This window comes from Centruroides sculpturatus, unplaced genomic scaffold (assembly GCF_000671375.1).
Source record: "Centruroides sculpturatus isolate CEXI.00-Female unplaced genomic scaffold, Cexi_2.0 scaffold1029, whole genome shotgun sequence".
Taxonomy (NCBI): domain Eukaryota; kingdom Metazoa; phylum Arthropoda; class Arachnida; order Scorpiones; family Buthidae; genus Centruroides; species Centruroides sculpturatus.
This window is the reverse complement of record NW_019385204.1, coordinates 95,516-167,604: the sequence shown is the minus strand read 5'-3', so window position 1 is coordinate 167,604 and position 72,089 is coordinate 95,516. Positions and strand designations below refer to the sequence as shown.

General features: G+C 30.3%; 1 protein-coding gene across 1 annotated transcript; it reads left to right on the top strand.

The window, feature by feature from the left end:
- The first annotated feature begins 30,690 nt into the window (after window positions 1–30,690).
- LOC111636095 (calcitonin gene-related peptide type 1 receptor-like) lies at window positions 30,691–59,297 on the top strand. The gene is made up of 17 exons (XM_023381275.1): window positions 30,691–30,786; window positions 32,007–32,148; window positions 32,344–32,457; window positions 32,531–32,634; window positions 33,174–33,312; window positions 33,455–33,568; window positions 33,638–33,744; window positions 37,836–37,927; window positions 38,006–38,132; window positions 38,565–38,718; window positions 41,349–41,415; window positions 41,941–42,004; window positions 42,358–42,443; window positions 46,253–46,388; window positions 46,463–46,504; window positions 49,519–49,617; window positions 59,085–59,297. Exons 1-17 carry the CDS (start codon window positions 30,757–30,759, stop codon window positions 59,133–59,135), a joined length of 1,668 nt encoding a protein of 555 aa, XP_023237043.1. The 5' UTR covers window positions 30,691–30,756; the 3' UTR covers window positions 59,136–59,297.
- The last annotated feature ends 12,792 nt before the right edge of the window (window positions 59,298–72,089 follow it).

The window sequence follows — 72,089 nt, the reverse complement described above, 5'->3', positions numbered from 1 at the left end:
TTTTGTCAGTAAAAATAACATTAATTTATATGGGTCGAGAGGGGTAGACTTGGGAATTTTTCTCCAGCTGTTTCCTCTCGACGGCCCTGCCAAAAACCAAAATATATTTTTTTTTCGAATAAGATGGAAGATACAACTTTTGACAAGTAATATGACATTTTAGACGATGTTATTTAGATATTCGCGGATATTTTTCGATATATATATTACAAAAGGAATTGCCAAAAATATCTTCGAGCTTCCCGGATTTTACGATTTAGCAGGATAAAGTCATTCAATTTTCTATATCGCCTTTATTCGGCCACAAAAAGTAGATGCTATCAGATACACGTCTTGCAGAACATTTTCAATATATGAAAATGGCAAATGCCTGAATATAAATGCCTGAAAGTAGATAAGATTATTACTTTTTGCACGAAATTTTACTCCGTAACAATGACATAAACTTCTTACTGAACTTATTACTCAAATTTTATTCGGTTCTGCTTAGGGGCAATCGTTTCAATTTCAAAAATCGAATTTTTCATAACTGAATTTCAGAAATTTGATTGGAAGCAGTGCGAATAAATTAATCCAATAATAATACAGTTTAGATATTTGAACTGGAAGAAATTCTTCAGGCGAAGGGCAAATTATTACTCATAGTCTTCTATTACTTTCCCTGTTGATGAAATAAGAGATTATATTGTAATCGGTCAAATTTTGATCCTCCAGATTTGCCCTNTGGGCAAAAACGTTGGTTTGGGCCTCCGTTGGTGGGTACAAAACATCCTTTTATAAGAAAATATTTTCCTTAAAAATTCTCCCGAAGAAAAATGTCTGAAGTCACTATTGTACTGTACATAGGGGTTCCTAATTCAAATTTGCCTGGACCCCATGGATCTATAACGCGCCACTGTCACTGTACTTTCTATGGAAAATTGGCCCTTATTTACGTGTTAGGCACGTGAAGGAAACCTTTAAAACTTTACGCGGCAAGCCTGTTGATGAGGTGCGAACCCATAATCAACAGGTGGGTTCGAACCTCACCAACGTTCAGTGGTTTTGCTTTCTCGGTCGCTGGTGGGCCATCCTCCTTCGCAGATCGTATCGTGTTACGTTTTTCTTCCATCAAGCCAAAGAAAATAATAATGTGTATATTTAATATTATCATAATATATTTAAGTAATAAATATAATAATAAATGTTAATAACATATGAACATTTATCAAATTGTTACGTTTATAAAAAGATTATAATACAGAACAAAAAGTAGTAGCTAAGTAGCTTACAAATGAATATATTTACATACAGAATTCGAAGTGGATATTGCTTTCACGAGCGTCTATATTTATAATTACCATTAAGAAGTCACAACTGTTAACACAATAGCATTCGTTACATAAATCTTAATCGCGTGTGGCAGTTTATATATTCTCTTGATTGCTGCTACTCTGTTGAATCGAGATCCAGATTAACAATCACCATGCCGCTTAATTCTATAAGTGAATATAACAATTTATTATAATCATCAACAGTTTTATTCGTTTAACAGCATTTATTTTTTCGGTGGGTGTAGTAGCAATTCTTTATGATGCGTATAAAGTGTTTGTTTATTATTCTAGACTATTGATAAATTTGATGTTATTAGCAATTAAAAAAAACTGCAATTTTATAAAATTTTGGGTAAAAATAATTTTTTCTAGCCAAAAGGTCAAGATTTACTTTCAATTTTGATACACTTGTATTTTCTTTTTGTCTTATCTATCGATCTTGATACTAACAAACGAACCTATTTGTAAGAACAAAATATCGAGTTTGTTTTCTAAAAATACGAATCATTTTTTCTAGCAGTTTAATGCACTCTTTAATTTCAATATAAAGTAAAACCTGTCTAAAACGGAAACCTGCCTGAACGGAAGAAACGGAGCTATACCGGTTTACATGGGTTTACTGTAATAAAAGGTATAAAAATATCGAATTCTAGAGGAAGTACCTCAACGGTATGTTGTAAAAAAAGTATTTAAATTTCCGTTAATTTACAGGCGAATTTATGAAAAATGGGATCACGAGATGTTGGATTCTATTGATCCATAAATTATTCTCAGGTCGGAATAAGTCAAAATCAGGGATGTTAATTCTTCTAAGTGAAATTAATTGTTTTAATGTCATAAATACGATTCGGATGACAACGTTCAGAACGAAATTTATCGAATGAATTATAATCACATTAAGCTTATAGAATTACATTCTTAATAGCTTATTAACAAGGAAATCTGATAAAAGGATTTATTTCAATCGATCAATTTAAAAATACCATTAAAATTAAGGACCATTTAATTTTTTTTTTTGGTACGAAACGTTAATTTGCTCGCAGAAAAATAAATGTTTGGTGATCTGCTAAGGGGAATGCTTCTAGAGGAACTGGCCCTTACGGGAAATTGGCCCTTATTTGGGTGTTAATTACAAAAAAAATTCGGAAAATTTCACGTGGATAGCCCGTTTCTGAAGCACGAACTAGTCGTGGGTTCGCGCCTTGTTATTCAGCCATTGGTGGGCAGAAAAATAAATGGATTAATGTGACGACGCACTAAAAATTCTATCCGAATGACTAGGAATATTAATGATATTTACAGGCCACAGTCACTGTACTGGTAACATCATTAATAAATTTAATTATACTTAATCTACATTTAAAAAAATTAATGTATTTAATATTAAAGGGTGTGTGATAATGTTTTTATAAATTTAAATGTATTTAATTATATTATCACGATGACAATAAAATGCTTCGTTCAAATTAAGAAATTTATTTTGCAAAATGCAAAAATTACAGAATTTATTTATTTTTTATTTTATAGACATAAGCTGTTTCTAAATTAAAAATCGTTAGTGTTTATGACAAAGAAATTAGTGCACTTTTTCTGCACTAAAAATAAATTTATTTTAAAATAATTACCAGAAATAAATGTAATGTAATAGAAAATTTAGTTTAAACGAGTTTTAGATATAATAATAATAATAAAACATTTCTTGGGTTAATGCTTCAATCTTAACTGATAGAAGTGTGGTGTCTTTCATATTGTCATACCGCCTCCAGCGTTTGATATCCATTTGATAAGAGCTCTTCTCGTTTCAACCTCTTCATACTATGCTTTAGTCTTTACACGTTACCTTTCTCAGTTACCTTTAAACATTTAAACGTACAAATTTCATTTGTTATTAGAATAATGCAACGTATTTTCTTCTCTACAAGATTGCGAAAAGGTAACGGGAAGTAGTAAATTCTCTATCACTTAAAATCATACTCTCTATTTCATACAAGGATTATAGCTTCTTAGGGATTTACATAGGATTTTCCATGAAATATAGAAGAATTTGTTGACAGAAACTAAAAATATCTAAAAGTATGGAAATTGTAGGTATTCAGGGAATTCTTAACAGTTATCTTTTAACAAAGAAAATGTAATAAAAAATCATATTTTTTCCAGATTCTTCGCTTCGTAAATATCCATTTAGAAGGCTTTACAATAAATATAAAAAAAATTTATTTTAATAAAATCGTTAAGTCTCGTGAAAGCTTATGAAAAAACAATTTCGATAATATATTTTGAAATATTTTCGGAAATTCGAGCAAGAAATACTTTTCTTTTCAGAGTCTAGAGTCATTAAACCTGGCAGGAAAATAGTAATCGATAAACGGAAGCGGAAATCGCTAGAATACCTCGAAACAGAGATTTCAATTGGTTAAGTCTAGCAAGTGGTTAAGAAAATTGTTTGGTAAATTTTTATATCTATCAGCACGCATCCAGGTGGTAAAGACGAGCTCGTTGATGCGTAAACTCAATTTAATGTGAAATTCATCACCTTAACGAACGGGTCTTAACTGTTTTTTTTATTATTATTTATTAATAATTTTTGTTTGATTTAATTAATTAAAAAAATAAATTCAGAAGGATTTAAGAGATTTTTTTTCTACAGCAAACTTTAATCCAACATTCAAAATTTAAAATTTCTGTATATATGAAAGGAGAAGAATATTGATTTTAACTAAGATCTACGCCGGAAGAATCGCTAGAGAATACGATATCAGAATGTTTTTTCTTCTTTTTGAAGAAAATGATAAATTGATATTATATAAATAAGTTATATAGTAAATTTATGTTATTTCCTCAGATAGCAAAGAGAATAACATACTGGTTGTTTTTATTTATTTTTATACTTTGAAACAAGTTAATAATAATTGTTAATTTTATTTTTAAGGCAGTAATAAATTTTTTTTTTCAAAAAAACATTATCTGTCACATTCTACAAAAGACAGTACTGTAGTTGACTTTCACTCTAGGGGACCTGGGATCGAATCCGAGAGAGAAACTGTAGAATTTTTCGGGAGTTGTTTCTGTCTGTGATCAGTTGGGATTAATAGGATAAGGCAAAGCAATACGTGGGCGATCTGCCTCCAGGGAGGAATTTTATGAGAACTTGGCCACTATTTAGATGTTAGACACGAAGAAAACCCGGAAAACTCCAAGTGGCCAGCTCGTTGACGAGGATCGAACCCGTGACTATTTAATTTAGACCAGTATTTAGTGATTTCATCCATTCGGATACTAGATGAGTGCTGGATACATCGGACCCTTTACAACCCTATACTCCCCCATTGTATACCTGGCCAAATACGATGGACGTGGAAAAAAAGGCATTCTTAGGAGAAAGAATATGTATATATTAGGCCAGAATAATTTACTAAAGATTATTACAAATACTGTGTAATAATTCAGAAGTAAGATCCGTCCTGTAGTGATCGCGGGTTCGCACCTCACCAATAGGCTGTCTACGTGGAGTTTGTCCAAGAAAGTTCTTCCTGAAGGCATCCCCACGATAGATCGCCCACGTAATGCGTTGTTTTATTCCATCAGTCCAGAAGTAAGATCTTTAAAAAAGTGGTTTTCTAATTGAAAGTTTGATAATTAAACTCAAATTTGCATATTTAAAAATTTAAGTTTCTATAAGAAGCTAATCAGACTTTCAGGTATAAATTACTAATGTTATCACTTTAGTTCTTATTGTCAACCACATTGTAATTAACTACTAATCTTAACCTTAATTTCACTTCAATTAGTCTTTCATATAATTAAATGACTAAAAGGAAACATAATTTTGTTTAAATTCGTCATGTAATTAATTCACAATCGTAAATCTAGCACATATAATTCGAGTAAGATTATAATCTACTAACAATATCGCTACAATTATGTATAATTAATAAATACGTTACAGTTATGTTTAATTAACAGATTAATTACGGATGCGAGTAAATTATAGATTAATTATTAGTAAGATATCAGTTCTGGTTATGCATAAATTAGCGAATTTTGCTGTATTTTAATATTCAATTTTAAAAATTTTATTTTTATTTATAACTAAGGCCTGGACTCTAGATTACCTAAAAATACAACTGAAACGAAAAACTGAAACCGAAAATGACGCAACTTACGGCTTTTTCGCTTTCAGTTTGACAGAATATAACACGAAAGCAAACTTAAAAATATCAGTTCTTTTTGTTTGATCATTTTTCTGTTCTTAGATAATGAGTCACTTTGCTAAACAGAAACAAACCTGAAACTGAATCTTTTTATTTTTCAGTTTTCGTCATCGCTTTCTGTTTATAGAAGTCCAAGCTTCAGGATCAAGACTTAAGCTTGGTTTCCATATTACCGGAAAATATTCCAGTAACGGAAACTGTAACGTTCCGGTCTAGAAATTCTGGATCGAACGGAATTCCGGACAAAAAAAAGCATCTGAAAATATTTTTACTTTTCTATTTCGTTTTTATTTTACACTAATTTTAATGACGTATTTTTCTAATTGCTGGCAACACTTCTCGACAGTTTAAAGCTTTCAAATGAAATGATGGAAGAGGTTAAAAGAATTCATTTACGACGGATTTTTAACTTTGCCTCGATTGGCGGCAAATTTCGCATTGGCAAGACATGCAGCATTACCAAAGTATGTCATCCATTTTTGCTTGACAATGGTTTGTTTGTTTATTAATTTACGGCAACGCAAAACTTGGGCGATTTGCCTAAGGGGTGGATGCCTTCGATGCCTTCCGGGAGGTCTTTTTAAGGGTAACTGGCCTCTATTCAGGCGTTACAGACGTGGAGAAAACCTAGAAAACTCCACGCAGCCCACAGAACACTGGAAGTTCCGTTCCCTGAACTCCCAGTGTTCAGGGAAAGGAACTGCTTGGCCACTAGTCGAGTAAATAAAACCATTGAACACAGGCAGTTAGTTGCGGGTTCGTCTTACCAACAGGATGGTTACGTGGAGTTTTCCGGATTTTCTTCGTATGTCTAACACATAAATAGGGCCAATCCAAAATAAAAATCTTCCCGGAAGGCATTTTTCCCTGGAAGATAGCCCATATGTTGCGTTGTCTTATTCCATCAAACCAAACCATTTTTGTTTGTCGTTATTTCTGTTATTGGATACGAGAGCTTATTGAGAAATTCTGTGCTCAATTAAAGGAGAATAACAATTTTGTTAAGAAAATATAATTTCAAATTAAAATAAAATATTTTGATTTGAAATTTAGAAGTGCTTTTACAGTTTATAAATTGATTAACTTTGAATCTATTAAAAATATTTAAATATTTGATATTTCCATTAAATATTAAATGAATAAGAAAATTATAAAAATGAGCTTTTTCAATTACAAAGAATGGAAATTTTAATGAAAGCAATTTATAAATTCGATTTATCAACAAATATTTATTTTATAAGAACAAATATTTAATTTTAATATAATAAAATCTATTACAATTATAATTTAAAGTTATTTTAAAGCATACAAAGAGGAAATGTTAGATAGATGTGCGAATAGTATTTCATCTTCTTTCCTTTTTTCGTTTTTTGAATAATAGAATTTACAGAAGAAAGCTTTAGGTTCTTTCAATAGACTCGAAGGGAAAAGTTCTTCTCTAAAAAGCATTTTTATTTCGATTTGAACAAATAAACAGAAACTATTTAAGTAAATTGTCAAATATTTATTAATATAATCTCTACGTAAATTTAATATTGAACGACTGTATCGATTTAAACAATGTTAATATATCTTTAAATTCGTATCCGAGTGGATAACACTACTGAACACATATCGTCGGTATGCGCCTCACCAAACGGGCTAGACGCATAGTTTTTCGTGTTTTCTTCACGTTTGTACGCACAGATAGGGGCCACTTTCCCATATAATGTTCCTCTTGATAGAATAAGGCAACACAACATATAGGCGATATGCCAAGGGAATGCCCCTTCCGGGAGACTTTTTAGGGGAAATTGGCTCTATTAAAGTATTATAAACGCGATGAAAACCTGGCAAACTTCACGTGGCTAGCTCGTTGGTGAACATTAGTCACGGGTTCGTACCCGCGACTAATGTTCAGTGGTTTAATTCCCTGGTGAGCCATGCATACCCCTTTTACATTCGCCTACGTGTTGAGTTGCCTTCCTTATCCAATAAATTCAATTCTACCCCAACCAACATTTTTAAAATAATTCGGATTTTAATGAGTATCTTGAAATATCTTTATGTAATTTTTTTATCGCTTTTGTGTAATTAACGTTAAGGTGTTTTTAATTAAACATTTCGTAATTTAAACAATTAAATTTCTAAGTAATAATTGTAATTAAAAATTTTTAAAACAGCGATGGTTAAAATCTACACTTATAATTGTTATTTTAGTAATTCAAATTTTATAAAATAAAATATTTAATCCAAAATTATAAAGACAATTTAAGTTATTTAAAAATTTTTTGCTGATTTATGTTTTATATAATATAACTCATATACATAAAATAAATATAATAACAAAGATATTAACAAACGAGTAATTTCTCATTCTTACATGTCACCAACTCATGAATATTGGCATTATTCCATTATTTTATTCTGTTCACTAAGCCATGATTTTCATTCAAGTAAAAATATCGAGGAATATTTTCGATTTCTTTATACGTCAACGACTGGAGAAAATTCTATTTTATGGATAAATAATGAAAAAGTGCGTCTATAATTTGCTCTTTTCTTAAACTTCTATATTCGAAATTTTATTTATTATTACTTTTTTACGGAGATAACTAATGAATTTAATTTATTAATTATAGAGCTTATTTATATATAAAACTAATTTAATACTGCTTACTCAACTGCCTGTCACTTGGAAGCATCCATTATAATAACTGTTATAATATAAATTACAATCGAAAACTTGGAGTTTAGTTTGGCTTGGTTTGATGAGATACGGAAACGCAACACGTGGATAATCTGACGAGGGGAAGGACTTTTTATGAGTAACTGGTCCTATTGAGGTGTTCAACACGTGGGCGATCTGCCAAGAGAAACTGGTCTCTATTTAGGTTTTAAACACGTCAAGAAAATCTGGAAAATCTACGCATCCAGCCCGTTGGTAAGACGCNGATGATAAAGATTTTAACGCATTACGTATACATAAAAAAAACAGTAAAAATTTATTTACTGAGTATAACCCATTATCGTAATGAAACAAAGATTCAAAAACAAAATACAAATCCCTAAACCAGGAACTTGTACGCAATCTTGGGGTGAAGAAGTCTTCTTTTGCGTGTTTTTGAATAAATAAAATATGCAAAATGCTCATTAATAAATAAAAAAAGCAAGCTAAAAGATTTTATTTTTTGTCAGTAAAAATAACATTAATTTATATGGGTCGAGAGGGGTAGACTTGGGAATTTTTCTCCAGCTGTTTCCTCTCGACGGCCCTGCCAAAAACCAAAATATATTTTTTTTTCGAATAAGATGGAAGATACAACTTTTGACAAGTGATATGACATTTTAGACGATGTTATTTAGATATTCGCGGATATTTTTCGATATATATTACAAAAGGAATTGCCAAAAATATCTTCGAGCTTCCCGGATTTTACGATTTAGCAGGATAAAGTCATTCAATTTTCTATATCGCCTTTATTCGGCCACAAAAAGTAGATGCTATCAGATACACGTCTTGCAGAACATTTTCAATATATGAAAATGGCAAATGCCTGAATATAAATGCCTGAAAGTAGATAAGATTATTACTTTTTGCACGAAATTTTACTCCGTAACAATGACATAAACTTCTTACTGAACTTATTACTCAAATTTTATTCGGTTCTGCTTAGGGGCAATCGTTTCAATTTCAAAAATCGAATTTTTCATAACTGAATTTCAGAAATTTGATTGGAAGCAGTGCGAATAAATTAATCCAATAATAATACAGTTTAGATATTTGAACTGGAAGAAATTCTTCAGGCGAAGGGCAAATTATTACTCATAGTCTTCTATTACTTTCCCTGTTGATGAAATAAGAGATTATATTGTAATCGGTCAAATTTTGATCCTCCAGATTTGCCCTTGCATTTCTCGATGTTTTGAGGTCTCCTGAATCCAAAATCCTACACAAAATTTTGTATCGTTTATTTTTAGGTGTTTATTTTTAGCTGTATTTTGCTTCATATCTAAGAACGTAGTCGACCAAAATTTTCGAAATTTAGCGGGAATATTTCCATATATGGAACATTGATGCTATTATAAGTCGAGAGGATCGTGTGTCGAGGGGACCAGGCTTAATAAAAATTTTACTCGTTTAAAAACTTATTCTTACCACAAAATAACGTTTTTTCCCTAAGTTTTATAAATTATAATTGAAAATTATCAGATTTCCTTTCCGGTTATCTTTGCTTGGTATTCGAGTGCCAGAAAGGCCCTTGCCAACTTGTTTTAAAGTATTCTATGCAGTGCAGTACAATATATATATATATTGTATATTTTTAACGCTTTAGATTATATAAAGTGTTAAAAATATAAAATTACATAATATAATATAAATAAAAGCGTAACATAAATGTCAGATTAGTTTTTATATTATATAAATTTAAGATTGTAAACAAGATTTATTCTCTGTTGTTCGGTACGAAATAGAATTAGAACAGGCCTAGAATAAAAGTAATAAGTTTTGCCAATGCTAATTTTGTTTTAAACTGTAGTCTATACAAATCAGGAATAATTAAGCTTACAAGACATCTTGTATCTAAAATAGTAGTAAACAAGTTATTCGAGAAGTATTCTATTGAGTTAGTATATCCTTGGGGTTTCGTGTCATATCGAGATATACCTTTGAGCTAGATTGGCGGCGGATATTCTGCGAGATGTCTCGTGCAATCAATAACTTGGCGGTTTGTCAGATAATGCGCTTCCCATCACATACAGAGGGAAAAAACTGTTCATTACAATTAATTTCTCTGTTATAAGTTTGATCAATTGTCATGGCAACTCGACAATTTAACTTTTTCTCAATTGAACAATTTAGAAATCCTGAAAAGTCGTTTCCTTAATGCGAAGCATAAATCATGTCCTTTATATAAAAGTTCTATATTTATCAAAATAATTTAATTAAACTCTAAAGTTTTCTCGCATTTAAACTTAAACGAAAATTAGATAATCGAATCGATATAAATTAAATTTAATTTTTTCCTATAAAATTAAATTTCTCCTGCAAAAGAATTAAATTCATTATTAAATTATTAATTCATAAATTGAAAAATTCCTAATTTAAATGGATATTAAAAGCAAGAAAGTGAAATTTAAGTTAGAATTTCTGAATAAATAATCATTTGTGGGACCCACCAGTGACTGCATAAAACCACCGAATACAAGTAGTTGGTGGCGGATTATAATAATTATGTTGGAAAAATTGTTTAATTTTAGATACGCTTCCTTCCTACCAATGTATACTTTTTCCCTTTAATATTGATATAATTACCTCTCAATAAATAATTTCTATTTATTAGAGTTGTAATTTTTGGGATTTCCGCGTGAGGTTTTATGTCCTCCCTGCACGCATCTCCCTGGCTAGATTGATGGAATAAGGCAACGCAACACGTGAGTGATCTACCGAAGGGGTATTTTACGAGATAGTGGCGCGTTATCCTATGGGCAAAAACGTTGGTTTGGGCCTCCGTTGGTGGGTACAAAACATCCTTTTATAAGAAAATATTTTCCTTAAAAATTCTCCCGAAGAAAAATGTCTGAAGTCACTATTGTACTGTACATAGGGGTTCCTAATTCAAATTTGCCTGGACCCCATGGATCTATAACGCGCCACTGTCACTGTACTTTCTATGGAAAATTGGCCCTTATTTACGTGTTAGGCACGTGAAGGAAACCTTTAAAACTTTACGCGGCAAGCCTGTTGATGAGGTGCGAACCCATAATCAACAGGTGGGTTCGAACCTCACCAACGTTCAGTGGTTTTGCTTTCTCGGTCGCTGGTGGGCCATCCTCCTTCGCAGATCGTATCGTGTTACGTTTTTCTTCCATCAAGCCAAAGAAAATAATAATGTGTATATTTAATATTATCATAATATATTTAAGTAATAAATATAATAATAAATGTTAATAACATATGAACATTTATCAAATTGTTACGTTTATAAAAAGATTATAATACAGAACAAAAAGTAGTAGCTAAGTAGCTTACAAATGAATATATTTACATACAGAATTCGAAGTGGATATTGCTTTCACGAGCGTCTATATTTATAATTACCATTAAGAAGTCACAACTGTTAACACAATAGCATTCGTTACATAAATCTTAATCGCGTGTGGCAGTTTATATATTCTCTTGATTGCTGCTACTCTGTTGAATCGAGATCCAGATTAACAATCACCATGCCGCTTAATTCTATAAGTGAATATAACAATTTATTATAATCATCAACAGTTTTATTCGTTTAACAGCATTTATTTTTTCGGTGGGTGTAGTAGCAATTCTTTATGATGCGTATAAAGTGTTTGTTTATTATTCTAGACTATTGATAAATTTGATGTTATTAGCAATTAAAAAAAAACTGCAATTTTATATAATTCTGGGTAAAAATAATTTTTTCTAGCCAAAAGGTCAAGATTTACTTTCAATTTTGATACACTTGTATTTTCTTTTTGTCTTATCTATCGATCTTGATACTAACAAACGAACCTATTTGTAAGAACAAAATATCGAGTTTGTTTTCTAAAAATACGAATCATTTTTTCTAGCAGTTTAATGCATTCTTTAATTTCAATATAGAGTAAAAGCTGTCTAAAATGGAAACCTGCCTGAACGGAAAAAACGGAGCTATACCGGTTTACATGGGTTTACTGTAATAAAAGGTATAAAAATATCGAATTCTAGAGGAAGTACCTCAAGGGTATGTTGTAAAAAAAGTATTTAAATTTCCGTTAATTTACAGGCGAATTTATGAAAAATGGGATCACGAGATGTTGGATTCTATTGATCCATAAATTATTCTCAGGTCGGAATAAGTCAAAATCAGGGATGTTAATTCTTCTAAGTGAAATTAATTGTTTTAATGTCATAAATACGATTCGGATGACAACGTTCAGAACGAAATTTATCGAATGAATTATAATCACATTAAGCTTATAGAATTACATTCTTAATAGCTTATTAACAAGGAAATCTGATAAAAGGATTTATTTCAATCGATCAATTTAAAAATACCATTAAAATTAAGGACCATTTAATTTTTTTTTTTGGTACGAAACGTTAATTTGCTCGCAGAAAAATAAATGTTTGGTGATCTGCTAAGGGGAATGCTTCTAGAGGAACTGGCCCTTACGGGAAATTGGCCCTTATTTGGGTGTTAATTACAAAAAAAATTCGGAAAATTTCACGTGGATAGCCCGTTTCTGAAGCACGAACTAGTCGTGGGTTCGCGCCTTGTTATTCAGCCATTGGTGGGCAGAAAAATAAATGGATTAATGTGACGACGCACTAAAAATTCTATCCGAATGACTAGGAATATTAATGATATTTACAGGCCACAGTCACTGTACTGGTAACATCATTAATAAATTTAATTATACTTAATCTACATTTAAAAAAATTAATGTATTTAATATTAAAGGGTGTGTGATAATGTTTTTATAAATTTAAATGTATTTAATTATATTATCACGATGACAATAAAATGCTTCGTTCAAATTAAGAAATTTATTTTGCAAAATGCAAAAATTACAGAATTTATTTATTTTTTATTTTATAGACATAAGCTGTTTCTAAATTAAAAATCGTTAGTGTTTATGACAAAGAAATTAGTGCACTTTTTCTGCACTAAAAATAAATTTATTTTAAAATAATTACCAGAAATAAATGTAATGTAATAGAAAATTTAGTTTAAACGAGTTTTAGATATAATAATAATAATAAAACATTTCTTGGGTTAATGCTTCAATCTTAACTGATAGAAGTGTGGTGTCTTTCATATTGTCATACCGCCTCCAGCGTTTGATATCCATTTGATAAGAGCTCTTCTCGTTTCAACCTCTTCATACTATGCTTTAGTCTTTACACGTTACCTTTCTCAGTTACCTTTAAACATTTAAACGTACAAATTTCATTTGTTATTAGAATAATGCAACGTATTTTCTTCTCTACAAGATTGCGAAAAGGTAACGGGGAGTAGTAAATTCTCTATCACTTAAAATCATACTCTCTATTTCATACAAGGATTATAGCTTCTTAGGGATTTACATAGGATTTTCCATGAAATATAGAAGAATTTGTTGACAGAAACTAAAAATATCTAAAAGTATGGAAATTGTAGGTATTCAGGGAATTCTTAACAGTTATCTTTTAACAAAGAAAATGTAATAAAAAATCATATTTTTTCCAGATTCTTCGCTTCGTAAATATCCATTTAGAAGGCTTTACAATAAATATAAAAAAAATTTATTTTAATAAAATCGTTAAGTCTCGTGAAAGCTTATGAAAAAACAATTTCGATAATATATTTTGAAATATTTTCGGAAATTCGAGCAAGAAATACTTTTCTTTTCAGAGTCTAGAGTCATTAAACCTGGCAGGGAAATAGTAATCGATAAACGGAAGCGGAAATCGCTAGAATACCTCGAAACAGAGATTTCAATTGGTTAAGTCTAGCAAGTGGTTAAGAAAATTGTTTGGTAAATTTTTATATCTATCAGCACGCATCCAGGTGGTAAAGACGAGCTCGTTGATGCGTAAACTCAATTTAATGTGAAATTCATCACCTTAACGAACGGGTCTTAACTGTTTTTTTTTTATTATTATTTATTAATCATTTTTGTTTGATTTAATTAATTTTAAAAAAAATAAATTTAGAAAGATTTAAGAGATTTTTTTTCTACAGCAAACTTTAATCCAACATTCAAAATTTAAAATTTCTGTATATATGAAAGGAGAAGAATATTGATTTTAACTAAGATCTACGCCGGAAGAATCGCTAGAGAATACGATATCAGAATGTTTTTTCTTCTTTTTGAAGAAAATGATAAATTGATATTATATAAATAAGTTATATAGTAAATTTATGTTATTTCCTCAGATAGCAAAGAGAATAACATACTGGTTGTTTTTATTTATTTTTATACTTTGAAACAAGTTAATAATAATTGTTAATTTTATTTTTAAGGCAGTAATAAATTTTTTTTTCAAAAAAACATTATCTGTCACATTCTACAAAAGACAGTACTGTAGTTGACTTTCACTCTAGGGGACCTGGGATCGAATCCGAGAGAGAAACTGTAGAATTTTTCGGGAGTTGTTTCTGTCTGTGATCAGTTGGGATTAATAGGATAAGGCAAAGCAATACGTGGGCGATCTGCCTCCAGGGAGGAATTTTATGAGAACTTGGCCACTATTTAGATGTTAGACACGAAGAAAACCCGGAAAACTCCAAGTGGCCAGCTCGTTGACGAGGATCGAACCCGTGACTATTTAATTTAGACCAGTATTTAGTGATTTCATCCATTCGGATACTAGATGAGTGCTGGATACATCGGACCCTTTACAACCCTATACTCCCCCATTGTATACCTGGCCAAATACGATGGACGTGGAAAAAAAGGCATTCTTAGGAGAAAGAATATGTATATATTAGGCCAGAATAATTTACTAAAGATTATTACAAATACTGTGTAATAATTCAGAAGTAAGATCCGTCCTGTAGTGATCGCGGGTTCGCACCTCACCAATAGGCTGTCTACGTGGAGTTTGTCCAAGAAAGTTCTTCCTGAAGGCATCCCCACGATAGATCGCCCACGTAATGCGTTGTTTTATTCCATCAGTCCAGAAGTAAGATCTTTAAAAAAGTGGTTTTCTAATTGAAAGTTTGATAATTAAACTCAAATTTGCATATTTAAAAATTTAAGTTTCTATAAGAAGCTAATCAGACTTTCAGGTATAAATTACTAATGTTATCACTTTAGTTCTTATTGTCAACCACATTGTAATTAACTACTAATCTTAACCTTAATTTCACTTCAATTAGTCTTTCATATAATTAAATGACTAAAAGGAAACATAATTTTGTTTAAATTCGTCATGTAATTAATTCACAATCGTAAATCTAGCACATATAATTCGAGTAAGATTATAATCTACTAACAATATCGCTACAATTATGTATAATTAATAAATACGTTACAGTTATGTTTAATTAACAGATTAATTACGGATGCGAGTAAATTATAGATTAATTATTAGTAAGATATCAGTTCTGGTTATGCATAAATTAGCGAATTTTGCTGTATTTTAATATTCAATTTTAAAAATTTTATTTTTATTTATAACTAAGGCCTGGACTCTAGATTACCTGAAAATACAACTGAAACGAAAAACTGAAACCGAAAATGACGCAACTTACGGCTTTTTCGCTTTCAGTTTGACAGAATATAACACGAAAGCAAACTTAAAAATATCAGTTCTTTTTGTTTGATCATTTTTCTGTTCTTAGATAATGAGTCACTTTGCTAAACAGAAACAAACCTGAAACTGAATCTTTTTATTTTTCAGTTTTCGTCATCGCTTTCTGTTTATAGAAGTCCAAGCTTCAGGATCAAGACTTAAGCTTGGTTTCCATATTACCGGAAAATATTCCAGTAACGGAAACTGTAACGTTCCGGTCTAGAAATTCTGGATCGAACGGAATTCCGGACAAAAAAAAGCATCTGAAAATATTTTTACTTTTCTATTTCGTTTTTATTTTACACTAATTTTAATGACGTATTTTTCTAATTGCTGGCAACACTTCTCGACAGTTTAAAGCTTTCAAATGAAATGATGGAAGAGGTTAAAAGAATTCATTTACGACGGATTTTTAACTTTGCCTCGATTGGCGGCAAATTTCGCATTGGCAAGACATGCAGCATTACCAAAGTATGTCATCCATTTTTGCTTGACAATGGTTTGTTTGTTTATTAATTTACGGCAACGCAAAACTTGGGCGATTTGCCTAAGGGGTGGATGCCTTCGATGCCTTCCGGGAGGTCTTTTTAAGGGTAACTGGCCTCTATTCAGGCGTTACAGACGTGGAGAAAACCTAGAAAACTCCACGCAGCCCACAGAACACTGGAAGTTCCGTTCCCTGAACTCCCAGTGTTCAGGGAAAGGAACTGCTTGGCCACTAGTCGAGTAAATAAAACCATTGAACACAGGCAGTTAGTTGCGGGTTCGTCTTACCAACAGGATGGTTACGTGGAGTTTTCCGGATTTTCTTCGTATGTCTAACACATAAATAGGGCCAATCCAAAATAAAAGTCTTCCCGGAAGGCATTTTTCCCTGGAAGATAGCCCATATGTTGCGTTGTCTTATTCCATCAAACCAAACCATTTTTGTTTGTCGTTATTTCTGTTATTGGCTACGAGAGCTTATTGAGAAATTCTGTGCTCAATTAAAGGAGAATAACAATTTTGTTAAGAAAATATAATTTCAAATTAAAATAAAATATTTTGATTTGAAATTTAGAAGTGCTTTTACAGTTTATAAATTGATTAACTTTGAATCTATTAAAAATATTTAAATATTTGATATTTCCATTAAATATTAAATGAATAAGAAAATTATAAAAATGAGCTTTTTCAATTACAAAGAATGGAAATTTTAATGAAAGCAATTTATAAATTCGATTTATCAACAAATATTTATTTTATAAGAACAAATATTTAATTTTAATATAATAAAATCTATTACAATTATAATTTAAAGTTATTTTAAAGCATACAAAGAGGAAATGTTAGATAGATGTGCGAATAGTATTTCATCTTCTTTCCTTTTTTCGTTTTTTGAATAATAGAATTTACAGAAGAAAGCTTTAGGTTCTTTCAATAGACTCGAAGGGAAAAGTTCTTCTCTAAAAAGCATTTTTATTTCGATTTGAACAAATAAACAGAAACTATTTAAGTAAATTGTCAAATATTTATTAATATAATCTCTACGTAAATTTAATATTGAACGACTGTATCGATTTAAACAATGTTAATATATCTTTAAATTCGTATCCGAGTGGATAACACTACTAAACACATATCGTCGGTATGCGCCTCACCAAACGGGCTAGACGCATAGTTTTTCGTGTTTTCTTCACGTTTGTACGCACAGATAGGGGCCACTTTCCCATATAATGTTCCTCTTGATAGAATAAGGCAACACAACATATAGGCGATATGCCAAGGGAATGCCCCTTCCGGGAGACTTTTTAGGGGAAATTGGCTCTATTAAAGTATTATAAACGCGATGAAAACCTGGCAAACTTCACGTGGCTAGCTCGTTGGTGAACATTAGTCACGGGTTCGTACCCGCGACTAATGTTCAGTGGTTTAATTCCCTGGTGAGCCATGCATACCCCTTTTACATTCGCCTACGTGTTGAGTTGCCTTCCTTATCCAATAAATTCAATTCTACCCCAACCAACATTTTTAAAATAATTCGGATTTTAATGAGTATCTTGAAATATCTTTATGTAATTTTTTTATCGCTTTTGTGTAATTAACGTTAAGGTGTTTTTAATTAAACATTTCGTAATTTAAACAATTAAATTTCTAAGTAATAATTGTAATTAAAAATTTTTAAAACAGCGATGGTTAAAATCTACACTTATAATTGTTATTTTAGTAATTCAAATTTTATAAAATAAAATATTTAATCCAAAATTATAAAGACAATTTAAGTTATTTAAAAACTTTTTGCTGATTTATGTTTTATATAATATAACTCATATACATAAAATAAATATAATAACAAAGATATTAACAAACGAGTAATTTCTCATTCTTACATGTCACCAACTCATGAATATTGGCATTATTCCATTATTTTATTCTGTTCACTAAGCCATGATTTTCATTCAAGTAAAAATATCGAGGAATATTTTCGATTTCTTTATACGTCAACGACTGGAGAAAATTCTATTTTATGGATAAATAATGAAAAAGTGCGTCTATAATTTGCTCTTTTCTTAAACTTCTATATTCGAAATTTTATTTATTATTACTTTTTTACGGAGATAACTAATGAATTTAATTTATTAATTATAGAGCTTATTTATATATAAAACTAATTTAATACTGCTTACTCAACTGCCTGTCACTTGGAAGCATCCATTATAATAACTGTTATAATATAAATTACAATCGAAAACTTGGAGTTTAGTTTGGCTTGGTTTGATGAGATACGGAAACGCAACACGTGGATAATCTGACGAGGGGAAGGACTTTTTATGAGTAACTGGTCCTATTGAGGTGTTCAACACGTGGGCGATCTGCCAAGAGAAACTGGTCTCTATTTAGGTTTTAAACACGTCAAGAAAATCTGGAAAATCTACGCATCCAGCCCGTTGGTAAGACGCGAACCCCCAAGTGTTCGGTGATTTTATAGACCAGATTTTTACACTTTTGGACTCAGGACACATTGAAACGTCGAGAAATGCGAAAACATTTGGGGGTTTTTTCTGTATATTTGGATGTTAGTGTGTGTGTTTGTATATGTGGGGCATGATTTTGTTCACTCTGTTTGAAGCTTAATAACTCCTGAGCTATTTGTCAAAAATTTCTGAAATTTTGCAAGGAAGTTTGTTTATTAGAGCAGTGGTTCCCAACCTTTTTTCATTAGCGTACCCCGTGACATGTCATATCTCTAGATTGTACCCCTCATTTAAGAAATTTAGTGAGTACCCGTATTGTTAATTTTACATATTGTAACTTTAAATTAAAGAAAAAAAAACCTAAAAGAAAAAATGTATAATAAAGTTGTGATTGTTGCAAGGAACATTTTTTACCTAATAATTTTTTAATACTATTAGTTTGTGATACATAATATATTATTTTTTCTGCCATAATAACTAACTTTTTTCTGTACCCCTAAACAACCTATCGCGTACCCCTAGGGGTACGCGTACCACAGGTTGGGAATCGCTGTATTAGAGGATTGATGCTATTACATTTTGGTAGTTAAAGGTCGAGAAGGTGGAGAAATAGAGTCATGTGAATCTCCCTTAGGGTCAGACAGACTTAATGACGATTTTGCACGTTATTAGCATTTATAATTTTTTATAAAACCCATTCTTACCCTCAAAATTAAGCTTATTGTCATTTTATAATAGTTAAAAATATAAAAAGCTTTTTATGATAACAGATGGCGCTACCAAATATTGCTGGGAAAGTTAAGCAACTGCTTGCTAGATTTTTTTTTCAAATTTCTGAGAAAAGCAATCTAAATTTCCGAATTTTCTTTGTATTTTAGGATATTTAAAGGTTTCCTTCAGTGTGTTTAGTTAGTAAGAAATTGCAGTCTACGATGAGTTGTATTTTAGGACAGATCACAGATATTAATAATAATATAAATTGATAGACCAGCCTATGAAAAGTTATGGGCCATGAGTAGGAATTCAACAAAGAGACCGAGTTAACACGTTCTTGCCCCAAGGTGTACAATTTCACGCATATATTTCGGAAATGCAGTTTAAAAAGTAAACAGCAAAAATCTTAAATTAGTATTCAAAATAAAATTAAATATTCTGAATAAAATTTAAAATTCTGTTTAGAGTTATGAACAAAAATTATTTTTCCATTAAAGATTGTAACAAACAAATGAAGTAATAATTTATGCAATAATAAATTTAAAACTTAAAGTCAACACTATTATTATTTAAGGCGGAAAAAATAACTTACAAGAAATATTGGTTTAGTTGGAAAAAGAAGGAAAAAAGTCATTTTAGTTCAGTTGCTAAGTAATTTAAAGAAAGTACTTTCAATTAACACTTCAAACGAAGGTGACAAACAATTGCAGCTGACTTTGTCTTTCAACTAACGCCAAAATCGATGAGTAAACTTATTTACTTGCAAACCTATCGTCTCAACAGCTTCCATGTAATTATGAAATGAAAATTGATATTATGGATACATAAAATCGATAATTTTACAGCTTTTTTCCTGGTAATTTCAGCTAAACATTAGCTGAGTGGATGAAATCAGTAAACTGAGTTGGGCGTGGGTTCGCACCTAATCAGAGAAAAGTCCACGTGGGCTCTTCCAGATTTTCTTCAAGTATCTAATACCTAAATAGGGGCCAGTTTCCTATGAAAATCTAGGAGCCAATTCTCCTTGCCTGTTGTCTCGCCTTATACCATCAATCCTTATTCCATTAATCCTACAGTCCTTAAAATTTGTATATGACAACGCGACACGTGGGTGATCTGCCGAGAAGGATTCCTCTAGGGAGAACTTTTTATGGCAAACTGGTCTCTCTATACAGGGATTTCAAACATGAAGAAAATTTCAAGTGGCTAGTTTGTTGGTGAGACGCGAACCCACGACTTGTGTTTAGTGTATTTATCCATTCGGCTACAGGTAGGCCTTAAAATATAAATGTCAATAAATATCACGAAGCCTTATTACAGTATACATCCACGTATACAGCACCCTGACTCCTTAAATAATATATTCAGATAACATTAATTGTAATAAGATTAATATTATTTATGTCAAAGTAGAGAGTTTTTTGACGTATTTGAATAACTAAATTCAAAAATATAATTTAATATTAGAGTTCTCTGCTTAGAAATATTTCAAACACGGCATTGAAAACATCGGTTATAGAAAATTTTGTGGCAAATTCAGTACCCATAAATTTTTGGTTAAAGCAAAAATTTCATTATCCTAGACTCTGATATAACGATATTGCTCTGTATTAAAATTTGTAAAATTTAAAAAGAAATTATAATGGCTTGACTTAAACTGTCTGATGCAAAATTTGATATAAACTCGAACGTACTTTATCAGCTTAGAAAACTGCATCTTTTTTTCCTTTTTAAGAAAGATAATATAGAACTTTCCTTTAGTACTGCAGAAGACAAATTGATTTTCATATTTTTTTCATGTGAAAGATCAGAATGAATTTGATTTTATACTAAGAAATGGCAGGAGGCTTTCTAGTTTAAATATAAAAAAAAAACGCAATATTGAAAAATGTCCAAATTGCTGCAAACTTGATTGAAGTGTACTTTCTATTTTCTTGGTGGTGCTTCCGAGTTACTCTTATCAAAAAGGAAATTTTATTACGAACATCATCATCATCATCATATCCTGGAAAACAGACGGAGGAATAAAGTAAATAAATATTTTTTTTATATTTTTTAATAATCGATATGTTTGGAAACGCAGAAATTGGATTAGATTGATGGAAAAAGCAACACTTGGGCCTCCATCATGGAATGGGAACTTTCTATAAGGAAAGTGGACCTTATTTAGGTGTTAAATACGTGAAGAAAACCTGGAAAACTCCATGACGCCACTCCGTTACTGGGGTACGAACAAGCGACCAACTTGCCAGTTTTAACCATTCTTCCATTAATATTAAAAGTTGTGATATGAGTGAGAGCATGAAAATATATAGAAAGGAAAAAATATGCATCTAATTTACGTATTGGTAAAAATATATAATATACTTTTAGCAGGTGAAAAAACAAGAAACGACTTTAAATGCGTGTTTTGTGCTTTTGAATAAAGGCTATTGCAGTTATAATTTATCATATTAAAATATAATTTTATTATTTATTTATGTTGTTGTTGATGGTTAAGTTATGGCAACGCAACACTTGGGCGAGCTGCCTTTGGGGATGCCTTCCGGGAGATCTTTTAATAGAAACTGGCACCTATTTAGGCGTTACAGACGTGGAGAAACCCCAGAAAACTCCAGGTGGCTAGCCCGTGCGAGCGAGGTTCGAACCCACGACCGAACTCCCAGTGTTCAAAGACAGCTTGGCCACTGGTGGGCCTTTATTTATTTATACTTTGTTTCTTAAACACTCTATGATTAACGTTTCTCAAAAAATATCCTATATATTATCCATACTTTTTTATTTATCCTATCCTCTCATTATCTTACTTCTCTTTCCTGTTTCTCATCTTCTCGTTCGTTTGCTTTCTTCATTCTAGACTTTTGAGTAGCTTGTACTATACCTAATAATAATAATATATTCATATTATTATTAGGTATACACGTAATTAATAATAATAATTAATAATATTTACTATTACAAATGATGTAAAGGGCATTCATTGTCTTTATTAATTACGTGTATAATTGAAGAGGAAGGAGATTGAGGCATTGTCTACGTAGACTTTTTTCAGTGGTGTTAGTAGAATAAAAATTTGTTTTTAAAAACATACCTACAGTTACATGAATAAAATATAAGAAAATATATGCAGAACTTTTGTATGTCATTTCTTAAATTTAATGAGGAGTCCAAATCAGATTCTTGGCTGATTTATATTTGTAGTTTTACGAATGAGGATGTTTTATAAAATGTATGATGTATGTATACTGTAACGCAGTCTTTACATCGATGAAAAATAAGGAGCAAACATCAATAATTGTGCTTAAAAAATTGTTTTATAAACTTGAAATCGGAATTTAGTATCAATTTCTTTAGGATAAAAAATTGTATTGCTTTTTGAAGCGTATCTAGTATAAAAAATACATTTGACAATTGGAAATGTAGCTTTATCTCTACATCTCTAATATCTGCTTCTATTAATAATAAAAGCGGTTGAGGCAACTGAAACAAATTTCGTTAAGAAAGTTTGAAAAAAATAATGAAAGATTTACTAACTCTCGAAACTCTATTAACTGAATCAGTGGTGGAGTGGATAAAAATAGTGAACACTAGTAGTTGGTCGTGAGTTCGTGTCTCACCCACGGGCTGACCGTGTGGAGTTTTCTGGGGTTTTTTCATGTGTTTAATACTTAAGTGGGGGTCAGTTTCTCTCCTGAAACATCCCATTTAGCAAATCTCCTGTGTTACCTTGCCGTATTCTATGAAACCATCTTATTAAATCAATCATTAGGATCAAGTACCACTCTACATTGAACTTATACAGGGTGTCCACATCTATCCCCAAGTCCAAAAGAGATCTTTCTGGCATTGATTAGATTAGGTTAACTACAGACTACAGCAGACACAGATACTCCACCATTCCGCTGTAACCAGCACAACATTCAGAGGATACCGTGCTGTAATATGACGTTAAATTTACAACGTGACATACCACAACTCCTTAGGCACAATTTTTTATGGACCATGTTTTTCCGGAATGGAGTGCATAACCGTCGCAATGTAAACCACGGAGCAGAGCCTGCTCCACGATGCACGTGACCTACTCGACACCAAGTACAGAGCTTATTTTTCTGAAATGCTGTCTTTATCCTTTACGGTCAGAGAATATTTGTATGTTATGCTAAATCGTCTTAAATTGATTCCCTTCGGTTGGAACAAGCATGACAATATACATATATTCCTGAAATTCTGGAAAGATCTGTTGTGCTCTTAGATTGATGTTTAAGGGGACGTCCTTTATATTTTAGCAATATATAAACAAGTTACTACATTCAGTTACTAGAAAGTTGAAAGATTTTTGTTCCCATTGCTTTGTATCATGTAATCCACAATTTTATTTCGTTTCTGTTTGGACTACGCTTATGTATTTTATTGAGAGTTAAAGATGGTGTTGATAAATATAATGATTTTGCGAATCAAATAATAGTCCTATAATATTTTTTCATTAGGATTTTTCCAGAAAGTTACTTGCTTTCCATGTAAATTTAATAATATTTTCTTTTAATCGATGATAATATATTTGCATCTTTGGAAAACCCTTATCTCAAGCTCTTTCTTTAAAGATTTCGATTTTAAAAATAACTTAATAATAATATATTTTACAAGTATCAGATTTGGGTTAATAAATCAAAAATTAAACCTAGTATTATTGTACAGTAATATAAATTTTGTTCGTATTAAGCGAGTTATAAATTGCAAAAACTTAGCAAAAATATACATATTAACATATATGTTATATATATATATATACAGATAGACTATACAAATTATTTCCCTGAGATAAACCAATTATTTTTCAATAAATATAGACTATGTTAATAAATAAAAAACATATATAACATATATATTTTTTATGTTAAATATATGAACTTATATATATTTGAAGAAGTTCATACATTTACGAAATCGCCAAGTGGAGAAAACCACTGAACACTGGAAATTGGTCACGGGTTCGCGCCTCACCAGAAGACCGACGCGTGGAATTTTTCAGGTTTTTCCGCGTGTCTAACAAATAAATAGGGGCCAGTTTCCCTTAGAAAGTCCTCCCGGGAGGGATTCTCCTTGGCAGATCGCCCATGTATTGCGTTATCGTATTTCATCAAACTAACCAACCGACCACTTTAGAAATCTTTCATTTAAAAAAATGACGTATGGCGGATATTGAGAGGTGACATCACATTCGTGTAATGTCATCCGTTGCTGATGAGAAATTGCAGTTTTTTTTTCTTTTGACAATTTTAGGAATTTCATAATAGTAAAACGAATATAACCAAGAAAAAAAATAACGCTACGTATATTTTCTATAGTAATTATTTAGGATCTTTTAATGTAAAATTTCAATCCTTTAATAGGAAAGAGAAAACCATAACAATTGCAACTCTCACTCCACTAAAAGAATCTTTGGCAGATGGCACCGACACACGAGATGACGTCACAAAGACGGTTTAGCGATTGTTGCAGTTTCCGCTAGGAGGTGACTAGTCGAAGCAAAGAGGTTGCAGCTGTTCAATTCACAACACCAAATTATCGTCAAGAATGAGAGAATACTATCTAAAAACTACCATAGAAAATCCTTTGTATTAATTATATTATCATATTGTTAACTAAGTTTTCCAACTTGTAAAAACGTGACCGAAAAACACTTCTTGGGATTAGACTTAACTTGATATGGAGTGCTTCTATCGTTAAAACACAATTTTGACATTGCTAACGTGATAATATTTTAAATTTATACCAAATATAAAATCATTTTTTGTTATATTTTGGTTTTTTACTGACCTCACTAAGCTACGCTGAACAATAAATCGGAATTAGCGCAGTGGACATAAGTAAAATGGGGGAAAACAGCTTCTTACTTTTACCAAATTATTATTTCGTTTAAGATATGGAACCAATTTAAGTATCAAAATAAATCTGAAACGATCATTTTGCCTGTCTGTATGTTTGCCGGATTTATATATTAAGAAATATTACCCATAAAAAATTATTATTAATGAAATCTAAGCTTCACGTTCGTTTGAATGTCTGTGCATTGTTCTTACATGAAATCAATAATTTTAAGTACTTTAATGGAAGAAAAACTATGTTTTCTTATTAATTAGCAAGAAAATTGTATAGGGTGACCATAAAGTCACTATGAAACTATATTACAATATAGGCACAGGAATTTTTTGTCCTGTATATGACATACTCCTTAAATGACAATTAAACATTGTTCTACTTAAAGATACGTCGTTAGAGTAAATTTATGAAGGTAACTTATTATATTATTTATCTTTTATTAATTAAAGACTAGTGGTTGCAAATGACTGCAGGAAGTCACATGACAGACTACTACTCATTGCAAAAATATTATTCAGTACGATGTTATATTAGTTTCTTTATTTTCCATTTTAAAATGAAGAAACGGCTGTTTAAATTTAAATAACATGCGCTTTTGAACAAATGTATAATAATAATAGAGTGAAATAATACAGTCAAACCTGTGAATAACGGCCACCCACACTAAGATAAAAAATGGCCATTTTTCGCAGGTGGCCATTGTTTACAAATTATTTTGTATGCATTTTTGTTTAAAAAGTTGGCTATTGTTTAGGAGGTGTCCGTTATTGAAGATTCAACTGTATAAATAATTCTTTTACGAAACACATTAGGATATATAGTATAATGAATGCTTTTCTAAGGTAAATTTGAATTGTTTTACAGTTAAAATTACATTTCCAGAATTATTTAAATAAATATTTAGTTCTGTAGATAGCTTTCACTTGTGTTTAAACGTCTGTGTGGTTTTTCAAAGAACAAATCAAAAAGTTTTTTTCTTGTTTCTGAGATCGATAAGTAGACAACTGACAAACATAAGACAAGCGGAATAAATTCATAAGATCAATGTCATTCTGTTGTGAAATAACTAAAAAAACCTACCATAGATATCAGTGGGTTGGAATGAAAAATATTCTTCTCTTTACAGTTAGAAAGAAAAAGAAAAATGTAGTCATGTAATAAATTGAAAGGGGTGTCATGTAATAATCGTGCAATAATAAAAAACAGTCGGGTAGTTTTTCTACAGAATTTAATTTAAATTTTTTCTATTAGAATTTGTCTTTCGTCTATTTTCTGTGTTACCCATAAAAAAGAGAAAGGCAAAAACATGCTAATCGCTATCCTTTATCTGTAATTAAGGACTGACCATTCCTTTCACCGAATTAAACGGTTCAATCTCATGAAAAGTTGTTGAAAATTAAGAAAATTGAAAGTAACTTACTCATAATTACATTCTTAGTTTATATTAAGAAAAAAAATGAAATAAAGTAAAGCTGCAAGGGATTTTGCGCGACTTTCCCGGCAATCATATTTACAAAGTTAAAGTTGTCTTTGCGCCATTTGTTATGAGCTTTTATTAAAAAAATAACTTTTATATTATTAATTATTATAAAAAAGGCGTATTTTGGAGTAAGAGTAAAATTTTAAAGAAATTGTAAACGGGTAAAACTTATATTAATGTCTTATGGAGTATCAAAACGTCGAGAAATACAAAAAGCCGAGAGAGATCAAAATTTAATAATCATACTATCCCTATGTTATATTCCATAATCGCCAGAAAAATAAAACAACTTTATATAGATTATTTTTAAAAAAATCTGGCATAAATATGTAAACTTTGCTTCTGTGTTTGGCAGCATAACTACTTTATCATAATTAAAATCGACCCGAGAGCTTTGTATTTGAAGAGAGAGTCAACAAATTTAAAATGTAAATTAAGCTCAAACACGAATTTCGTATAATTCAGTTTGTTCTAATACAACATTTGATTTCTATAATATATTTATACAGAATTTGAAATATAAATACAACTTCTTATTTTCTATTCAGTTAATAAATTTGTAAGGATCGATGCGTGCTGTTTTACATAAGAATTTTACAAATTTTATAGGGTTTAATTTCATGTAAATCGAGTAATTGATAGCTGCAAAAGGTAAATTTGGTCACAGTAAAGAAATAAGAGACAGTAGAGGTCATGACGTCAAACTTTCTCCCTTAATTACAGAAACCGACGCTTGGTTACAGAACAATCAATTCACGAGTTGATCGGTCTCGTAATTAAGACAGTTGATGTCAATGACGTTTCTTCAAGCCCAAACTAGATCATTTGTCCGAAAATTGTACTAATTACGATTACTAGATGGCGTTAGAATAAAAAATATATATGTAGTTCTATATCTTTTCTTTCCTACGTACAGAATCATGCAGCTTTATTTTCTCGAATAAGAGGTCAAATTTTGACCCTTCGGTTGTTTGAATTTACTTCATGTTTTAAGGTCCTTCAATTTATTTCTTAGCAGAAATAGGTCTATGATCTCGTTTGTACAAAAAAAAAAACGAAATTCTGCTTATGTCATGGCCTGTATTGCTTTATATTTCAAAACCCCCATGGACGAAAAGTTATATATATGTGGGCATTAATGCCACATTTTGGAGATTATAAGTCGGGGGAGAAGTGTTAGGGGGTCATATCTCGATTGAGGTTAGACTTAATAAAATTTTACACGTTTAAAAACGTACCTTTACCTGGAAAATGAGACTTTGACATTTTTATTAGGATTTCTAGACATTATCATTGAAAATTATCAGATTTTATTCTGTTCGAGTGCCAAAAAAAACAGCTACAATACCCTTGCAGATTGATTTTTTAAATGTTTTATTTGTGAATTTTAACAGGTAACTTGAGCATATTTAAATAATTAATTTATGTTAATTCTTGCTTATTTTAATTCTATTTTAAGAAAAAATATTTAATTTAAGTTTTTTCGTGTTATTTCACTAATTAATTATAACTCGAGAACAAACTTTATGCAAGTTTACTTAAGAAATTTTTTAAAATTATAATATAGTAGCTATCTATCATTTTTATCTTAATTTGGAAGGATTAGTAAGGACAATAGGATGATTAGTTTTAAATTCTTTTGTTACAGCTTCGATATTATGAAAGCCAACCAAATTCACCCCTCACTCCAATGGATTACACACCATAGGTTAGACTGAAGAGGAATTGCCATTGAAAGTGGATCCGGATTAAGGAGTTGCTTTCTATAATCCATATAAATCCTGTGTGAATGGAAGGAGACATTCTTCATCAAGAATAATGATATAATTACTTTATCAGAAAAAAAANGACAATGATGCAACAGTTATCAAATAGTTATCAAATAGCAAATAAAATATTATCAAATAATATATATATTATTAAAAAAAAATTAAATTACCAAGATTATTATTACTTTATTTTATAAATTTCATCTCATATATTTTTACTATATTTTTTTAAAAATCGAAATAGTAAATATTTAATAGTTTTCTTTGTTATTAAGTTTGCACTTTTCTTACTTTTCTATATTAAATTTATAGTTTTTTTTTTATATTTTATGATATTTCTGCCTTAAATAAGATTATTTTTTCAGAAATCACAGCAAATTACTTTTGTCTTTTTATAGAATTAAATTAGAAAAATGTTTTATAATTCAATTTAAAGTTTAATATTTATTGAAAGTTTATGTAGTGAAACGTTCAAATAACGGTCACCTCCGAACAATGATAATTTTTTTTTTCATGTTTGTCAGTGGCCGTTGTTTAGAGGTTTGACTGTATTATTGTTAAAATACCTTAATATTAATTTAATCGATTCTTTAAATATGTATCTTTCATACTAAAATATCTAAAGGTAAGAACGTCAGCGAGAGAAAGGGAGGGAGAATTCAAGAGCGTACAGTAACACGAAGAAAGCAAAAGTGTGGCGGATAGAGTAAATTGTTAGAAATTTGGTTTGAATGTCCCGTTGCATGATGGATGAGTTGAAAAGAAATAACATTGCCTTCTGTATTGGAATAGATAATAGTGAAATAACAGATATTGAGATAAAGGTTTCTGGATTGATTTCCCCATTTCTTTTGTGTTCGTGGCTTTTGAAGTGAAATAAATGTGTTATATTTGATTTTTCACTTATATAATTCTTCTCGTAACTTTCTACCTTTTCTCTTCTTGTAATATTTCTGCACGAATCTTGTCAAAATTAATAAATTTCTTTTTCGTGATAGTAAACAGATTTTTATAGAATTCGAAACACTACATCGTAAATATAAAATGATGTATACTTAAATTGATGATTTTAATTTAACAAGGAATTAAAGAAAAATTATACGAAATTGTCTTTCTGATTCAGTCGAACCTCCAAAAAACGGACACCTCTAAACTGCGGCAATTTATGAGGAGAGTTTCTGTTTTTTGAAATGTACAAATAACCACCAATTACGGCTACCTCCGAACAACGGCCATATTTTATGTATTCGTTAGTGGCCGTTGTTCGGAGATTCGATTGTATATTATTTCATAGGCTATGAAGATAAGACAGGAACTTGACTTTTTATAAAATTATTTTAATGGAAATATTTGTAATTTATTTCTAGTTTAATGAGAGAGCCTAACTTTATTTTGAATTTAACAAGAACGAGAATTTCCAATGTTAATGAATTCTTTCGATTTTATTCAACATTTTATCAGTTTCTTTACTGTAGTCCTTAAATCTAATTGATCTCTTCTTAATACAGTCAAACCTCTGGCAAACGGCCACCGACGAGAACATAAAAATATGGTTGTTCTTTGGAGGTTATTTAGTAGTTATTTTTTAAAAAAGAAACGTTCCTGAAGAGATAGACGCCATTTAAAGACTGTGAAGTGGCCATTATTGGAGGTTTAACTGATTTTGCTACAGTTTATGTTCGTGTTTATTTTTATAATTGAATCGGGTCCCTATCCTTCACAGCTCATTCTGTTCTATTGTGGGCCCGGCAGAATCCACGAAGGGCCTGATAAAAAGGCCTTATTCCCCAAAATAGAAATTATATTGCATATTTTTGTCAGTATATTTTTATAAATATGGTAAAGTTTATTATTTACGATAGTTTCTTAATTAACCATATTGGTTATAATTTAAATGTAACGTGTTTTAAAGATTTTATAACTTAATAATTGCCTTTAGTTTACTATTTCATATAAATATTTCATGTTTATAATCATAAAATTGAAGTTGTAATATGAAGTCGAACTATATAAATTTTTCAACAATTCATTCCATAAATTAAATATAGTTTAGTAATATTTATCATAAAAAATTATAATTTTTATATATGACATAATTTATTTATTTATTATTTTAATAGGTATAAAGTAAAAATATATATTTACACCATGAAAATTTCAAGAAAACCATAATGTTAGTCTTATTTATAATCGAAATTCAGGTAATTATTTATATATTTAAAATTCAATTAAAGGTTAAATTGAATAATTTGTTTACTTCAATATCTTACTTGAATTGGATAATTTAATTTTGAATAATAACCATTAATAATTTTTAAGTGAAGAAATGTCAAAGTGTATTTCTGATTGCGCTTTCAAAAATGAGCATTAAGAACTTTTGTCGCCTTGATAAATGTGTTTATCTGTTTTTAAAGCGATCTGTCCGTCATAAAACAAACATCTTTTGTTGGCCATATCCTATGTGAACCACATTTGTCAGAATAAATCAGATTCTTACAATTCGATCAAGTGTAAGAAAGATCTTCTCTTCCATCCCCTTTTTTCTATAGAAGACTAAAATAGGACTTTTATCCATCCATTTCTCAGGCTTCTAGAAATAAAATCGTCCATTGATTTGATTTTTATTATCTATTTTATCGCCCTCTTGCTTTTTAAAATATTTTATTATTGCATCATACGTAATTTATTTACATAAACTGTGAGGCATAACATATATTATAAAAAGTACAGTGAAACCCTGCTAAATCGGCTAAGCTTTTCCTCGATTAGTCGGAATTAGTGGGGTTCTACTGCATTTAATTTAAGCTGTATTTAATGCCGGATTTACGTAGAAGCTATAGGATAGGGCCTTACATTACGAGGGGCCTTGTTCTATTCTCAAGGACTATTCATACATATTATCCATTGTTATATGGTAAAGGTGGAAGGCTATGTTGTATGTTGTAGCGTATTGTGTATTCTAAATACGGCTCTAGCTACCAACTTGTTTAGCTTACAATAACTTTTCCTGGTACAGTAAAACCCGTGTTAAACGGAATCTCACGATACCGAATTATTTTTTCCGTTTCGTTAAAGTTCCGTTTTACACAGATTTTACGGTAAAATTTTACGTTTTTACTAGATTAAACAATATAACATAATCACAATCAAATATATTGATTTTTATGTATTTTCAATGGATTATTCTGAAATTTTGCTGTAATCTTTAACTAATTTTAAATATTTTAATACTAGAAAAATAAATATTTGTAGAACTATAATATATTTTTAAGAAATAAATTTAGAAACAGGGAAATTTTCTATTATTATAATGGACAGTGAATGCCTGGGACTAGAAAGAAAACTGTAACGACAGACCAATTAAGGTACAATTTGTGCACTTACTGTACATCAAGTAAGAATTTTTTTCTCTTTTCTCTAGGCTTTTGTCCATCTGGTTTCATCGGAAACCAATAAAAATGACAAACTCTCAGCAGATAAGTATTATACTTTGGCTGATCAGTTGAGAGCTTACTGGAATTGTCACCTCACCGCGGACAGAGTACCAAAAAATTATCAGGAGGGTAAGTCTTTTATTTTCTCTCATTCAGAACTCTCTCAAATAAAAGGAATCTTAAAACAATAGCAATCTTCTTAAATTACAAAGGCATAATCGATACTTCGCTACGTTGGGTTTTTAATTACTCTATAGAAACCTGCTTTTGGCATTTACATTGTTTAATCGTTTCAAAGTTTAGAATTCAAAATATTCTTTTAAGGTCAATTATTCTGCCCCCCGACTTTCGACGGTTGGGGATGTTGGGATGCTACACCTGCTGGTCAGGTAGCCAAGCAGCAATGCCCTCTCTTAGTAACGAAGAAACAAACTAACAGTAAGCATTTTATATTTTTTATTATTGAGAAATAAAGCCTCGTTACAATTATTCTGTATCCATTTATTCTTAGAATATGTCACCAAATATTGCACTCAGAGTGGTAAATGGTTTTCTAACCCCGATAGAAGTGAAAAAGCTGCCAATTACTCTCAGTGTCCATTTGATGTGGTTTTGGTACGTACATTATTCAACAACATATTCTTATAACTGATTGTTTCCATTTATTGTTTTCATGTAATGCTAATTAAACTAATAAGGTTTCGTCCGTTAATTACGTGTACAGTTTAAGGGAGGGGGTTGCGAAACGTACAGTACATTATTGTACACATTCGGGAGGAGGGTATGAGGTATTGTCTTCCTGGACATGTTTCAGTGGGGAATGCAAATCTGTTCTTATAAGCCTACTTATTAATCACGTGAATAAATATTTTTATAGTCACTTTTTCAAAATTACTATTACACTGTACTGTACACGTATTAAAAGGATTTGTCAAAAGTACACCATTGCACACAACAGAAAGGGAGAGGTCAAAAATGGCTGAAAAATTGTACACCTAATCAATGAACGGTCCCATACTAATTATGCTAATAAGCAATAACATTCTTAATACATTAATTTAATATTAAAAGCTTATTAATTACTAATTGTAACTTTATCTAGTATCTGTAAGATATAATAATTAAATTATAATATTTAATTTAAATATTATTAGAATACGGATCAGGAATTATTGTTCTATCTCTTTGATGAGTTTGCAAAACTAGAAGAAATTCCTTACTCCGTTTCTGCGATCGAATATGCGTTCAATCAATGTATCGATAATGTATTATCTCAACCTCGGCCTAAGGATGGTAAGTTTATGTATAAATATTTTAAATTTTACCACAAATATCGATTGTTTCGCAAAAAAAAGTTTAGTGAGTGCACTTTAAAAATTCAAACTTTACAAAAGTTTTTGCGGTGATTAATTATAAATTTTAATTTAAAAAAAAGGTAGGAAATATTGCTTACGTACTTTCGATGGATGGGGATGTTGGAACGATACACCCGCTGGAGAGACTGCTTACATCACTTGTCCAACGTTCATAACTGGTTTTTTACCTGAAAGTAAGTAGTAAAATCAATATTTTTTAATAAATCAAAATTAATAAAAATTTTATGTAAATTGTGTATCAGGATTTGCTCACAAAATATGTAACGAAGATGGGACGTGGTACAGACATCCCCATACCAATCGCACGTGGTCTAATTATACGACTTGTATTGATCAGGATGACTTATCGGTTAGTTTTGTTTTCATTTTATTTATTAAAAATTAATGTTCTATTTTTACTTTATTGGTTAATTAAGTTTTAAAGTGTAAATTCAAACGATTAAAATAAAAATTAATTTAGACAAACATAATTTTCTTAATTGTGTTTCTTTGGATTGCTACAACAAAAGTAATAATACTCATTAGTTCCAAAAGAAATTTTTTCTGTGTTTTCTATATTTTCTATTTATTTTTTCTTTCTTTCAAGGGTCATTCCATCTTTTTGAAAATAATTGTTTAAAAAATCGAATTTTTTTGCGGTATCATAGTTACAGAAAAATAAAAGTAACAAGTAACAATAACGAAAGCTTCTGAATTATTTTACTAGAATTTTTAAATTACCAGAAAACCCTGTTATGGCTAAGACAAGTGTACTAACCTTGATAACCGCCACCTGTAAACGGTGCCGAATTTTTTCAGAAACTTTTCTTTTTGAAATGCATATAAAATAACCTCCAAACAATGGTCACTTCGAAAACGACCATTTTTTAATGCTTCCGTCAGTGGGCGTTGTTTAGAGGTTTGACTAAACAAAACTGATCTCAGATAAGTAAAAATTTAATTATCTTTATAAATTAATTTGTCAATATATAAAAGATGCAATTTTAACTTGGATTGATGGGCAAGGTAATGCAACATATGGACGATTTGTCAATGGAAAATGTCTTACGGGGACTTTCTATGGGAAATTGGCTTCTATTTGGCCCACCAGTAGCCGAATAGATAAAATCACTAAACACTGGTAGTTCGCGCCTCGCCAACAGGCTGGTAACGTGGAGTTTTTCGGATTTCCAATTACCCGTGTTTCTATTTAGAATTTGTAACATCTAAATAGGGACCAGTTTGCTGTAGAAAGTTTTCCCGGGAGACACCCCCTCGGCAGATCGCCCGCGAGTTGCGTTGCCGTATACAAGCAACAATAACAGGTCTCTAAGCATTATACGAGTGAAGAAAGGCCAAAATACTCCACGCGCCAAACCGTTGGTCAGGTGCGAACCAGCGACCGACTACTAGTGTTAGGGGGTTATCCACTCGGCCACTGATAGACAAATATGATTTTAAACTAAGATTATTTAATTTAAAAACACGGTAGATGCAAATTAATAAATATATGTGTATTTATAACAGAAATTAAAATTTAGAGAATATTCTACATATAAATTCTCTTGTGGGTATCTTAACTACACGCTGTTTACCAGAACGGAATGTGTAAAACTAAATCATATGGAGATTTCCATTACAGTTTATTTAACATGAAAATATAATTTCATCAATTTTTCTCATGACAAAATTTATTAATCGATCGAAAATTCACTTTGATCAATAAATATGCGGTCTTCTCATAACTTATATTCGTTGAAAATGATTAAGAAATTAATGTTTTCTTGCCATTAAATGAAAGATTCAATTAAATTCATGTATTAATCTTTAAATGAATTAATCTGTCTCTTCTCTTATTTTATGATGATAATCATTTTCAATGATGAATTTTTTAAGCGGGTATTTTTATTAACTTAATATTGTATTTAAGTAATTTGAAAATAAAATCTTCAAATAAAACAAAAGAGAATTCATTCGTTTAATTCTATATAAATGATGTAAAGAACCAAGTGGATTTATAAAAACGGAATTTATTCTCACTTGCATGAACTCACATGCAGTCGAACTTTCAATAACGGCTATACTTTCCAACCTCTAAACGGCGGCTATCGTTTCAGGAACTTNTTGCCGATCTTGCCCCTATACCCGGGGCAACTTCGTCAATTTCTCTCTTCTTGTAAAGTTGTAATTATTTTAATTATTTTTATTTCCAAACTGATTTTAACCAGTTCTATAGTAAGGTAACATTCCAATAGATAATATGCAAAGCTTTCTTTTCAGTTTACAGCAGTATTTATTTCACAAAATTTAAGTAAAGCTTAACATGCCGATCTTGCCCCGGTCTCCCCTATATTCGTTGAAAATGATTAAGAAATTAATGTTTTCTTGCCATTAAATGAAAGATTCAATTAAATTCATGTATTAATCTTTAAATGAATTAATCTGTCTCTTCTCTTATTTTATGATGATAATCATTTTCAATGATGAATTTTTTAAGCGGGTATTTTTATTAACTTAATATTGTATTTAAGTAATTTGAAAATAAAATCTTCAAATAAAACAAAAGAGAATTCATTCGTTTAATTCTATATAAATGATGTAAAGAACCAAGTGGATTTATAAAAACGGAATTTATTCTCACTTGCATGAACTCACATGCAGTCGAACTTTCAATAACGGCTATACTTTCCAACCTCTAAACGGCGGCTATCGTTTCAGGAACTTTTCTGTTCTCAAGAACACACAAAATAACCTGCAAACAACGGTCGTTTTTTATGTTCCCATCACTGGCCGTTGTACAAAGGTTTGACTGTTTATGTTGTTAGTTTACAATCATTAATGCTGATTGTAATCTCTTTGGTTATGCACAAGATTTCCAGCAGATGACGTTTAAAATGTAATGTTCTTCTATGAGGAAATTTCTCCGTTTAAATCCTATTTAATTCTTTTATACTTAAACTTACCGTTTAGAATTCTGTGAATCGAATTTGTTAATTTTCTACAAATATTTAAAGCCGTAGAAAAATTTATAGAAATTTAATGAATTTGATTCTCAGAATTCCAAACCGTCAGTTAGTAGAAAAATTAAATAAGATTCAAATGGGGAAAACTGTTTGGTTCTATCTACTTCCGTTTTTGAGAATTTTTGGAGAAATTTTTTCATGGAAGAACATTCCATTTTAAACGTCATCTGCTGGAGATCTCGTGCATAACCAAAGAGACTACAATCAACCTCAAATATTTAATGTATTCAATTTCATTTTTAGTTTAAGTTACTTTCTATATGATAATCTATAGATGAATAAATCTGTATTTGGGATTATATAAAATTTAAGAAGTTATATCAGCTTTCTATTTAGGATTAGTGTCTATGTGGAAGAGCTTAGTCTTTCGTTATGGTGAAATTCAGCATGAAATCCTATAGTCGGATTTCCTGACAGTTCTTGAGATGTTTGGCTGATTCTGCCATTTCTCTTCTTCAACCAAAAGAATATTCTTGCTATTTCTTCTGGTCAGATGATGATGAATACAATTTTTGTATTGCTGAAAAATCGGCATAAAAACTTCAATATTATTTCTAATATTTGTGAAATTAATCTGAAACAAACTTGATTTATTGATTAGGATCGATTAATTAAATTTAATTACAATTTATATTAGTTTCGTAATAATTTAGTAGAAAATATATGCATTTTTAGCTATTGAAATGCAAAAATAGAAATTTTCTTTCATAATAATAACAATATATAGTTATTAAATTGTTAACGTTATTGTTCTACATAATTAATTTATATTTAATTAGTTATAAATATTAATGCTTCATATTGTTTCTTACGCAATCTACATTATCAATAAATTTATTTAAATAACTTTTATTAAAGTCCTCCAATACACTTTTAACATGAATTAGCATGGATAATGATAACTGATTAAAAACTTCTTTATAATTACTACTTTACTTTTACAAAAACTTTTTTTAATGGAAAAATATTAATAAATTAAAGTAATACTACTGGTGGGCCTCAAATTAAAATAATAACTTACTACTGGTGCCTTTCATTTGAGGCCCACCAGTGGCCGAGTGGATAAACTACTGAACATTGGAGTTGGTCGTGGGTTCGCGCTTTACCAACTGGCAGGTCACGTAGAGTTTCCGGTTTTCTTCACGTGTGTAATTAGCACCTAAATGGTCACCTAAATAGGGGCTATTCTCCCGTAGAAAGTCCCTTTTTGGCAGATTGCTGAAGTATTGAACACCAAAATAGGGGCCAGTCTCCGATGGAAAGTCTGCAATGGCAGATCACCCACGTGTTTCCGTATTCCATCAAACCAAACCATTGATTCGTTATTCCACTTGTCCTTTTCGAATTTAAATTCCCGCATTAACGCTAACAGATTTAATTAACGAATAATATATTTAAATTTAATTAAACACATTATTTATAAATTTATTATTTGTAGTTCCGACAGAGAATTAATAATTTTTATATTGCTGGATACTCCACTTCTCTGGTTGCTGTTACAATATCATTAATTATATTTTGTTATTTCAAGTAAGAATATTATTAAATGTTTTAAAACGATAAAAATTAATTTATATATATTTTCCTAAATTAAATTAATTTTTTCAGATCGCTTCAATGTACCAGAATCACAATTCATAAAAATCTCTTTATATCTTTTATCATAAATAATAGTATGTGGATTATATGGTACACGGCTGTTGTGCAAAATACCGACGTCTTACTCAAAAATGAGGTGAATTTATTTGTTAATCTTTATAAATTTGTATTCAAAACGATCAAATTTTATATTATTTCTACTTAATACGTGAATTAAATTTATAAGCTGCGCATTATTTAGGCTATTTTCAATAAAAAATAAACGAGACTTATTTTGTTATACAGTCGAACATCTAACAAGGGCCAATTCAAAACGGCATACCGCCTTCTTTTCAGTAGAGTTTCCTTCTGAAATGCATTAAAAAATAACCTCCGAAAACGGCCATTTTCAATGACATTTCTTTTTGAAATTCAAACAAAATAATCTCCGAACAACGACCATTTTTATGTTTCCGTCAGTGGCCGTTGTTTAGGGGTTTGACTGTATTTTATTTTTGAAATTAAAATATGTAATTTAATAATTTGAAATGTTATTAATTATTAATTAAATTGAACATTTTAAAAATAGGTAGGATGCCAGATTTTACACGTTTTCGTACATTATTTTCTGGTTTCCAATTACTTTTGGATGTTTTGTGAAGGACTATATTTGCATACATTACTAGTTGTTGCATTTGTATCGGAAGGAAATCTTATGAAATGGTTCTATTTGCTTGGATGGGGTAAGTTAATTAGTTATATATATTTCTAAGTAATAAAAATGGCGATAATTTAAAGTATAAGTGTGGTTATTTGAAAGAAATTAGATTTTTGTAGAAAAATACAACTATGGTAATTGCTTCATACCACGAACACTAAAGGCTTTCTTAAAGTAAGTACAGTCGTCCCCCTATAACAGGGTTAATATAGTGCGGATTCGTATATCGCGGCGAAAAAATTGCGACCGTATTCGTATCACATATCGCGGCGACAAAATTGCGACCGTATTCGTATAAAGACGCTAAAAGAGACTCGTAAAATGCGGTGAAACGTCATCGCCGACTCGTGTCGCGACAGGATTGGTCGACAATAGTGGACGAGCAGCCGAACTACTTACACGCTACGGAGAGTTTAGGCGGGTAAGTTGAGTTTACTATCGTCTGTACAGTATATAAATTAGATACTAGAGAGGTTGCGGCCGAAGTTTTCAACGCTAAAACGTGTATGTCGGACGTTCAGCGCCGCCTTCCTGTAAGCCTAGAAGTTTTACAATAGCGTTTGGAACGTCGAGCATGATTCCACTGACGTTCCAAACGCCATTGTCAAACGTATAGGCTTACAGGAAAGCGGCGCTGAACATCCGACATACACGTTTTAGCGTTGAAAACTTCGGCCGCAACCTCTCTACTGTAAGTCTAATACAGTACTGTAATTTTATACATTTCTTGTAAAAAAAAAAAACATTTCTTATTCAACGGCCATAAAAATTATTTCTATTAATGATGTCTCCAAAGTTCAACGAATTTTTCGCAGAAAAATAACTTATCAGAAAACGCGGCCGCCGTTTGGTGCGCTGCTCCGCGACGAAAACAAGGTTAAGCAATGGCATCGTCGAACGGTGCACACTCGGTAAGTAATCCTACAATTTTTTGTTTATAGCAGAGTCTATACGGATTATTCCCAAAAAATTATACGTGTTTTGGAAATGTTGAGTCAAATTAGTCTAGAATCGATTAATTTTATGGAAGAAAACCTTTCAAACAGCCGTAGTCCGTAAACTGCACACGTGCCGTGCTGTGTTTGGCTCATGTATTTAAGGATTCCTACAACGTGAAATTCTTATAAAGTGGAACGTATCTACCGCGTTATAGGGGGGTCGACTGTATTCTAAAACCTCTGTTTTTTCAACTATCAATGGTTTCGAGCAAAAGTGGACTTTATTAGAGGTTGTCGCTCTGGAGGGATGGTGTCTTACAGTGGTTTCACTGTACTTACTGAAGTTCCCCAGTTAACAATAAATTTTAGACATAACCTCTTCGAACAGAAGTAGGTATATAAGAGGGTAATATCAAATTAAGTGTGGTAATATCAATATAAGGGGATAATATCAATTTTCGGTTTAATGATTATATTTTTCTATAAGAAGAAAGCTCCTCAATGGGTTCCCTTATCAGTAGATAGATATTTTTTTTTGATAATATGAATAGCACATTAAACATAGAATTTCTCAGCAATTTCTTAATAAAATGTGAAAATCCCATTCTCTGAATATAAAATCCTTAATATATTACGTCATTTTAAACGTTATCTTTTAAAAGTGTGTTACATGTGCCGTTGATAATTACATAAAGTAGCCGTTTGATTACGAATATTTCCGTAATGTTTTCGAATTAATCTCAATGTTCATTATAAAAGAATAATATTCTTAATCTTGTTGAAAAATTTAACAGATTATTGAATTTTCAAGTTGATTAATCGCTGATATAATTACCGATCAAATTCGAATTTTTATTCATTTTACTGATCATTGAGATGAAAATTTAAGTAGATTTTAAATTCATTAATTCTATTACGTATACTGAATTCAATGAACAAGTAATTAAGAAGATTATCGACTAACAAATATTTGTCATTTAGTGATTAACTCGTCATAATCCTTTAACAAACTTAGGATGGGATTATATTCTTTTCTACACCAAGTAACTATATTTCATTAAGTTTATTTTGGTTGTTTCATTATTCATATTTAAATTATTTTGTTTTAATTATATTAAGTGAACAAACCGCAACTATTAATCTTCACAAAATATGTTTATTAAGCAGTCAAACAGTATTAAATTTGGAAACAAAATTAAGAACATTGATCGTATTCAAGATAATTTAATCATTTCTATTTTCGAAATTATAGATTTGGTTTATCTTAGATCATTCTTTAATTTACAAAAAATTTTTTATCTCGTTTCATACTTAGATTTGAGATGATTAATATTAAACACGAATAATTTATATATTTTTCTTACAATTTCATTTATTATCGGATTATAATGCGCACTTATCTCGCACTTTTAAGAGAAAAAATTAATGATACTAAATCTAGTTGTATTTAATTAATTAATAAATATTTCAATATTAAATGATATGGAATAAAATATAGCTAAAAATACGGGTTAACAATAATATTAATCTCACTTTTAATTTCTTAAAAATTGTTTGCGCTAATTATTAATTGTTGTGGCTTCAATTGTTTGCGCCAGTTAAGCTTCGAATATTAATTAAAATATTAATAAAATGCGTATTATTTTACATTGATAATGGATAATTTGTCATATCGTTAAATATTTATTAAAGTAAAATATTTCGTAATTTATTTCAGGTGCTCCTGCATTATTGATCATAGCTTATGCTGCAACTAGAACTTCGTTTTCTGAACAAACTCTTCAGTAAGAATGAAATTTTTTAATAATTTAAAAATCGTAAATAAAAATTGAATAAGATAAAAATAGCGTGTTTTAAAACTAAGCGTGTAAGGTTTAATTCATAAAGTCAATTTATAAAACAATATGTAATGAAAGTTGAAGAAATTGAACATGATTTCATGACTTACTTCAAAAGGAGCCCAACAGTGCCGAGTGGATAAAACTATTGAACATTGGTCATGGGTTCGCACCTTTCCAACAGACTGGTCATGCAGTTTACCGGGTTTTCTATTATTTTGAGTATGTCATAATTATTGAAAAGTACATCACCAGGCGCCTTCTTTGCGCATACAAACAATATAATTTCTCTGCTTGAATATATAATTTACACGTAATATGCAATTATTATAAAATTAAGATGAAATAAACTCATTATTCAAATTCTTTCTTTATCAATTTATTTAAATTAAATATTAAAATATTTCAAATTTAGTTATATTTATCTAAAATTAATCGAACAAAATTAAAAATTACACTTTCAAATTTCAGTTGTTGGATAGAAGAGAGTATTTACATGTGGATAATATCGGGTCCTGTATGTGTTTCGATGACAGTAAGTATTATTTATTTATTTCACGAATATTTTTATAGTTATTTAACATTAAAAGCATTCGAAACTACAACCTGCTTAAAGAGGAAACCTGCAAAAATAATTCGGTGCGTGAAACACAGGTTTTACTTTATTTAGAATAATGTAAAAGATAGCGAATAAAATTTTATTGAATTAACAGTGTGTCGAGAAAATAAACGTGACGATTTTCATGAAAGCCGATCCATTATTCTAAGTTAGTTAGCAGCTAAAAATTTGCAAAGATTAAGCAAATTGAAGAACTAATTGAGAACAAAGAGAGCCGCCTTTTATTTAATTTTCCTATTCGAGTTATTAAATTTTCATTTTTTTTTCAGCTGAATTTCATCTTTCTGGTGAACATTGTTCGTGTCCTTGTTACCAAATTACGGGCGGTAAATTCTCCAGATGCTCATCAGACAAGGTGAGTTTTGGAAAATCTTCAGTAAATACACTAGAAAAATCGTTTATAGAAGAAAGTTTCAAAAGTTAAAGCAGTAACGACAGAAGAGAGTTGAAGTTGATAAATAACTTGCAGATGTTTATGACTTTCGATAAACATTTGCAACTTGTCTTTCTACCTCTTTCTTATTGATTTTGCTCTAGTCACACGCTTATATATAATAAATGCCTTTACTTAATTATCTGATTTTATTAACTTAAACAAATGAATATTATCGTTATTATTATCATTTGATTACAATATTATTTTATTCAAAGCAATTTACGTATTTTATTAATTTAAATTATTAGACATTTTTGCTATATTCGATTATAATTTTATATTATAAAGAATTTGATAAATTGTGAAGCAGTTTTATAAAATTGGGTTGTAGGCAGTGGGGAGTCCAGGGATAATACCCTCCCTAGATTGAAAAATACCCCTCATATAAACAGTTTTGTAAAATTGCATAAATGGTTATTGTTTCTACGTGTATAAATACAGTAACGCCTATCCAAAATGGAAGATGAATAAAATGGAAACCTGCGTAAACGGAAAAGATTCTTCGAAACGGAGCGATTTTCAGTCGAAAACTTGATAAAAACGGAAATCTGCTAAACCGGAAAAATATTCGATACCGTGCGATTCCGGTTTACACAGGTTTTACTTTATATATAAATTGACTGACCAATTGTATTTGCCACTTTTCAGATGAGAAAAATCCCCCCTTAGATGAGAAAGATACCCTTCCCTAAATGAGAAATATACCACCATAGAGGAGAAATATGCTTCCAGATGAGAAATATATCCCGGTTTTCAAAGAAACACTGATTGAAGGATTGATAAGTTAAGGCAATGCAACACAAGTGATGTATAGTACCAAAGAAGTATTGACTTCCGGGAGGATTTCTTATTAGAAACTGGCCCCTACTTAGGCGTTAGATACGTGAAAAAAACCAGATAAACTCCACGCGGCAGCCCGTTAATGAAGTGCGAACCCGCGACCAACTACCAGTGTTCAATGGTATTTATCCTGTCGGCCACTGATGGGCCATTTTGTAAAATAGGTAGTAGGAATATGTCATTCAATGATAAAGTTTTATATAGAATCAGATTTCATAAGTCTTTATAGGCCCGAAACATGGCGGTTGTAAATTATTTTTTTAATAGAAATTCAGTGAAACAGACTGTAAGATGTCTTCTTAAGTTAAACCGTAAAAATCCGAGAAATATATTTCACAGAAGAGAAAAAATTTGCCTTTTAAGTTCCAAGTTACAGTCTGAAAGTCTGATTTGTACTTGTTGCTATTTTTGTCCAAATCCGACACTTTCCAGGTATTTTATGACCCGAAATAAATTTTAAACAATGTACTGCTACCATTTTATAGTGCTGTTTGTTTATTGTTGTAATTTTTCAAAAGAAAATCGAAGCTTCGAATAAAACAAATAAATTAAATTGATGTATTTTTATTATTTCAACTGTTGATTTATTCATGATCATTAAAATGCTTTCGACTGTGACTAAGCGAATTGAAAAATACAGTACAGTTAATTAAAAGTATAAAATTTTGAAAATAATTTTAAATATTAAGCTATTTTTTAATATTTCTTTGTTACTATTTTCCCAAATGTGTAGGAAACGTTATCATTTCTTTACAAAACACTTGATATTACTGTCTCCTTTCATATACTGTGTCTTTCACTATACTCTTCTACTACATCAGGAATCCTCAGTTTTTAAACTGTCGATCTCTTCAAGGATTCCTCAACCTTTTTTGTTATGCTAATATATAGTTAACAATAAATAAATCTGGTGAGCCAATATTAATCCATACATCGTTTTCATAGGAAAGATCTTACAGTGTACAAATTTTCGTCCAGAATTGTCATATACAGTCGATACAGTCAAATACGTGAGCCATTCACAGCCGGCACACGTATTTGTAAAATCTAAGTGACTCGTACAATATGGAATTCATATAACACGGAATTATCAACAGTGTTATAGGGGTCTACTGTACATCACTTAACCCATTTGGCTAAAAATGATTACGAACCATTTTCAATCGATTCCTTATTAATTTTCGACCCTTGTGGGTTGCTATCAACCACTTTGGGGACCCCTGCTCAATATCATTGTAAGAAAGCTCGTACTTTTCGTAATTATAACTACTATATAAACATTTCTCAACAAAAATTGTATTTATTTTCATACTTTCTCATTCACCCAACCTGTTTACTACCCTATTGGAACCTTCTCTGCTCTTTCTCGTCTCATCACTCTCCCCATTTCTTTATTTCTAAGTAGGATATATCCGTAACAAAAATAATACAGTAATACAGTACTAAAATAGAATTTTTTTAAACTCTAATTAGAAAAAAATATACCTCTTGAATTGAGTTTATGTTTTTACTTCTTATTTTCAGTAGTCTTTAGTGAAATGAAAGCGTTAAATCGAACCTTCTGAAGTTTTAAAGATTAAGCATAAAAAAATAAAATAAAAAATTTGTTGAACATGCTTTTTGTTAGCATATTTTTTGCATAATATATTTAATTTTTTTTCGTAAAAAGAATATTTACGCCTCTAAGTAAAATCGATTTTTTTTATTTAATATCTAGAGTTTAATATAATTTGTTGAATTTTTCTTTGCAGTTTTTCTTTTTTATAATATATTTTTACTCTCATAAATATTTCTCCATTCCATACTTTTCAGTAAATTTAATAATTTATTTATAGTACTTATGACCGAGGGGATACAACCACTGAACATTGGTAGTTGGTCGCTGGTTTGCATCTCGCCAATACTTAGAAGAAAACTCGGAAAACTCCCCGTGAGTTTTCCGAGTTATACGAATTTGCCTATCAGCAAATATTTGCAGAACTTTTTAAAGTCATTGCTTAAAAATTAGGGAGTCCATAAACTATACAAGTGATTAAAGGAAAGGTTTGCCAAAAGTATATCATTGTTTAGGACAGGGAAGGAGATGGTCAAGATGAGTCAAAAACTGTACACGTAATTAATAGACCATCCCATATTTTATTATTTTTTTATATAAATTTTTTGTGTTTCAGAGGATTTACATTTTACAATTCTTAATGAAATAAGATTTTGTTTCATTATAAAATTTTCATTTTTATGCAAAATTTTGTATAAAGTATATAACTTTATAGTTACAGCGAAATAATTAGCGACGGTAAATCTCAATTGTAATTAATTATAGGTAGTACATAATAGAAATCAATATATTTGTACATTATATTAACATCTCGATTTTTAATATTGATATTTTAATGTTTTCCATGTTCATATTATTAAATTTTAGATATTATGATTACAGCATTTCGTATAAATTATCTATCTGCGTAATTAATTATTGTATAGATGTAGTTATTACGCTCTAGGGAAGAGACAAGCATTGTATCCCAAAGCGAATAATTACAGTCATTAATTGTTATGGTCCTGACTTATTGATTTAGTAGCACGACTGAACTAAAATTCGTCAAAGAATAATGCTATTTTACGTAGAGCCTTATCTATGGGGGACTATGAGATAGTTAAGCCTCCTTAATTTAGTAGTTCTCATATACATTTACTTTCGCCACGTAGCTTAGGCTACTGCTATTGTTTTTACATTTGGAATACAGCTAGTGTTGGCTGGAAAAGAGAAAAATGCCAGTCAGAATGTTGCCCCTGTAACCCCCACTGATTTATATCTGGCTACAGGGCTGATTTTTATGTATAGTAATTTTAAACAAAGAAATAAATAAATATATATATATATATTACAGAAAAGCTGTCAGAGCTACATTGATTCTTATTCCTCTCTTGGGTCTTCATTATGTTGTGACTCCATTCCGTCCCGAGCCAAGGTCTCACGGAGAAGCTGTTTACGAAATAATTTCGGCTGTAGTATCTTCTTTCCAGGTAAGAATAAAGATTTATTAATAAAAATAATTTGTTAAAAGTTAATAAAAATGTGTGTAAATTTTTTTTCGCAGGGTTTATTCGTCGCTCTCTTGTTTTGTTTCTTCAACGGCGAGGTAATTAACATCGCACGAAATTTTGTTTTGAAACAGCTTCTAATGAGGAGACCAACTCTTTCGCAGGCGCATACAACACCAGCAGCAGTCTGAGGGGGAAAAAATAATAATTTATGATAAAATAATCATTCGAAAGATACACAAAATCGTTTTTTGTTTAAAAAATGTATAAGAATGAACACAAAGCGAATTTTTTCTTGTTTTTAAATATCCAAAAAAAAACCATTAAGCATTTTAAAGATGAAATGTGTAGAAGGTTAACTTTTAAATATTAGAAATGTGTTAAATAAAACAAAATCAACGACTATTTTAGTAATAAACATGCGCTTTTTTAGTACAGAAAATTTTGTGAATGCGGGCGATAGCGAATGTGTTTGGGGTTTGAGAAAGCGTATCGGCTTCAATGTCGGAAAATTTTGGGACTACCAAAATAAAACAATATATTTTTTCGGAATTAAAAGAAATGCAGAAGTATAAAGAAGTGACACGAGGGTTTGGGAGAGTGGTGGAAGAGAGTCAATCTTTTTGACTTGCATTTTGTATAAAGTAACGTTATAAGTTAGCAAAATCAACTTCCATCCCTAATGATAAATGTCTAAGAGTCGACTTTATTAAATTGAAGGATAAAATTACAGCTGCTATTCGAAAATTATAATACAAATTATAAAGAACAGAATATTTTCTTTTTAACCATAAATTTTTAATTGTAAGCTGAATTTTATAAGTTACTTAATGTTGAAATGATAAATATTTTCAACCTTATTATAATACAAATTATAAAGGGTCTATCGTTTTCTTTTTAACCTTCCATATTAAAGAATTTGCTTTATATTTTAAAATATTTGGGAAAGTGAATGGATCACTTATCAATTCCTGCGGATTTCTTAATTTATTCTAAATTTATTTGAATATTTCTGAACTTCCGTATTACTAATTACAACAATCTTATCTGTTGTTAAGAATAGATTATCTCCCGTATAGTTTAGCTTTGGACGTTAACTAGAAGGACCATATTAGATCCGTTTCTAAGCTTTATTAAACTTATTTATGTAACTATAACTCTGCAGTAGGCTAGATATTTATAGGACGAAGATACTTTAAGAGCTTAATCCTTTTTAAAGTTTTCAGATCACGCCAAACTGAAGAATCTATAGAAGATCTACAGAAAGTTTTTGATAATTGTCCGAAAAACCTCCTTTATATCGAAATCACGTATAAATTTCGGTTTTCATAACTCTATCCTGAATTTAGTAAAGAAAAAGTTTCTAAAAAAAAAAAGATGGCGATTTTAGTTTTTTTTCCGTTTACGAAAATCCTTCGCAGTCTTTTTTCCCTCTATATTTTAATAACTCGTATCAATGAGGTAGTGCGCATGTGCTTAATTCACCGTCACGTGATACTCGCGTCATGGCCTCGGGCTTAACAGCGTGTCAGAAAGATTTTCTCGCAAATAAGTCGGCCAAGCAGAAAACTCGTTTTTATCTTTGTTAATTCTAGGTAAGGTAGGAAAGTTTTCTTTATTTAGAAAAAAAAAAAAAAAAACAGCAAGTTTTCAAATTAGATATCTTCTACAAAGAAAAATAAAGTAGTTTAATGAGAAAAAAAAAATTAAATTAAAATGAGTTTGAAAATATCATGTAGTTCAATAGATTTTTTGGCAAGTTTGCGTTGTAAGACTATAATCGAATAGTTTACAACAATAAATAGAGTTTTACAACGAATATTCCGAATTATACATCGAAATTGATATAATTTTATTAAGTCTTATCCGGCTGATCCCTTCCAATATCGAAATTTAGCCTTAATTTAGCCTAAATCTGGCTATAAAAATTAACCAAATTTAGGCTGAATCGGGAAGCTTAATCCACTCGAGTATATTTACGTGGATTAAAATTTAAAATCATAATTTTTCTCAATTATCTAAAAGATATCTGATATCGCTAGAAGATATCGAATAAAATCCAATTATAGTCTTATAAATATCTATTAAGTAAACTTGAAGCATACTTAAATTTTATAAATCATTTTTTTCTTCTTCTTCTTCTTCTTTTTACCATTAATGAGGGTCTACAAGATCAAATCATTAAATGTCGATTTAGCTACCATTTAAGAATCTTTTAAACGTAATGTTTTTATAAATATTTTAAAGCAAATTCATCCAAATAAAAATGAAATAATGATTTTAAAGTATGTTTTTATCGTAAATTGGATAATTTATAAGCTTAATGAAGAAATTTTATAANTAAGAAGAAAATAAACGGAATTTAAATTAGATTAAATTAAGAAAATTTATCGAAGTAATAGAATTGAGTTTAAAAAATGATCATCATGAAATCACGACGTTGTCCATGGATTTCGGTCACGTATAATTTAGCAAAAATATTATTTCTAATGACAAACCATTGGAAAACTTGATTTGAAATGAAGTATTATCGTTGATGACTGAATTTAATGATAGGGCTTCGTCATCTAATAACTTATATCTCAGTTTATATATAGTTAGGTGCTCATATTACAGCATGTGCTCATTTATGGATCCGTTATTGCTGCACGCTGCTCAAGAGATAAGAATGTTAAATTCTTTAGATAAATAAACAAACACGTGAATCCGAAGCTGGAATATAATTTGTGTGAAATATATTTAAATTTTTTTAAAACATTGTCATTAATAATACATTTGTACACATGTCTACGTTAGAATTTTTGATGAGTGTTTATCAGAAGATATGGATAAACTTTTTCCTATCGAAGATACTCATTTGTTTGTAAAAATCTTAGATGCGAATGTTTTATGTGAATATAATAAATGATTAATTATAAAAAATAGAAGCGCATAAATCAAATACTAATAAAATTATATTATCATAATTCGCGTTGTGCAGCGGATCCGTACTGAAGAAGCATTGTATTTATTATATAAACATAGCATTAAATTATTTAGTTGAAAAATAAATAATTTTGTTCGAATATTTGTGAAACGTCTACTATTTTATTTTTTATTTTTTTAAACTCAGATTATAACATTACTCCGAAGAGAATGGTATTTGAGAAAAATGGGAAAAGAAAATTCAAATAGAAGAGTTTCAAATTTGACATCGACAACTTCAATTTCTGTAAGTTTTTTTTTAATTTTTTGTTTGGTTGTTTTATTTTTCTTTATTTCCATTTCATTTTGTTTTATTTAGTTACGATCAAATAGATTTTATCATTTTATTTTCGTGGTAAAATCGATATTGAAAAAGGAGAATGCGCTTCCTTTTTTTTATTGGTGTGCAAAATCACGTAAAGTTCAAAAGTAGGATTTGGCAGTGAATATCGAGGAGCAACATGATATGAGAAGAAATTCTACAACAGAAACAGTCGATTTCTGTCTTTTTCATATCATATTGCTGAAGAAAATGATGATATAAACTGAAAATGGATCAGTTTCCTTCCTGAAAAAATCGAAAAAAAATTCGCCATTTATTTATTTTTATTATTTGTTTATTTATTTGTTTAATTGCATTTTTTACGAAATACCGAGATAATTTGCAGTGTTTGATTAAATAGGCATTTAATACACTCAATTCATTTTTAAATTACCCAATAGAAAAGGCGATTTTCAAAGAGTATCGAGCAAACAAATAGCCAAAAAACTTTCAAAATCTCTTTGTAAAATATCTTTGAAAGATTTTACAATAACAGCTTGTTTATCCAGAATATTGAAAAACAGGTACTACGAATCGATAAGTTGGGAAACAATGTTTGTACAGATGGAGTTTTACGACGTTGATACATAAATATTTATATATTGTAAGAGTAAAAAAACAATACTTATTTGATGTAAAAGTAATTAATTATTTAAAGTTATACTTAATATTCACGAAAATAGAACACCCTAAAAATTAAGTGTCTTTATCCTTTGTCCTTTTGCACACGTCAAAAACACAACATACTTTGCATGGATTGAGTTTGCATATTGAATCTCTCATCTGCCTCAATATGCGAACTATTTTATTCTTAAATTTACGCTACATAGACAATGTAAATTAGAGAAATGAATTGAGAAAAATTATTTAAGCTTCAGTTACTCCTCCATTGATTTTACTTCTATGGAACTGGTTGCGTATGCTTGATACACTAATTTAATTTATTCAATAAACTATAAGTTAAGTGCAAAATTTATTATAATTAATTCAAGTAAGTTAATAAATTTGCAAATAATATAATAGCGTGTTGTTAATATGCCTTAAGTTATTACGAAAATTAAGAGCTTATTTAATCTTACTTCGATCTAAAAAGTTATATCGCATTTTTTTTAATATTTAATCTGAACTTTTGATTTTTATTTATTACGCTGATTTATTACGCGTACAGAATTATTTAAAAGTTTATTTAATACAGAATAGACAGACATTTTAATTTACATACTGTATATATATTAGAATGTCTGTCTGTCGTGTATATAGATTACTTCTAAACCTTCTGACAGACCTGGACCAAATATTTCAGGTTGGTTAGTTTGGTGGACATGGGCTATCTGCCAAGGGGTTTTCTATAGAAAACAGGCCTTATTTAAGTGTTTAATTAAGTTTAAGAAACCCGAAAACTCCCCGTGACCAGCCCGTTGGTGATAGCAAACTCGCAACGAATATGCCTGTGTTCAATAGTTTTATGCACCCAGCTACATGTGGGCCCCCAAATTTTTCAGAGTTATTATCTAGGACTCCGCAAAAAAATTTACGCTATTTCAAAACCTGACACCCTTCGTTTTCATTCCCTTAATACTTTGTAATAAACTTAAAAATGGCAGACTAAAAAAACAGAATTTCGTGTAGTAGTGAGTTTATCATTATAAATAAATATATTGTTTAGTATACATAAGTTTATAAAAGGACAAAAGAAATTGTGTGGATTTCGATAGAGCTTTGTATAGTTAGAGGATACTCTGAATGGTGGTAACTAATACATCGATGAGTTGTCAATAGACCCAATTTCGTGTAGTAGTGAGTTTAACATTATAAATAAATATATTGTTTAGTATATATAAGTTTATAAAAGAACTTTAACCAATTTACATAAATATAGGCGAGGCATAAATGTGGTGCGACAATTTTACATATTTAGCCAAAATTTGATAATTAAAATAAAGTTAAACAACGCTCATCGTAGTGGTGACCAGACCCTAAAGACTGGGAGGTTCGTCGTGGGTTCGCGCCACGGTCGGACAGGCTGGCTGCTTGGAGTTTTCCGGGTTTTCTCCTTGCCTATAACGACTGAATAGGAGGCCAGTTCCCCATAAAAGTCCTCCCGGAAGGCATTTATTTCCCGCGCGTACGTATGGCTGTTCGATACAGCCGGCTAATCGGTCGCCTAGCGATCATACACATACACAAGTCTATTTGGAGAAAGAGCCTACATTGAGCTAAAATCTCCATATAAACACCATCGAAGAAGATAGAGAGAAAGTTAAACAATAGAACTTTTTAGGAATAAAGCGCGCAAAATGAAGTGTAGAAATCAAGTTATATTTACTCCCTGATACAAGTCAGTAAAGTCTTTGATAGCAGTAAGGAAGTCTCTCACTTTTGCTGAAACATTGATTTTATCGACTGAAAAAGAAATTGTGTGGATTTCGACAGAGCTTTGTATAGTTAGAGGATACTCTGAATGGCGGTAACTAATACATCGATGAGTTGTCAGTAGACCCAATTCTCTTGGCGATATTCATAGAAAATGAATTAACCTAAGATTAAAAGAAAATTTTGAAAATATTTGTCAGTTTTACTAAATTCATTTTATAAGATTGTAAGATTAATGTGATAAGGCAGTACAACAAGTGGGAGGACTTTCTACGAGAACCTGGAGTCTGTTAAGTGTTAGACACGTGAAGAAACCTGAAAACTCCACGTGGTCAGCCCGTTGATGAGGCGCGAACCGCGACCTCAGCCAGGGTTTAAATTTATTTTAATCGTTTATTAAAATAGTCTATACTTCAGTGAAGAATAAATTATATATTTTTCTGATTGACAGTTATGATTATGAAAAAAATACTTCAAATTCTTACATAATTATGAGTAAATTTATGTTATTTTGCAGAAAGTGTCTTTATAATTCAGGTTATCTAAAATATATAAAAGAATTTTAATATAATATAAAATAAAACATCTAATATACAAGGATCTCAGTGTGAATTTAGTTTTGCGTGTGTAGGCACTGAGGGTATTTTAATTATACCATCGTGCTTTCGGTCAGGCCCACAATAGGGGAAAGCAGATCGGATGAGGGACGAGACTCGACATACATCACAAATTAAGGTGCCATGAGCGGTAAGATGACGCCTTAGTTATTAAAAATAAGATGAATCACCAAAATTGTACAAACAGAAAAATTCGATTTTTAATATACACCAAAAAAATATATTAAAATAAAGTAGGATACTCATTATGGCCCACAAAGATTGGGCTATTATTTTGACCAATTTCATTATCACCTAAAGTCTAGTTGATAGCTTAGCCATTTATTGAGGGAGGGAAAATAAAATTGATCAAAATAATAGTCCAAATTTGGTACTCTTCTACTTTACATTAAATGTTATTTCATTCATATTATAAATATTTATTAGTCAACGACAGTGATGTAAAACAACGATTAACTTGGATGTAACTCAATGAGTTTTTTGGCACAATAAAAATATATTATATATTAAATTAAAAGTGAAATAAATCAGAAAAAGTTTCGATTAATTTCAAGTTTGTTTAAGATTCTGTAATACTCGAGCAAACAAATGGTTGCAATATTCGAAGAGAACATCTCACACGACAGCTCTAATCCACTCTTGTACTAGAGATTATTCTTGTCATCTGGGACAATACAACTGCAAGCACAATGATGAAAGGATAATCTTTTTTGTAATTTTGTAAAAAATTCTTAAGAACTAAGTTTAATCACAAAGAAAAAATTATTTAAAAGTTATAAAAACTTTAAACACTTTTCCCGTCTGTTGTTTAATAATAATTATAGATTTTAATTGTAAAATTAAATTAAAAGTAATTTTGTAACTTGAAAGCATTTAGGAAAATTAAACTAATACAAAGTAGTTAAAGCTAATTCCTGCGATTATCTCGGTTCTGTGATAGTTCCTGAGAGGTTTTGACAGGTCTTTAATCATTTTGACAATCATATTAATTATAGTAGCTTTATCTCTTAAAGCTTTTAAGGGGTAAAATGAGACAATTTAGAGTTTAATTAATTTTATCTTAAGATTATTTCGAGATTTATCCAATCTCACGAAAGCAGGGAATATATTAAAAATCTCGTTGCCTAATTTCTTATTATTTTGCGACTCGTTACGCGGGATTAGATTTGTTTAATGACTTGTAAAATGCCATAAATTTGCTGAATCTATTATTAATTTTCGTTTGTATTACTTAAATTTTCTATTGATTTTAAATTATATATCATATCACAATAGGAATACAAAGGAAACAGAATCTTATAAAAACGCCAATATACATCACTAGTATACTCGCGGTTGATATGTAAATAACTAATTTTTAAAGTTTAATTTACGTTTTAATAAACTGTATATTAAAAATAAGTATAGAAGGTTGGGTGTCCTAAACGGTTAATACGTCAGTCTGCCTCTCAGAATGATCCGGAATCGAATACAGGAGTCCTCCCAGGAGTCATCTCCTCCTTGGCAGATTACCCCATGTGTTGCGTTGCCTTATCAAATCATACCCTTCTGTTCTGTGGACACTAAGAGAGACTTTGTCAAATCCATAGTAGATAAGTCTAGGACCACAACGTGGCGGTCGGGTGGTGAGGGATGGAGTCTGACAATTATGGGACAGACTATTCCCTAAGAATTTCTGGGGATTTTTGACCTGCCCACACCGATCCTGGTTTCCCTAGAGATGTAGGCTGTTGCCTTAACCGTCTCGGCTATCCGATCGGCTAATTGATATATTATATAGATATTTATTGTTGAGAAATCTTAATATTTGAATAGACCATAACATATATTTACTATACATATTAATTAATTATGATTAATAGCTGCAGGATAACATTAACGAACTGTATCATTAATCGCTGGTTAATTTAAATAATTCCATTTAATAATTTCAATTTCATTGTTTCTTGTTGATATTATGAATACTTAAAATTAAATTAGACCCACTTATTTAAAAAAAAAATCTTGTGTATTTACAGTAAAAACAATTGAAAATTTAGTTAAATATTTTATAATATAATTTTATTTTATGGTAATTAAATATGAACTATCGCATTTATACACATAATTAGTTAAGTGACCGAGTAAACGAGCAATCCAGTTGAATATATAATTATGTTCAGCTTTAAAATTATAAAAAATAATAATAGTAAGTAACATAACTTTAATTTCAAAGTGATGTTGATATTATGGGATAATTATAATCGTGTATTTTTGTAAATAGAACGATAAAATATGATACATGTCAAATTTTCTTACCCCACTGAACACTGTTTGTTGGTCTTAGGTTAGCGCTTCACCAGAAGGCTGGAGTTTTTCATGTTTTTTTTTCGTGTGCACTTAAATAGAGGCGTTTCCCATAGAAAGCCCTCCCGGGAGGCGCCCCTTGTGTTGCGTTGCCATCTCCATCAAACAACCCCAAACCAAACTAAATTTTCTTATTTTTTTTTAACTGCACATAACACAGGAATGCCGAAAACTACAAGAAATCAGGTTAAATGGGATTCTTTAGAAAACGAATTCAATTTTATCTTGAATGAATTTAAATATTTGATGTTTAGAACTAGGATTATAATCCTTTCAAAAGATTTTGTATACTTTATTTTGAATTTATTTCCTCTTAAATTCAAGTAATCATTCTCGAAGCGAAATTATATTATCAATTAATTCCGTGCTATTGCATAAACAGGAACAAGTTAATTGATAAAACATTTTATTCAAAATTTTATCAACATAATTTTCCAATTAATTTAACTAAAGAGTAAAGTTCGTTAGAAAAACAAATGGTTTTCTAGCAATTTCAAAAGAGTAAATTGCAAAAAGATACTATTTATGCTTCTGATTATCAAAGTTTATCTTAACAACTAAATTTAACTCTATTAGTAATACAGGGATGACCAAATCTTTGGGATAAAGATGGCTTATTAGTAAATTTTCACGTGTAATCCTTTTGTTTTTCTAGCCCACAAGTGGCCGAGTGGTTTTATCCATTCGACCACTTGTGACAGGTGGTCGTGGGTTCAGCGCATCACTTAAGGATTAGACTGGGTTTCCTTCACCTTAGAAGCTAGTTTCTCATTGAGTATGCTCCAAGGAGGCATCGCCTTTGCAAGTCGCCCATGTGTTGCGCTGCGTTATCCCACGAAACCAATCAATATTTTTGCTCTGAGAATATCAAGTCTGATTTTTTAAACATCTCAGTATTGTGTTCATAACCTGAACCGTTGTCTTGTAATTTCTCAATGCTAATTATCTTTTCTTTAAATATACTTTGTCTTTTATGGACCGTCACAGAAAGAAATCAAGGTGATTTCAAGAGACTTTGATGACAAAATCCAGAGAATCCAGAAATCTTTAAATGGAGATGTAGGAAGCAATATATATGTCTTATAACATTTTTGCTATACGAGAGACCAGGCATTACTCAGCAAATCCCTCAGAAGAGGGTGTAGTGTCCCCTTAAATCCGTCCCTACTTGGCCATGTAATTGATTCATCTCGACAGATCCAATGATTTTAGAATTTCTCTTAGAGGAAATTACCAAGTTCGGGAGTTTTTTAAATATATGTTATAGTTTTTCCTGTATTGAGTTTCTTAACCAGGTGAATAAATGATGAACAGACTCTGTGCAATCTTCATACGTACAAAATAATGAATGGCATAATCTAATTATGTTGTAGACTTCTTGGACTACTTTTGATGGCTAATCAAATTGGATAAATGTTATTTAATAACATTGGTGAGCAAATTTGTCAAGCAACGTAATTGTTATCCATTGCATGACTGAAACTTGATAAATCGTTTCCTGTTAGATGAAATGGTTATTTATAATTACCGCACTAGCATTTGTTATAATATTATCTACCTAAAATCTATCTAATACTTGCTATTAAATTAGACATTTGATTTAGAGAATATTTTTAAAATTTAGCTCTCATGAAAAATGAACTTCGTCTCATATTAATTTTAATTATTTTATCAGATGCGAGTAGTTGCAATAAATATAAATTAAATTAGCTTCTAAAATTAATTTTCAAGAAAATAATAAGTGCAAAGAAAATATTTAAATTCTTTTATAAGTATTAAATAATGTTTAAAGAAATAATAAATTTTGAATTAAATATCTAATCGAAGTTCCGTTTTGTCTATAAATTTAATAATTTATTTATAGTACTTATGACCGAGGGGATACAACCACTGAACATTGGTAGTTGGTCGCTGGTTTGCATCTCGCCAATACTTAGAAGAAAACTCGGAAAACTCCCCGTGAGTTTTCCGAGTTTTCTTCACATGCCTAACACCTAAATAGAGCCAATTTCTTTATAGTATCTCTGAGGCAGATTGCCCATGTGTTGTGGTGCCGTGTTCCATCAATCCAATTCTTTCAATATCTATATTATCTGTTAATGTTTAGCTGTATTAAAGGATGGAAATGATTTCTTCTCAAACCTCGAGAGCTTTATTCATCATCATTTATCAACATCACTATCAATTCACATAAAGGAAAACACTTGTTTTGACATAACAATATCTCTAGCCATTACTTCTCTTTTCCAATACTTGGTTGAAATTTGTTATCTTTAATGCTACTATTTATGATATTGATTTAGCAAGTTATTTACATTATTCATTTCTTTTACATTATAATTCATAATCTTGAACAAAAGCTTAGTTTTTTTAAATTGAAAAATACGAGTCTACACCATTTAAGTTTAGTTGCATGTGCTAGTTTTTTTTTTTTTGAAAATTTTTATACATAACACTAAATATTTTAAGAAATTTAAAAATTTATGGCACAAAAATAAATAACAAAACTTTAATATTTAAAATCTTTTACGCTTTTTATTAAATAACTTTATAACTTTTCTTCCTTTGACGTTTATATTTTGTTGCACTTCTAGACAAATTTCTATTTTAAGCTGTTTAATGATCAATAATTAATATTGTTAGATATTTTATGATAGTCGATGAAGTTAGATATTAAATTATTTATAAAGGATATTGAAATTTATTTTAACAGAAAGCTGAAAAAACAGTAATAACATTAAAGTAAATTAGTGTGATGTAGTACAGCAATTTATTTAATGTTCAATCGATATTGAATATAGTCTAACAATATTATGTCTCAGGAATTATATTTAATAGCATCCTTATTTAATTTTAATAAAAATATACAGGATGTTCCGTAAATCTGGAACCGTAGGTTTTACTTTAATCTTTGTTTATTCTTTTACAGGTAGATTACGAATATCAAATATGCTTCTATCTTACATTGAATTACAGAAATTTATTAGTAATTTTTTAAAATATTAATTATTTTATAAACAGTAAGGAGTTTTTATTAGTTTATTAATAAAACATTGGATAATTTTTTATATGAAATTTGTGTTTTCATTAGTATTTAGATTTATTTTAGTAAATCCTCTTAATTAATAGCAAAGATGAGATAATGATCATTGTTGAATAGCTAAAAATATCAACTCGATTACATTGTTGTTAAGATTAAATTTGATATTATAATTGTTTTGTATTTAATTATAATTTCATCTTAATTAATTACGGTTAAATTTAAGCGTATAGAAATATGAACTTCATTTACTAGTTACACTTGAAACTACCTTTAGATATTTATTTCCATTATTTATTTTTTTCTTTTCATATTTACATGGGAATAAACGGCATCAAAACTACTTTAAGTTTAATTATTTTCACTTTACTTTCACTATTTTTTCACAAAATACTTTTTATTACTGATTTTTAACATTTTAAAATGAATTATTAAAAAATTAAGGTAAATTTTTAGGGGTAAATTTTTAATATATGCTGTTAACAAATGTATTTAAAAGGTTATAATGTTTTATATGACTCTTAATATTTGACTTATCTTAAATATTTTAAAGGAACTTTTAATATTCTCTGGATTTACTGTATCTATATATAGAAAGATAATAACTGTATCCCTCATAGAATGTCAAGCTTAGTCAATAGAATGACATCAATAATCTTAATTCTAAACATTTGTGTGAATCCGAAGGTAAACTGTCAAGAATTCCAAATTAATAATAAATCTTATTTATTGATCATTTTACATTGTAGTCATAACAGTTTCCTTTCATATTAATCTGTAACAACATAGACGAATCATTTGTTCCCCCCTGCAACATTTATCCTATTTATTTTAGAGATTTTAGTCTTATCTTAACGATCATTGTAGATTCCTATTAGATCAATTGAAATTAAAATCCGTTTTGCATTAAATAATGTAAATTTTGTTTATTTACAGCCTTGTAATGGAAGTTTATATCATATTTAGAATAAATTACAATGTTATTAATTAAAATGAAATTTTTCATACTTTTGCAGCTAGGAAGGCAGTCTTCAACTTCCAATAATAAACCTCTTTTGTCGACATAAAGAAACGGAATAAAGAACTAAAAATATATAAAAATTGTTACAAACCTCCTGGAGTGAGGTTTGGGACAGTTTTTATGTAGGATTATGGAAGATGGAGTGGTATTTTTCAAGTTTTTGAGAATAAAGAACTATTTAATAGTAAATAAATATTTTTGAAGAGAGTCGTAGTCTAATATTCTATTTTATTAAAGTAAACTCACATTTTATTTTTAATTTTTTGTAAACATATAAATGAACTATCATTAATTCTAACTAATATAATTAATACACCATACATAAAGCATATTTTAAAGATCTAATCAATATAAACTCAAATTATTTCCTAAAAATTTATGAATTTATAAATTTATTGTTTACTAGCAAAGAATGCTCAACGTTGCCCGAGAACTCAGGAAAGGATTGTGTTGTCCTCGTTATAAGGTAGAGTTTGTTTCCCACAGGATGACAGAATAATTATGGAAAATTTGATGCAAATCAATCAAAGGATTTGGCAATTTGTGGGGATGAAATCAGGGAAAAGGAGTGAGGGTCCGAGTGTTAAAGTAACCTATAATTTTTGGAGAATCGTAGAGAGTAACTATTTAAAATTTGTCCAGATCGTTCAAAACATTAGGGAGTTTGGTGATAAGGGAATGAAATCAGAGAGTGGGAACGAGAAATTAAAGTTTTATGGTAGTTTATGTTTCCCATAGGATACAGAGGGTAACTACGCGGAATTTGATCCAAATCGGACAAAGGGTTTGTAAGTTTGAAAATGAAATCAGCAGTAAAGAGTGAGGGATCCTTGATACGAATGTATTTTGTGACAATTGTGACTTTTTGGGCGTTTTATTGCCAATAAGGCTTACTCACTCATGTGTACACCTGAAAATTAATCAATATCTAATAACATAAGACAAATTCTTATTTTAAATAATGGCACGGTAAGGTTAATATTAAAACAATAAACACATAAAAATATTATAGATGTAAGCACAAAAGTTCAGTTTCATTTAAGGGAAGTAAATTAGCTCCTTATAGTTGTATCTGATAAAATAAGAGTATTATTACAAGAGACGAACGACCAAGACGATATAACAAAACATACACAGTGGCCCGAACTACACGAATCAAAACAAACTGAATAAGATAATAAGTTTAAAAGAAACCACCAGAGGTGAAGGCGATTGACCTTGAACGGAGTACACAAATGCCGCGGTAAAAACATCGTTCTCGGGCATTTTTATTTCTTAATATAAAAATAGTATATAGCTCATGCTCATCTGAAAGAAATAAGCTTTCCAATAGCGTAAGATTTTTAAAAAGTTGGTTCAGTAGATTTCGAGATTACTTCCAGCAAACAAACAAACATTCTCGCTTTACGTATTAAATGTTACGTATTAGATGTACATAATATAGATAAGTACAGTACTGTACAGTCACTTGGTATTAGAGCGCCATTTTCTGGTCAAGTCGTAAGTTGCTTCTTATGTTGTGTGCATATTAAATATGATAATGCTTTGTTGTTCCGCGTATATAAATCCTCAAATCGGACATCCGATAAATTAAAGTTATTTGCTATTTCTTCTGATGAGAGAAATCGTGAAAGAAAAATATATCCAGAAAGAACTTTCTACCAGTGATACATTCTAAACTTTGTGATTTAAGTTTAATTATAAGTTTTTGTTTGTATTTAAATGAGAAAATAATTGCGTAATGTAACATTTAATTACATTAATTTATATTCGCCATTTAATTGAGTAAACAATTTATATTATGTAATAAAATGAAATATGTTTAACTAATATCCTTCGTTATCATTAAAGTACTTAATTTCTGTGTTATAAAATATTTCTAATTTCTAATTATAGAAATTAACTTTGGAGTATAAAATGTTAAATTATAACATTTTATATTCTTATCAAATTATATATAGATTAAAGTAGAAGTTACTTTTAGATATTTCCATATATATATAATACATGCATACACATCATTTGTCTAAAAGTAACTTCTACTTACAAGGACACGGCCAGTCGTTCGAATCGGACACCCGAACGACTGGCCGTGTCCTTGTAAACTTGGTGAGCACCTAGCCCTAAACACAAACAGCTCCTTGTCCAAATAATAGGACCCATTTCTCAAGCGTTTCCGATTATCAGTCAGCATGCTTAGTGATGACACTCTGAATGACATTGCAGAAGCACTCTCACATAAAAATTAATCACGTTTCCTTTATATGGAAACGTGATTATTTTAAAGCATATAAAAATGAAATGTAAAATGTTATGTACTTCTAACTTGTAACATTAAGGTAATACTGTATATTATTGAATTTATATTGTTCGAACGATCCGTTATTAAGAATTATGTTGTACAAAAATTTGTCGCTGAAAAAATTATATGCCAAACCCAAAACTGCTGTCAAGTGCATACAGAATAAAACTGTTCGTAAAGGACACTTCTAAATAACGGAACCTTTAATTAACGAGCATTTTATATTATGTCACAAAACTTTTACGGGAATAAAATTAAAAAGCTTTCGATGGTTTATAAGCTTAAATTACATTTAATAGCTAAAGTGATGTATATTTTAAACCTTTTAGAGTATAAAAATATCAATTTAATGAAGATTTTTAAATATATATACACATATTCTATTACTTTTAGATTATTTTGTGTAAATTTTACTAATTTTATTGACACAGATTAAAGTTCAATTAACAATTGTTGCTAGTAGTAATCAATGGCAAAAATGGACTTCTACATTGTCACGACATTTGGTGTATAATCGAGTAATCTCAACCCCTTCAACGTCTTTGAATGAAGAGTGGTATCACCTGTATTCTTACACCAAGCTTATCTCCTTCGCTTATCCGTGGGGTATTTCCGGTTTCCTGTTGTTTCTGGCACGTCATGGGGTCTACAGTTGACGAGTCCTTTTCTATTCCTATTCTTATTTCACTACTTTCAGGTTTCTGCAAAATGTCCTCAGTGTCCATTATGTCTGCCCACGATTTCTTCGTCAGTGCAAAAGCATAACTGTTTTTCGGACAATTCTCAAGAGAATTCCCATATATATAGCAATTAATACATTTTATTGCGGAACATTCCCGCCTTAAATGTCCGAAGCTATTACGCTTATAGTACATTTGAGGCCGGCCAGAAAGAATGACCAATCCGGTTATCACTTTTACCTTTATGAAGTAAGGGAGACTCCGAGTTTAAATTTGGTTTAAGTTCTAGTAAAATTCTCCGTTTGCTCGGTAAAACGTGTTCCAGCCGGAGCCGGGCACCGATGATTTTATATAGTTTGAATTAACAATCTTTCCCAAAGTTTATATAATGTCTATTTACTAATTAATGCGAAATCTCCGGTGGAAGCCAGTGGATGATAATAGAGATTTTTTGGTATATTAATGATATTACATCTCCTACTTTTAACTTCCATGAACTTCTTGTTTAATAAAGCTTATACACAGTTTTCGGTCTTCAACGTAATGGTAAACATGTGGCTCACAACTGTAGCACTGAAGTGTAGCCTATAATACTGTATTTCGTAAATCAATTAATTCTCTTAAACACGATACGAAATCTTGAATACTATGAGGTCCGTTAGATGGGTCAACAATGAAGAGTAGTGTTCTTTTTCCAATCAATATTACTGGAAAAATTCAGCAACGTAAAATAGCTTCTGTAGACAAAGAGCTAGGCCTAGCAGTGTTCGCTATAAGATAGCGTGACCATTCGTTTTCGATTTCCGGGGACAGTGCACACCCTCTGTTCCCAGTTTTTCGTTTCCTTGTGGTTTCTGTAATCTTGGCACTGTCACTGTTTTTGCCAGAGAACGTGTTCAATGTCTTCGGCATTTCCAGATAATTTTTTAAATGGAGTAAACAATTTTTTGAGGAAATGCCAAAAAAAGGAGCCAAATTTTAAAACGAGAACGAACAATTATTTTTGACATGGTCACAATGCCAGGCTTCAATTTTTCGTCACAGTGTTCTTAATTTTTTTAGTAGTGTTTTGCACCTGTACATCATACTTTTCTTGTTAGCAATAGAGTTGTGTTAACTATCTATTTGATTCTTTTCATAGGAAATGTTTGAATTGAAATAACGTGACTTCTGGTGCAAATCGGATGTTCTTATATAGTTAATCAGGGTCTCCTGTCACAAAGGTTCCTATATCTCATCTAAACTTTCATCTATCTAACTCTGTTTTAGAGATTAAGGAAGTGCAGACAAACAACAGAGAGCCAGACTGATGACAGTAGAAATTTATACATCTAACAGTTTCTTCAAACTGCAGCCCAACAAAAATATAACTAATATTCGCGAAAAGTAAATAGCTATGAATCTTATTGGAGGAAAGCTATTTCATTGAAGTAAACGAGCTCAATCAAAATTAAAATGTTCAGGAGTATGTACAGTCCCATTTGACAGTATTTATACATGTAGGCTGCTACTGTGCACACCAAAACATGACGATTGACATGTGTCCCCGGATTTGCCGAAAAAAATCTGGTCACCCTAGTTTAGGACTATGTGCTTGCCAAGTTTTATTCGAATCGGAGACCCGAACGCCCGGCCGTCTCCTTGTTAGATTAAATAATTAATTTGAATGTCTGTTTTAAATTGTATAATTTGAATAATAAACCAATGTTGATATAATAATAAATTTTTGTAGAATAAATACTGAGAATTTAATTTAAAATGTAGTAATATGTAAATATTTCATCTGCAAAAATTTTTTTGCGGATGAGTTGGATTGAATTCTACATAATTCTTTACATTAAGCTGAATTATTTATTGTATAGAACTAAAGCAATTTATAAGTTTTTACCTTCTTTGTGTATTTAGGCTCATTTTACATATCAGTTAGTTTGTTTTGTTAAGTTATGACAACGCAACATTTGGGCGATTTGCCTAAGGAGGATGCTTTTCGGGAGGTCTTTTTAAGGGTAACTGGCCGCTATTTAGGCGTTTCAGACGTGGAAAAAAACGTTTGGCCATTGGTGGACCTTATATAAAGTAAAAATACATTAGATCTTCAAGGTTTGTACTGAAATGTTTATAAATTTCATTACTTTTTAGTGGACAGGCTTTCTCACAATACAAAAGAAAATTCTTTTAGCAGTTCGTGCCAAACATTCAATTCCAAAAAATGCAGTAGAATTTAAACATAAACACTTAGAATTATTGTTCTCACATTATTTTGAATTTGGAAATAGCAAAAATAACAATGATGATGATTATTTAATTCATTTCACGAGAGATGCAGATATGAATCTAAATATTTATAATGAAAATGGCTCCTTTTAGAAGAAAACAAGCGTAATTGGAAAAGAAATGCAACAGTTAGATCAACACGAAATGCAATCACTTTATTATCTATGTGGGTTCATAAAATAATCAAAAAGTTCTCTATTTGTCCTAGCTGTCAGACTTCATTAATATGCAATCCAGATGATATGTCTGCTTCTACATCATACAAATTATTTACTGAAGTAAAAGAATTTATGAAAATCATCAGACAACATAATTGAAAAACTTTTCTATTTGTTGTGGGATTCCCTCTAAATTAATTTAAGTTTTTGTTTGTCACCGTGTTTACTTTATCTTACAGATAACAAATAAAATTATTATGCACGATAAACCATCTAAATATGGAAGCAGAACCGTTGACAGATACATAACGCAATTTCAAGAGTAAACTAATCCTCAGAAGTTTAATATTTTATAAAACAAAATTTTTTGAAATGTATAATATTTATAAATTTTATTGATATTTATAATAATTCACGAGCTTATTAAACTCTGCTGTTATAAATTAAATTTAAACTTCTTTAATATGTATTACTTTCCTGTCATACTGTATTATAACAGTCATTGAAAATATTTGTAAACAGTTTTAATTTACAATCGGTTCTTTTATTAATACTTATTAGAGCAGTTTCATTACACTTGAAAAAGTAATTGGAGAAACTAATGGCAATTAAAACTTATAATATAAAATATATTAATATATAGGCCCCTCGTATAACACGGTACTTCTACAACATGGTTTCGCTCTAACACGGTTTGAAATTTGGGGATATCTCCCTCACAACACGGCTTCCGGCTTTACTCTAATACAGTTTTGGAAATCCTCCGTACAAAATTTCACAATTTTTAAATGTAAACTCCGTTATTCGATTTCTTTTTTTGTATTCAAGCAAGCATGAGTGTTGTTTCAAATTAGCCCATGAATTTTAGAATATTGATTTCCTGGGTTACGGCATCAGTTTGTGTCACGGTAAAGCGGCACAAACAGATGCCGTAACCCAGGAAATAAAGGTATGGTATTTATTTTGTAAGTACCGAGTTTATTCTTCCTAATATAGGGACGGAAACACCGGAAAACACAAATGATACAGTGTTAGATTGATGAATTAAGGTAATGACCTTAATTCATCAATCTAATTCAGTTCAAATCATCAGCAGATGGTATACTGAGTTTTTTTCTATTGATATTCCGTTTACAAGAATCTATTGAATCTAAACAATTTAACTTTCCGGATCAATATATAAACAACTTAAAGTGGACAAGAAAGGCAATCCACAAATTTAAAAATGGAAATCTTATATATAAGCTACTTTAAAATAATATTTATTGATTTTATATACGACATTTATTTTAAAGGAAAATATGCTTCAGATTTCATTAACATTTTCATACTTAGTTACAAACGAGAATTATCAGCATTGTATTTTCTAATTCTTGTTCTTAAAAATTAATTTTGTCAATAAAATAAATAAATATTATCTCTCTTGTGTGGATAACATTTATCCTTTTTATTTTCCTGTTGAAAATAAAACTAAACATATCTTTTCTTTGCACGTTTTATCCTCTATTTCAAGAAGGGGTAACACAAGTGTTTGGCATTTCTATTCTTTTGATAGAAAACAAAGAAGTTTGGTAAATCTGTCAGCAGTATTCTATCCAACTTCATCCTCACATAAATCGCTACTTGCTGAAAAAATTTTCCTTAGGCAAAACTGAACAATAGCTGTATATAGAAGATGAATTACTACGTAATCTATACACTATGCACAAACATCCTTGCTTGAAGCAGAATTCGAATTCTCAATCTGACGAAATAGAAACTATACCCTGTTTCTGTTTCATCAGATTGCGGATTCGAAGCAAATAAAATTCTGTCATCAGATCAACTACTAGTATTGTTTTGTATGAAAAATCAATTGTATTGATTCATATACATGAAACCTTTGATAAAAGACACTCAGCTTATTGTTGAAATCGTTGACATTGACGAGGAAAAGAAAGAATGTCACGACGCAACTCTCAGATAAATGTGTCGTTTCACACGAAGAAAACATAGAACGAAAAAAGTCAAAATGTATCAAAATTCGCTAAACTCCTTGCGGTGTTCAGAATTAATTTTATCAGTAATTGCTGTTACCAAATATAACAGTTACCTTTAGGCTGAATCTACCATCGATTGGAGTATATACTTTGCTATCGCACTATAGGTTCAAACAATAAAGTTAACTTTATCAATCTCATAAATGTGAGAATTAACTTTATTTTCATACGAAACGAAATACAGTAGTCCAGAGATTTTATAATTAAAATTTTATTTTTATTTCTGCAATATGTAAATAATTAAACGTGAAACTAGGGTCACGAGATGATGATTAATTGACACGATCTTTTATAAATATCCTGATAATTGACAAATCTATTAAATATTAAAATTAATAAATTCTAAAAATTTTTTCGTTTAAAAAAACCTTTAAGAACCACAAGTGACGTTCACTCTTTAATTCCGACTTCGATAGAGTTTAAAAAAACATAGAAAACCAGAGAATTATTTTCACTATTTCTTACTTTATTATATTATCCATATATATTTCGCTATTTTAGCCTCTTCAGTGGATATTACACTGTTAAGTTGCCAGTACTATTATAGTTCATCAAGCTATCCCCTATTAATCTATTAAACAAGATGTTGCTTGGAGATATACGCGATTTCCAAATCAAATAGAAATTTATACGTTCTTTTCAATACAAAAATTTTGTAAAAATCAATTTCATCATAAACTGATTGATAAATATATTTTACTATTATGCTGGCTGGTTGAAACCACCAAACACTGGTAATTGGTTGCGGGTTCGCGCCTCAGAAACGTGGCCACATAAAGTTTTTCGGTTTCCTTTAAGTGCCTAACATTTAAATAATAGCTAGTTTATCATAGTTCTCGCGACAGCATCCACTCTCTTAGGCAGATCGCCCGTGTTTTGCCTTATCCCACCACATCAAAGAATTTTATGATTTTCGTTACTTTCTCGGCTCTGTTAGGACTACATATAACATTGGGAAAGTATGCCGATCGGGTAGAAACTAACCCCCAAAATATTTTTACGTTTTGGACTCAGAGTTCAGTAATTTTATCCACTCGCCCTCTTCTGGGATCAAAGATTAAAGAAAAGTAAGATGAAAAAAAGAGTACAACTTTTATCATACTATTAACAATTTTAAAATAAATTGAGTTTTACATTTTCTTACAGGTTCTACAAACATTGCCCTTTTATATAAATTAAGACTCAAGAACAGATAAAAACGATTTGTGTTCTCTGTTCTGTAAAAATATGAATATTTTTATAAATTAAGAATATTAGTATTAATTCTTAAGAGTAGGTTTTACTAAGTTTTCCTATAGTGATTTAGAAAAAAATAGGGTTAAAAAGATATTCCTAAATTTAGATTGAAGACAAGAATAGAAAAGATTATAGCAAAATTTAATTAAATACAATAGCTGACAAAAAAAAAAAAAAAAACACAACTCATGAGTGGAGTGGCCGAGTGGATAAAACCACCGAACACTAGTGGTTGGTCACGGGTTCGCGTCCGCACGTGGAATTTGCCGGGTTTTAACTAACGTATCTAAAACCTAATAGGAACCAGTTACCCGCAGAAAGTTTTCCGGGGAGGTATCCTTCTTCGACAGATTGCTCGTGAGTCACGTCGTTAAATACAAATTACAAGAAGGAAAAAGTTTCTGCTTCAAGAACGAGGTAGTGGTATCGAATGAAAGTTTATTATAGCGAATATGATGAGTATCATAACAAAAGACAATTTGTCCATAGATGTTGCAATTGCTGCTCCACACTCGTAAGTGACTCAAGTTGGCATACTGTTTGGTTGGTCTCACAAAACTTCGATGGGTTACAACTTTTGAGATCGAGCAGGCAACGAAAGTGTGACAATGTGACGGAGACGTTTTTGAGAAACCTCAGCTCTGTGTGTGGTTGAGCATTATCTTAATGGAAAATAGCTGTTTACAGCCTTACCACAAAAGGCATACTGAGCCTGTCCGCCAGGTACAGGGTGGTTATAATTAAAGTAGACCTACTCAGACCTGTCTAGAGCCCGTTCTCGTGAAAGTATTTTGATGAAACTTGGTATATATGTTATATGGATCATGGGGAAAAGAAAATGCAAAAAAATATTTAGTTGTAATTTTTACCACTAGATGAAAAAATGGCGCATGAAGAACAAGAAACACAAAATGGAAACACACAGAAGGTTTTTATTCACAACATTTGTTCAATGTGCAATCTATTTGTATCAATTACATGTTCAAAACGCCTTACAATACAATCCATTTGCACTGATTGCATTTTCCTTTTCCCCATGATCCATATAACATATATACCAAGTTTCATCAAAATACGTCCACGAGAACGGGCTCTAGACAGGTCTGATTAGGCCAACTTTAATTATAACCATCCTGTATGTGCGCTTTGAAATGTTCACTGTTCCAGATGGTGGGCAATTTGGAGAAACGGCCATCCTGCTTTCCTCGACTTGATGATGCGCCTTTTGCAAACACCGTCAGTTATGAATAATGTTTTTGAATGCGTCATATAACCATGCCCGGTGTTCGATGGATTCCAAACAGCAGATAGATTGAAAACTCTCAATGCAATCAGTCTCTGCGAGCCTTTTGATAGCATACTGCATTAGAGATTTTAAAGCACTAGTGGCATTACCTGGAGTGCAATAAGACTACGACTATAATCATTTGCATACTGCATACCTATCTAAGACATAGCTAGGCCTATATGTCACGTTTTGCAGTGATCGAATAATTCTATCTGGGTGTCTAACTTTATTGTCAATGATATTTAGTTAATAATTTCAATAACATTGAAGATGCATGTCTGTTATGTCATACATATACAAGTAACATTTATACAAGAGAATCGTGTTAATATTCGCAAAAAATATTTAACTTTAAAGACATTTTCATATGTTGAAATTTGCCTTTCTTTTATATTAATATTACGTCTGCATCACCTATAAAATATGTGGTAACAGCATACAAAAATATCACATTGACAATTTTATTACATAAAAGTTATATCATTGCCTGCACAGGAGAAAATAACACGTATTTTGTAGCCTAAATACTGAATGCTTTTAACTGTACAAAAATAAACCAACAACGAATTGCTCAACTTTCCCAGCAACATTTAAAATTTTGGTAGCGTCATCTGTTATCATATTTCATTAAAAAACTTTTTATATTTTTAACAATTATAAAATGGCAAAAAGCTTAATTTTAAGGGTAGGGATAAGTTTATTTAAAAAATTGTAAATGCTAATAACAAGTAAAATCGTCATTAAGCCCGACCCTACTCGAAATATACATTACCCCATTATCTCCCCAACCCTCGACCTTTAACCACCAAAATTTAATAGCATCAATCCCCATAATAAACAAATCTCCCTGCAAAATTTAAGAAATTTTGCATGGAGGTTTGTTTCAGCTTCAAAGAGGGTGAACAAAATCGTGTCCCCCCTACACACACATTCATACGTACAGAAATTACCTCCCGAATACTTTTTGCATTTCTCGACGTTTCAAGGTGTTTTAAGTTCAAAAATGTAAAAATCTTGAGGAGTCATTTTTAGGCCGATCGCCATACTTTCCTTCTGTTATATATAACAGCTGAAAAAGTAAAAATATGTTTACTATCACTGCAAAAAGTCCGTGTGTTTTATTTTTATTTCTTTTATTTTCAATCTTATAATGAGGAAATAAATACAATGCCAATTAAAATGTCTTTTTTCTTTTTCACACCTTATTTCTTTACATTCTTATCTCTCTGTTAAAAGGCTGTCTGTCATAATAAATACGACTTTACTTCCCTCCAGGAGATTTTTTGTGGTGTTTATAAGAAAACTTAACAATATCATCTAAAAAAAGGATGTATTGGCGTAACGGATACGAAATGATTCTTAAATCAATATTGATGAATTCATTCTCGATGTGTATATCAATTGCATTTGTTCTAGAACAGGAATAAACCAACAAAATGAATTAACGCTGTGGTAGCCTCTAATACTACAATAGGAAAAAAGATTAAGGCGAGTTATAATTTATTCTGAAAAACTGAATAAAATAGGAAAAATCGATAATTTTGTTGTTGTTGTTATTTTATACATGGAATTAAAGACATCTAAAAATTCCAGAAATTTTTCGGGAAGTGATACATAAGATCCCTCATCCTATCCTCCCGGTTCGTCGTTATTCATCTCCTGGTCGTCCACGTTGTGGGCTTGGTCAATCGCACCATGGATATGGAAAAGGCCCTTTTTCTACTGCGATTTCACGTGAAGTTTTTCGAATTGTCTTCACATATCTAACACCTAAAAGAGGCCAGTTTCCATAGGAGTCTTTCTTGGAAGCACTTCCCTTTGCTGTTTATCCATGTAGTGCGTTGCCTTAGCTTATCAAACCAATCCAATATTTTCGATTGCAAAACATTTGATTCTTTGGACAATATTTCTTTTATAAATCACTATAATCTGATTAGCACGCGATCGATAAACAGTCATGATGTAGTTTCTTCCATTTGAGCTTGGTCCAACATCCCTTACATTATTCAGTAAGAAAACAATTACTAGATTTAATATAATTTGGATCCTTTTAAGTAAATGCAAAACTACTTACTTATTTATTTTTGGTGATTTCAAAGTAAATTGATATTATTTCTTTTTATAAAAGTTTTTTAGTTTTCAAAAGAGAACGGTAGAAAAAGTAAATCTTTTCAAATATTTTTTTAAATTATGCAAAATAAAATATTGAGATAGAAAAATAATTTATGAAATAACAAATGTTATTTTTCCTTGTATTCGAATACTTGTAAATTTTAAATTCACTTAAAGAAAGTTGAATTCGATGCAATGTTTTTTCATTTCCTTCACGTGATAGAAAGCCAAGTTTTTCTGATGTCGAAATGTATCTTTAAATTTAATCAAGAATAGATTAAAATTTAATTAAAGAAGCTATCAGAAAAATAAAACTATTAACAGGCAAATAAACTTGTAATTAAATTTTTACACAATTAAAATTTCTCTGAAAATTAAGAACTTTTAGTTTTTTCTGTCAACATGACGTCTTTCCATTAACTGTACGTAAATAACAATTGCATTCTACGGGTTTTGTTAAATATTTAATATTATTTGAAATAACCAAAGAATCTACTATCGTTCTTCTTGAATTCTCACAAGAAGCCGAATAACACTAATGGTAAGTACTAGATCTGCTGATTATTAGTAGTTGGTAATGGGTTGACATCCGACAAACGGTGGAGTTTTTTAGGGTTTTTCACATGTCTAACACCAAAACGGGCAAACTTACCAAAAAGATTCCGCGGGAGACACCCTCTTGGCACATCACCCACGTGTTGTTTTATTTTTACCCCTCAAATTAAACGTTTACTGTATTTGATAATGTGAAGCAATGAATATTTAGTCCGATAAAAATATTGTAAAATATCTAACGATGCTTTCTAAACTTTACACGTTTTTCTTAAATTAAAATGTTAATTATCATTAGCTCTTATTATGCTTAGTAATTGAAATTCTGCGAGCAAAGTGAGCTTCTTTTGCAAGTTTAC

What these genes read in the sequence shown, in the direction of transcription:
- LOC111636095 (XM_023381275.1), top strand. Translation starts at nt 30,757, where the DNA reads ATGTTAGTCTTATTTATAATCGAAATTCAG. An exon ending in TCAACCTCGGCCTAAGGATG is followed by an intron (nt 33,313 to 33,454) that starts GTAAGTTTATGT and finishes TTTAAAAAAAAG; the next exon opens with GTAGGAAATATTGCTTACGT. An exon ending in CATCGACAACTTCAATTTCT is followed by an intron (nt 49,618 to 59,084) that starts GTAAGTTTTTTT and finishes ATACTTTTGCAG; the next exon opens with CTAGGAAGGCAGTCTTCAAC.